This window comes from Vombatus ursinus, unplaced genomic scaffold, assembly GCF_900497805.2.
Source record: "Vombatus ursinus unplaced genomic scaffold, bare-nosed wombat genome assembly UNPS02011369.1, whole genome shotgun sequence".
Lineage (NCBI taxonomy): Eukaryota > Metazoa > Chordata > Mammalia > Diprotodontia > Vombatidae > Vombatus > Vombatus ursinus.
Genome location: NW_020951147.1, coordinates 1205321 through 1277409, shown reverse-complemented (window position 1 = coordinate 1277409; position 72089 = coordinate 1205321). Strand labels below are relative to the sequence as shown.

The following is a 72089-nucleotide window of genomic DNA, read 5'->3' as shown; positions in this document are numbered from 1 at the left end:
ATGATAAATTAGAAATAATCCACAGAAGGAAGGAACTGGAATTAAGAGGTACTGGGAAAGGTTTCTTGTAGAAGGTGGGATTTTATTGAGTTTGTTGAGTAGGGAGTGACATGGTCAGATCACAGAATTGGAGAATTAGAAAGAAGTTTGGAGACCTCTTTGCACAACACCTTAGATAAAGAATCTCCTCTGGGCACCACCTGCTGTACTGGTGGGGATCCAGCCGTTGCTTAAGGAATCTGCAAATCTACACCTGCCGCTTGGACACTTCTCCAATTTTGGGAGTGCTAGCTACAGGAAGGCTTAACGTAGAAGGGAAAGTCTGAGCTTTATTAAGCTTTATTAAGTTTATTATTTATTAAGTAAAGGAAGAGAGGGTCTCTCCTAGGAAGAGGTAAGGAGGGAGTGATATACAATGAGTCTGGAATGATAGGTTGGGTTCAAGTTGAGTGACCCTAAAAGCTAAGCAGAAGCTTCTGTGTTTTTTCCAAACCTCAATGGGGAGCCACTAGGATTGAGTAGGGGAGTCACACGGGGTCAGAATCATCGTTGGGAGCAATATAAAGAAGGACCAGGAGTGGGGAAGGGATTAGGGAGGAGGCTGTTGCCCCCTACCAAGGTGAGAAGTGATGAGGGCTTGAATTAAGGCGCCAGCTGGGTGTCAGAAGAGAAGAGTCAGAGGGAAGAGATGCTGTGTAGGTAAAAATGGAATGGCACTCGGTCAGCTGTGGTCAATGTGTTGGTTGGTTTTGCAAAATTGGCTTTTCTTTTCCTTTCCCATCAAGGAAGACTCCCTAGGGGGTGGGATATGAGGCATATAACCAGAAAAGAGTGTAATGTAAGAAGCATCAGCTGAACTTTAAAAATCAAAAGAAAACCCAGTCCTGGCCAACCCACAGGGCCACACTCTGGAGCTCTTGAGGAGGAAGGATGCGCCATTTCTTTCCTGATGTGACCTTTGGACCAAATGATACATTTTACCCAAAAGCTTGGACTTGGGACAGGATGAGTTACTGGGAGTCAAATGAAGCTCGAGGGAGATTCTTAACCAATGGGGGAGCAAGGTTGGAGGTCAAGATGACAAAGAAAGCTAAAGGCAGGGACTCAAGCTTGACCAGGGGCCCAGGTTTTGCCCCACCGATGAGAGCTCAGAACCATCTGGTTGTTTGAACTTGACAAAAAAGATTTGGCTGCCTGTTGGGGCCAAAGGAAGGAGGCCCCCCGCCCCCACCTCTGTGCATGTGAGGGAGAGGGAAAAGGAGGGAGAGGAGAATGAAAAAAGGCTTCTTCCCTAACCCCTTTTGCTCATTCTTTAAAGTTCACTTCCAATGCCACCTTCTCCAGGAAGCCTTCCTTGATTCTGCCTTCTCCACAACTCCCCCCCAAGCCTACCCCACCCCCACTCCAGCACATAGTCTTTGAGGCTTGCCTGATTGCTTACCTCTTTCTAAGGAGTTTAAGTTATACCATTAATCTCTATTTATGCTTTATATCTCTATTAGACTATAAACTGCTTGAAGGCAGGGACACAAAATGTCTAGCCATGATGTGAATACTGTAGGCACTTAATAAATGTTCATTGCTTTCAGTTCAATGCATGGAATGTGCCTTCATTTTAACAACTGAGTTTTAAATTGTATGTTCCCTGAGGACCAGGACAAGGGCTTTTACTCATCCTTGTCTCTCTACACAGGGACTTGACCAAGAAACATTTGGATGAATGAATGAATGAATGAATGAATGAATGAATGAATGAAATCAGCCTTAAGACATAGAACACAGAAGGTCATTTGGAAGGAACCTTACAGATGATCTAGTCCAGGGCTTCTTAAACTTTTCCCACTCCCAAACCTTCTTAAACTGTGGGTCACGACCTCATATGGGGTCCAGTCTACCTGTCTGGGCCTTGGTTTCCTCCTTTACAAAATGAAGGGATGAGGGGGAGGGTTGTCCTCTCTTCTAGTTCAGGCATCCTATGGATACCTCTAGGCCATTCATTCGCCATTTGGCAATATGGAAAACACACACACACACAGAGACACACACACACACACACACACACACACACACACACACGCACACATTGAGCAGCTATGAGCTCAACTCTGCCTGAAAGAACACAAGGATTCTTATCTAATTAGAACTTTGAACAAGGATTCATCAGCCAGGTTCCAGGAAACAAAAATGTGTAAGAGGCTGAGCAGACTTTTTCCAGACAATCCACAAACATTTATTATGCACTTACTATATATCAGACAATCAACAAACATTTATTACTATACTGTATACTATATACGGGTCCTGAGCTAAGGGCTAGGTATACAAAGACAAAAATTATCTTATCTCTTCCCTCTTTAATTATGGGACACTGACAAACAATGAGTGAATTAGAGGTGGAAGAGAGCATTGACATCTGGGAAGGCTTCCTGGAGCAGGTAGTATAGCACATGAGTTGAGCCTTGAAGGAAAATCAATCCCCTGAAAGGGAAAAGTAAGGGAATGCTTTCCCAGGCATGGAAAAAAGCAGCTGAAAAGATACACTCAGGAGAAGGAATGCCAAATTTGGAAAATAGATATTCATCCCATTGACTGGACACGAAGTCAAGTCGATAAGTTAACAAGCATTTATTAAGCACTTCCTGTGTGCAAGGGACTGTGTAAGGGCCAGGGATGCAAATACAACTCAATAGAAAGTCAGCCCCTGCCCCAAAGAAGCTTCCATTCTATTAGGGAAGCCAACTCAGAAAAGGGAGTTGAAAAACAGAGGGGGCAGAGCATGGTGGAGGAAGAAATCTGAGCTTGGAAGGAAGAGGAGCTCAGAAAGACCTGGGCACCTTTCTTATAACAGAGGCTCTTGAAGGACTGATCCAAAGAGGCTGTAGGGGCAGAACAATCTGCCAGGGTGAGAAGACTGGTGGGGGAGAAACAAGCCCAGAGAAGAAGGAGCAGAGTCCGCACCCTGTGTGGATTAAGTCTGAACAGGTAGGGAGGAGCCAGTCTCTGCAGGGCTGTAAATACCAGGATGAAAAGTTTGCACAAGGGAGACCCTTTTAGAGCAGGAGGCAGATGTGGCAGGCCCATGCCAGGGAAAGATTACTCTGGCAGCTGTGGGGAGGATAGACTGGCATGGGGAGAGCCTGGAGGCAGAGAGACCAATTAGGAAGCTAATGGGAGAGGGGAGGGGAGCCAGAATCAGGATGGTGGTCCCATAGATGGGAAGGAGACCATCGTGAGAAATGTCATGGAGGTAAAATCTTATGACTCAGCACCTGCCTGGACGAGGGAGACAAAGGGAAAAGAATCGAGGTGACTCTAGGTTAGGGTCATGAACCCTTAGCACAAAGGATGAGTCTACAGCCGGACTGGTTAGTTATAGTTCCAGCTTGTGCAGGAAAGTGAGGATGGAGCAGGAATGCTGGCTGACTGAGGAGCAGCGATGAATGCAGAGGTGGAGCTACAGGAGGGGGACAAAGAACAGTTTTAGAAGGAACAAGAGACCAGAGAGATGTGGAAGGACCTGAGACTGATGACCAAGGGCGATGGAAGAGCTCAGAATTATCGAAATGGAACCGACATTGACTTTTGATCCAACACCCTTTATTAAATGTCTACAGATGGGATAGAAAGACAGAAATGCAAACCAGATGATCTCTAAGGTTCCTGCTGTCTCTCACTCCTCTGAATCCAGAGGACAACCCCACCCCCACCGCCCCCATCCCCAGCCTTGAGGAGTCTATGAGTAGCATCGAAGGCCTTCCACCCTAACAGAAACAGAGACTGAATTTCCCCCCAAAGCCCCAGCCAGGACTGTGGGATAGAGGGAGCTGTGAGAGCCTGAACAGTTAACAAAATGATTCCCTGCTCCCCCCTTCCCACCCACCTTCCTCCAGGCCGCTGAGCTGGCCAAGCCCCAAGCGCTAGCCCAGAGTGCCCGAGGTCTCTGCAGAGGAGCAGGGGCCCCGAGCAGGGTCTGGCACTGACCATCATTTCCTCAAGATGCTTTTAGCCTGCCCAGTATAATGTAATTGCCATGTGGCTAGAGGGGGAGCAGAGGAAACCTCCCATGTAGGCAGAAGAGGGGCGGGTGTGCCCCCTCTACGGACTGGGCTCAGCACCACGTGCAGGTGAGCTCAAAATTGGAAACTTCTGACAAAGAGAGTATTTCTGGCATCTGCTGGGCCCTTGCCTGGCCATCCCTGCCATCCCCATGGAGGGCAGAGGCAGCCTGCCCCCTTCTAGGCGGTAGTGGAAATCCCACAGACACTCCCTGGAGTGTCTCCACCACCAGACTGAGCCTTCTGGATTTCCACTTTCTTGTGTTTCTAAGATACAGAAGGGGAAATGTTTTTGCTGTCTTCAAATGCTTCAATGTGAATCAGCATACTTTCAGACTGAGTTAGGTTCTCAACCCATTATTCATCCCTTTAACCCCTTCGGGCTTCTGGGAGCTGGCTTGGAATGGGCAGTCTGCAAGCCCCGGCATCCCTGAGCTGGAAGGGACCTCACAGGCTGCCAGTCTGTCAGGAATCTCCTCTGTAACTCTCCTGATAAGAAAGCTGCGAGACTCTGTCTGAAGACCCCCAGTGAAGGGAAGCTCGCCACCTCTGGGGACTGCCTGTGCCACACTGGGACGGCCCTAATCTTCAGGAAGGCTTTCTTGCCATTTAGCCCCAGGTGGCTACTCTGTCACTCCCCCAGTCCTGGCTCTGCTATCTGGGCCAAGTAGGACCAGGCCAATCCCTCCACAAGCATTAGAGGACAGCATCACGTTTCCCCTCAGCCTTCTCTTCTCCAGAGGAAACATCCCCAGTTCCTTCCAGGCATCCTTCCACCTCCCCCAACCCCCAAACTGGGGTGGGGGGGAGAAAGAAAAGAGAAAAAGAAAACCCTTGTAATAAATATGCATCATCAAGCAAAGTAAATTCCATTATGGACCAAGTTTAGAAGTATGGGAATCATTCTGGAAGGGAGGGAATTCTTTTCAAAAGGGGAAAAAGCCCAACTTTTCACAAAGATTCTGCCCTGAGCCCCTGCTTGAGGTGACTCCCCTGAATAAAAGCTCCCCGAAAGACCAAGCTCAGGGTTTCCTGGGCTCTCAGAGACTCTGGGCCTCTAATGGCCCACCTGGAGGACAGGAAGCTTCTTAATGCTCCTCATTTCCCGGTGGTGCATTTCTTTTTTAGCTTTTTAAGTTATTTTCTATTTAACATTTTGTTTTCCCCTTAATTACATGTAAAAACAATTTTAACATGCTTCTTTTTGAATTTTGAGTTCTCTGCTCCCTCCCCTCCATTGAGAAGGCAAGCAATTTGATATAGGTTAGACATGTGTAGTTTGATGCATTTCTTTCTGAAAACTCAAACCTATCCAACTCTTCCGGGAGGAAAAAAAAAGATTAAAAAGAAAATCCTGTCTAGGTCAGGACTTTCCCTTTAAAGCTTAGAGATCAGAGGCAGAGAGCTGAGAATCTAGCACAGTTTCCTTTTATAATGCCCTTTAGGCATTATACCCATTTGTAGGATTAGGCAAGTGAGGCCCAGACAGGTCATATGCACCACGGTTAGGTAAAGCGGTTTGCGATTGTTTTTTTTTTAAACCAGATCTGTGATTTCTGCTAAGAAAACGTCCCCTCCTGATGCAGGGCAGGACCTTCTCTCATCTGTAAAATGGAGATAACAATAGCACCTAACTCCCAAGGTGGTTGTGAGGATCCAATGTGATAATGTTCATAAAGTGTTTGCCAGTCTGAAGGAACTAGATAAATGCTATCTATTACTATTACATTATTATTATTATGAATAAAATCTACTGCTAGTTGTCTGCCAGTACCCCACTTCCCGCACCCTCCCTTATAACAAAGGAAGGCTGATGAGCAAAGCCAGCTGACACAGCAGCCACCTCCAATGACCTCGCAGTGATCTGAACCCAGAATCTCCACTCCGCATTGGGAGCACCGGGTGGTGTGTCCTCACCTGGTTTCTGGGCACTTTTCAGAAGTCAGTAGGGGAGAAATGGCCTCTTCAGACGATGTGGCAATTTTCCCAGGTACCTTTTGTGGTTTGTTTTAATTCCAAGCATTTATTTCTTTCTCCTTTCTCTCTCTTCCTGTCCTCCATTAAAAATAAATGAAAAGAAAAACAAAACTCTTGTAAGACATATGGAGTCAGGTAAAACAAACCCCCACATTGGCCATGGCCAACACTCTGTCTCCTTGCATCTGGAATCCATCCTGCCTGTCAGGACGTGGAGGGCATGTTTTATCATGAGGTCCCCAGGATCACGGCTGATCATTTCATCAATCAGGGTCCTTAATTAAGCCTTTCTGGATTGTTCATTCTTCCACCTCTGGTGCGATGCAATACTTTCTCCTGGTTCTGCTCCCTTCCTTCTGTGTCAGGTCCATACAAGTCTTCCCAGGCTTCTCTGAAACCACCCCATTCCTCATTTCTTATGGCCCAATTACCCCAGCACATTTACAAACCATGTGTCTTCAGTCGTTCTTCACTAAGTGCCTTGTTTCTTAAACTGCTCAGATAGCAGATGGTCTCAAGAAATCCAGATTAAAACAGCTTGTTCTGGGCTCCAGATGGTTCTTAAGCTGTTACTTACATTTTCCTCCCTATTGATTCCCAGTCCTGCAGAGAAGTAAGCCCTTTCACCATAATGGTCTTGGTATGGGCTGTTTTCTCTCACCCAGCAGACTATAAGTTCCTTGAGGACGGGAATGGTTTCACTTCTGTCTGTATCCCCAGCACCTGGCACGTTGTTGGTTCTGGAAGGCTCTCGCTTAGGGTGACCCAATAAATGAGTACAGGGGAAGGGGAAGTGAGGGGAATAGAGTAAGAATTTATTTAGCACCAACCATGTGCCGGGCGCTGCGCCAAGTAAGCACTTTTCTTTTTTAGCAAATTATTTTTCATTTGACTCCCATAACAATCCTGTGAGGTAGGTACTATTATTATCCCTATTTTACAGAAGAGGAAATGAGGCAAACAAAGGTTAGGCAATTTGCCACACAGTAAGTATCTGAGGCTAGATTTAAATGCAGGTCTTCCTGACTTCCAGGCTCTGCCTGCAGAGCTCTGCACCGGCCTGTCTATTCCTGGAGGTCAGTGTCCTCTCTCCCCAGCCCAGGCCAGATTCCACCCTGGCAAAGGTCAGAGTCGGAGAGATGAATCCCCTTCCTGCAGCTGGGGAGTCTTTGTCAGAGTCAAGCTCCAAATGGCCTCTTTTGCTGTTCCTCATTAGCCAGAGGCCGGATGAGGTCAGAGTCAGAGGTGGCCGGCAGCTGGCTGAGGGGAATCCCTGCCTAGGACAGAACAGAGAATGCCGGAGCCCTGAGGGGCCATTTTCAAAAAAGTGGAAGAGAATACAAGTGAATGGGACTCTGGAAACCATCTAGAATGAATCGTTGAAGCTTCCAGAACAGGCAGCAGAGAACCAACGGGAGAGCTTCACGAACAAGTCACACCGGTCCATCCATCGGTCACTCAGTAAGCTTTCATTTCCTTCTTGGCCAGACTTCCTGAAGTGATAAATCAGAGGAATGCTGCCCATACAGTTCACCCAGATTTTAGCAGTGCTTCACGTCTCTTGTTGTGGTTGTGGAAAATACATCAAGATATGGGAGAGATAATAACGTGGTCAGGGTGCTTAGGAAATGGTCGAATGGTCAAACTCAAGAGTATGGCTCCATTTCAGCTTGGTGGGAGGTCTCCAGTGGACTGCCCCAAGGGTCTGAGCTTGACCTGGCACCACGTACTGTTTTTATCAATGGCTTGGAGAAAGGCCTAAGCAACATCTTTATCTGCTTTGCAAATGACAGAATCCCAAGTAGATTGAAGCTAGAAGGATCGGTCAACCTGGAGTGACAGTGTTGGTTTCCTGGTTCTTCTCCTACCTCTCTGATGGCGTCTTCTCAGTTTCCTTTGCTAGATCTTCCCCCAGGGCACATCCGCTGACTGTGGGTGTCCCCCAAACCTCTGTCCTGGGCCTTCTTCTCTTCTCCCTCTGTACTGTTCCACTTGGGGATCTCATCAACTCCCCAAAATTCAATTTTCATCTTTATGGTGATGATTCTCACATCTGCCTTTCCTGCCCCAATCTCTCTGGTGACCTCCAATCTCCCATCTCTAACTGCCCTTCAGACCGGATGTCCAATAGACATCCTAAACTCAACATGTCCAAAATGGAACTCATCACTTCCCCCTCTTCTTAATTTCTCTATTATTATTATTATTATTAAGGATACCACCATCCTCCCAGCCATCCAGGCTGGCAACCTAGGTCCCATCCTCAACTCCAATCTCTCTCACTGTGCCCTATACCCGATCAGTTGTCAACACTATTGTTTCTACCTTCATAAGACAGTTAATAAAAGCCCCCTTCTCTCCTCTGACACTGCCATCACTTTGGGCCAGGCCCTCATAACCTCAGTCCTGGACTATTGCAATGGCTGCTGGGGAGAGGGGTCTGCCTGCCTCCAGCCTCTCCCCTTCCAGTCCCCCTTCATTCAGCCTCCAAAGTGATTTTTCTAAAGTGTAGCTTGACTGTCACTCATCCTCCTCCCTCTTCTATTCAATAAACATCATTGCCTCCCTATTACCTCTAGGATCAAATATAAAATCCTCTGTTTAGTTTTCAAAGCTCTTCATCCCCTGACCCCCTCCTGCCTTCCTGGTGCCTCCCTTCACGTACTCAGTCTGCAGTCTACTTAGCTGTGCACGGGTCTTTCTGAGCCTCCCACATCTCTGTGCCTCTTCCCTGGCTGTCCCTGATGCCCCTGTGGAAGGTGCTACCTCATCACCCCCATCGCCCTGGCTTCCTTCGAGGCTCACCTCAAACCCTACCTTCTTGTTGCCTTGACTTCTACGAGAACTGAGGACAAACAGAAAGCAGTCAAGGGGAAGAGGGAGCTGACTTGTTGGCCTGGCCTCAGAAGGCAGACCAGGACCCACGGAGGAAGATTAGAGAACTGGGCACGTTTAGCTTAGAGAAAAGGCCATCGTCAGAACAGCTGCTGTCAAGACTTTGAGGGCTCTCTTGTGGAGAAGACATCACCCTTTTCTCTTTTGCCTTGAGCTACAAAGAAGCGGAATGACGGGACATCTGGAGGATCTCCTCCGAATGAATTGAGCTGCCTGCAGGGCAAGAAAGTTCCCCTCCTCGCATGAGGAATCTTCAAATCAGGCTGCGTGACCACTTATCAGGTACACTTTAGTGGGGACCATTTTGGTGTACCCAGTGAACTAGATGGCCGTGCGGTCCCTGGCAACTCTCAAATTCTGTGACATCAAAAAAAAAAAAAAAAACCAGGATATTAATCCAAGGAAGGATAACACAACCTAGAACATGGAAAGTCAGAGCTGGGAAATGAGAATGTTAAAGGTCAGAGCGAGAAGGGACCTTAGAACATGAAACATGGAATGTCAGAGTGGGGAGGGACTTCAGTCTAGAATGGAGACTGTAAGCCCAATGTAAGGACTCTGAGCTAGGAACGAGAGACCTGGGTTCTAAGCCTCTACTGACCCCCGGCTCACTGTGGTGCTTTGAGCAAGTCACTCAATGTCTCATTAAAATAAGGATCAAGAACATGAAAAATCTCCTGGATCATTGATGGGAGGCGGGGGAGTCTTTCTTAGTCAGCTTGACTTTGGCCCACACAGATTTTGGGTGATTACCTGATCCTTCCATCTTCTGGCTCTTAACTCTGGAATCCTCTGGCTCTGAGGGCTTCTCTGGGCCAGGCTGCTCCCCCAAACTCAGCAAGTGGACCTTCAGTCAGTGGAATGGGGCACTTGGAGATAAAGCTGGGTCATACTTCCTTAGAGGGCATCAGGCAATGGGGCTCAATTCAAGCATAAGAGCCCTTAGGGTCTATGATCCTCCCTCCAAGGACACAGATCATTTAAAATATATATATATATACACATATATATAATTTTATTTTGTTAAATATTTCCTAACTACATTTTCAAAAATTCTGAACATCCATTATTTAAAATTTGGAGTTTCTAATTTTCTCCCTGCCCCTCCCCTACCCCTCAAGAAGGCAAGCAATAGGATACTGATAATACACGTGAGTCTTGCAAAACATATTTCCATATTAGCCATGTTACAAAACACATACACACAAAACCAAGAAAAATAAAGGAAGTGGGAAAGAAGTCTGCTTCCACCCGCACTCAGAACGCATCAGTTCTCTCTCTGCAGGTGGAAGCATTCTTCGTCACAAGTCCTTCAGAACTGGCTTAGGTCATTGTATTGATCAGAACGGCCAAGTCTTCCGCAGCTGACCATCTTACAATATTGCTGTTACTGTACCTTCTGAACAAGCCTGGTACTCGGCCCGTCCATCTGTCTCTATGCCCACCATCACTGCCTCATCAGGCAGAGAGTCACCCTATGAACACAGTCCGCCCCACCACCTGCTCCAGAGAGCAGCAGCTAAGTTAGGGGCCTAACAAGACGGCGGGCAGATCCCTGGTGATGCCGTTGAGACCCCTAGTTTCGGGTAGATGTGCACACACTTCCCATGCTCTTGGACTTTCATCTTTGCCCCCCAAGATGCCAGTGAGGGTCTCCAGGGGCCATCACTCCTTTTTCTCCCTCAGGGCTCTCCAGATCCAAACAGATCTTGACAAACTAGGGTTTAGGTACTAATTAGATGAGATTCAATAATACTTAGTGTCACGTCACAGAGTCCTAGACCTCCGGCTGGGAGGCACCTTAGAGGTCACCGAGCCCATAGCCCTCCTTCACAGATAGGAGCTCGAGGCCTGAAGAGTTGAGGTGACGTGCCCAGGGTCACACAGGTGAGGAATGGCGGAGCTGGAATCTGAACTCGGCTCCCGATACTCAAAGTACATCCTTGGCTCTCTGCTTTCCAGTGGCGAAGGGATCAGAACTGTTTACTTGTTCTCAGTGTGTAGAAGTAGGGGCCAGCCTGATGCAAAGGGAAACTTCTAACCACCTATCCCCAAAGTAAGAACAGGCTGCCCAAGAGGTAATGAGCTCCCTGTTCCAGAAGGCCTTCCAGCAGAGGCGGATGACCACTCCTCTAGGACGTCTTAGCAGGGATTCTTGTTCAGGTACCAGTTGACCTAGCTGGTCCTTTCACTTCTGAGACCCTGTGGGTCTATTTACTCTGAACTCCCTCCCACTCTGCAGTGCTGTGAATGCCCACATAACGCCCACCGGTCATCCTGGTCCACATGGCTTCTAACCTAGAAACCTCTGCTGGAAACTGCTCTGGCTCCACAACTAGGCGGGTCCCTCCCAAAGGCCTGGAGCTCCCCCTGGAGGATCTAGGAAAGAAGTCTTCAGGAGTCCAGAAATGGGAATAAAATATGGCACCATTGGAGGAGGGGTGGGGCAGGGCAAGCATCTAAAAGGCCTGGGAGCCTCTGGAGAAAACCAAAGTGGAAGACAGAGGGGATTGGGGGGATTTTGTCTCCCATCAGCTTTATTTAACCCTGAAGAGGTGACAAATGCCAGTCCCTATGGCTTGCCATGTTCCTGGCAAGGCTTTCCCAGGATCCCACGTGTCTTATGGCTTGTAAAAAGGCAGGGATAGGAGAGACAAATGGCCCGTGCCTCTTCTAGGAGGATCATGGCAAAGGGTACTCTTTGTCATTAAGTGACTTTGGGGGCTTCTCCCTGACAGGTCCAGGGCTATCAAAGGCTAGATACACAGACAGCCAACACAAGCTGGTACTGGGCATGCAGAAGGTCCTAGAGAAACGTGAGTCCAGGGGGTGCAGCTAGGTGGCACAGTGGATAAAGCACCGGCCCTGGAGTCAGGAGGACCTGAGTTCAAATCCAGCCTCAGACACTTGACACTTACTAGCTGTGTGATCCTGGGCAAGTCACTTAACCTCACTGCCTAACCCTCCCCCCCCAAAAAAAGAAAGAAAAAGAAAAAGAGAAATGTGAGTCTAGCCCATCTACATGAAATACCCCCTCCAAAAACAAAAGAAAGATTCAAAAAAAGGCAAAAACACAGTCCCTGTCCCACCCTGGAGAAGCTGAGCCTCATGCTCGGAGGGACACCATGCAGACAATTAGGTACAAATGTCTGTCCAGAAGCAAACCAGCCCTGACAAAGTTTTAAAAAGAAGTTGAATGGGTCACTCGGCAGGTGGCTTGTTCTCAACAGACAGAAATGGGATATGCCCAGTGTAGACGGGAGGTGATCTCAAGGGGGAGCCTCTGGGGAGAGCAGAGGGAGAAGAGAGAAGGGCAGATCTGAGCTGAGCCTCGAAGGGGCAGAGGTGGAGAGGAAGAGGCTGGCATTCCAGGCGTGGGAGCCAGCCAGTGATGAGAGCCAGTACTGGGAGATACATAACTGGGAAATAAAATAAAATAAATACAACAGTGACTTGTGGGGTCCCTGCATCTCCTGGTATGGGTCAGGGAGAGAGGTGTAAGACCTGCAGTGGAGGAAGGCTGTGAAGGGCTTTGAATGCCAACCAGAGCACTTTGTATTGGGTCTTAGAGGTTATAGGGGGACAACAGGCCAGACCTGGGCTTTAGAACAATCCCTTTGGTGTCTGAATGGAGGATGGACTGGAGGGGAAGAGACTGGAGCCAGACTGACCCTCCCCCAGTGGCCATTGCCATAGTCCAGGTGTGAGCAGATGGGGGTCGGCACCAGGGTGGGGGCAGCGCCAGAGGAAAGAAGGGGGTGAGTTCAAGAGATGCCGCAAAGACTGGACGACTGGGTGTCTGTGAGGAGTCAGTGGACGGGAGGAGGTGCGGAGGACACCTCCATGGCTTGGGGGCCACAATCCTTTGGGTTTCTGCATACCCAGAGCCAAGCAAAGTGACTCACACAGAAGAGGTGCCCGATAAATGCTTGTTGATTCTTACTATGTTGTATTGTGAAATACCATAATCAGCTGTGAAGGACTTGTCCGTTCTCAGCAATCCAACGATCCGAGACAATCCCGAAGGACTCATTATGAAAAGTGCTACCTACCTCCAGAGAAAGCTCTGATGGAGTCTGAGGGTGGACTGAAGAATGCTGTTTTCAACTTCATGTTTCTTGAGTTATTATTTTTTGGTCTGTATTTTCTGTCACAACTTGACCAATATGGAAATATGTTTTATATAAGTGTGCATTTATAAACTATATCAAATTGCTTGCCTTCTCAAGGAGAGGGAGGGGTGTAAGGGAGGGAGTGATCTTGGAACTCAAAATTAAAAAAGAAAAGAATGGTAAAAAGTGGTTTTGTATGTAATTGGGAAATAAAATAAAATGTAACTTTTTTTAAAATGCTTGTTGAGTGAATGAATATTCTTGTGGCCCTTTTGTACCCAAAATGTGCCAGCAGGGAGACATGAAAGATTCTTGATCCTGATAGTGGGGCAGCCAGGCTTGTGCCCTCAGGACTATTTCAGCGTGTGTGAAGGATGTCATTCCAAAGATGGGGAGGAATAGGGAAAGAAGTGTCCTAGGGTTTTAGGGGGTGTCGAGGAGAGGGTGAGTCAGTAGCATAGCGATATCACAGCAGAAAAAATACTCAAGAGAGCTTGGACTGCATTCAGAGGTCTCTTGGCCTCCAGGACAGTGACAGTCACACTGCACAGTCACACTCAGGTCCTCCTGACTCTAAGGGTATAACTCTACCCAATATAGCATACTGCCTCAGTAAGTATATACACACCCACACATATATACTCATCTCTGGGTATAAGATGGGCACAGGAGCTCTGTTTCCTCATTCCCGGTGCAATCGTAGGCAAGACCTTCTCCCTCTCTGAACCTCAGCTCCCTCTTATGTTAAATGAGGAGATTAAAGTCCGTGACATGTAAGGGACTGTCTAGCCCCTAGGAGCTGACCTGTGGCAGCTGCTGACCCACAACTCTCTGGAGCTGACGCTGAAATGGAAGCCACTCAGTACAATGGAGAGAGCCTGTCACTGGAATCAGGGCACCTGGATTCAAATGCTGCTTCTGGCACTATCCAGGTGGCTTTGGACAAGTCTCTTACATTGTCTAGGCCTCAGTTTCCCCATCTATAAAACCTGGAGGTGAACTGCATGACCTTTGAGGTCCCTTCCCATTCTAGGTGAGTCTATGATACTCAGGCTGCAGGTCTTTCATTCCAGGACTGGGGTCCTCCCCATAGCAGTCTGCCAGTCAGTAAACATTCATTAAGCACCTACTCTGTGGCAGTCCTGCCCTCAAGAAGCTCCCGGTCTAACAAGGGAAACAACTTGCAAGCACGCGTGTCCAAACAAGCTCCCGACAGGAGCTACCGGAGGTGATCAGCAGGGGAAGGCACTCAGATCGAGGAGGGCTGGGAGAGGCTTCTTACAGAGGCTCCAGTGTTAGCTGAGACTGGACAGAAGCCAGGGAAGCCAGGAGGTGGACAGGAGTAAGGTTGGGGGAGAGCCAGCAAAAATGCCTGGAGTCAGGGGCAGCCAGGTAGCGAAGCAGATAGAGCTCTGGCTTTGGAGTCAGGAGGACCTGAGTTCAAATCTGTCCTCAGACACATGATACTTACTAGCTGTGTGACCCTGGGCAAGTCACTTAATCCCGACTGCCTCCCTAAAAAGAAAAAAAAAATACCTAGAGTTCAGAGATGGAGGGTTAGGACAAAACACAGCCCAGCAGTTTATGAGCAAGGGACAAGCAGGGCTTTGGTTTTGAGTTTTTGCCTTTCCTTGCATCTCTGGCATACAGTAAGCACTTAATCAATGCTTGGTGACAGACTGCTGCAGGCAGGACCCAGAGTCCAATGCTGGGAGTCTGGAGATTGCAGTGTGAGGGAAAAGGGAGGTGGCCAATGTGGCCTAATCACAGCACTTGGGAGGTGAGGATGGAGCTGGGCAGGGCTTCAGGTATAAGAAGCAAGCTTGCATCAGCAGTAACAAGGGCTGGCTGGAGGCATGTGCAGGCAGTGCCTGGTCTTGGAGTGCCCTCTGGTGGCGTCCCCCCCGGGCTGTCCTACCCCAGTCTTGGCGCCAAGTGGGAGGGCTCCGCCCCAGAACCAAGCAGGAAGTCCCTGAGTCTGCCCTGGTCCAACCTACCCGCAGGAACCAGGAAGTCAGTGGCCTTCTTTGGAGAAAGGCCTTCTTTTGAACCAGGCCGGGCTCTCCCAATTTTGTCTTATGCTTGACCTCTCCTTCCAAGTGGCCTCTTCAGAGTTGGCACTGAGTTGTCAAGGTGGGTGAGTGGGGTTACCTCTGCTGCGTGGGGTCGGGTGGAGGGCTAGGGTGAAATCCAGACCAGTCTTGAGGGGAGGGGAAAGAGGAGTGATCCTGGGCTCACCCCCCACACATGCCAAGCTGAGGCACCCACAAGGCTCAACTGGATTCCAAAGGGGGAGAGCAGGAGACTCCCAAGAGGAAAAGTTAGGAAAAGTCTGGTCGGGAAAAAGCAATCAGTCAGTCAACTAACATTAATTAATTGTCTACCTTGACCAAGCATAAATCAAACCAACTAAGTTAACTTGGGAAGGAAATCCCATCCAGTGTCAAGTTCTGAAATAAATCAAAGCCACGAGTTGAGGAATAGACTGCTTTTAATTGAGATAACAGAGTGAATCTCTTAAGAGTAGGATTGTAAAGACATTACTGAAATTCTGACATTTCTAAGATCATGGAGTGGCAAGTAACATTTGGTGTTAACAACTTTCTGTCATTCCCCCCTCTGATTCTAAGAAGGGGAGTTCTCTCAATGAATGGGCTCAATGAACTAAGCAGTATGACATTCAATAGCATTCAGGAGGGGAGAGACATTGATTGAGGCATTGACAGGAGCTTGGTGGGAGCAGTTCCCAGCAAGCAAACAGGCATTACCCAGAAGACAGCAGCATTGGGAAGAAGTCCAAAGGGAAGGGTACCCCACTCCCATCTGTGCATTCCATCAATGCATCCTGTCTTAGGGCTTGGCTTCTGACAACATCTCCTAATGCAGTCCTTTGGTCTGGGCGGCATTTCAGAGCAGCTTTTTAGAGGATTTGCTCGTCCAGTTCAGGTCACCTGCAGGTAATTTTTTCTGTTGAAATCGCTTACAAAACAGATCTTAATACAATGCAGGTTTGCTTTGTCAGTAATGAGGTCAAGTAGTGTGAGTTCATTTATACCTTATAGCTCTGATAAGAACATCAAATTAGAAATTTCTACACCAGCGAACATGCATTTTTCCATGCTTTTCTATGCTGCTCCTGTCCTTATCTAAACCAGTTATTTGGATACTGCCAAAAACAGACTGACAGGAGAATCTAAAAAGAATCTGGGAGGATCTGATTTGTAGAATGAGCCCTTTTAGTTATGAATTTGATATCCACTAATATAGTTACAGAGGATGAGTCTAAAAGGTGCCTTTTAAATTGGCACAGATTCTACCATTGTCTAATTTCTGGTTTATCACCCATGTTTGCCTTGTGATGTGGGTTAGCAAATTGTCATGTTGATATATTTAGGAAATTCAAATACATACTGAAAAATGAGAAAATTCTGAACCCAATTCGTGTATGTATGTATATACATATATATTCACATATGACTTTATTATTACTTAATTTTCACCAAAACCAAAATCTAGTTTTTTACTTTTAGCTGCTCATTCCCACCTCAGGAAGAATTCTGCTAAGGAGCTAATAACAGAACATTTTTTAATAAGATAAGCTCTAATATAAAAATGAATTCATGCAGAAGTTGCCAGATTGACTTGAATTGTACCAAAAGGTTCTGGGATGGGATGTGTAAATACATGGAGTAATTCATTTCAAAACCGTGCATATCAAAGAAGTTGTTTACAATAAAACATGTTTGTACTCTAAGACATGCTCAATACCCAATGGTAATTCCAAATTAAATAATAAACCCAAATAAAATTAACTTTTCCCATCTAGGTAACACAAGCTATTCCATAAATTACTCTCCTCTAAGGAAGTTGTTTGCACCAAAATCACTTTCTTCAAAATAAAACTGAAGATGTTTCTGATTTAGTCTTAATAATAGAATACAGCCCAGTCCCATAAACTGTTGCATCAATACCCAATGATTCTTACATTATTTTGAAACATTTAAGGGCCCTGATTTATACATAAATACATATAATTAATAACAGACAGATGACAAGGCCCCATATGTGTCTACTTAGCTGGTCAGAATATAGAAAAGACTAACGTTCTGAGCTAAAAAGCTCCACGATCTCATACCTGCTGCTTGTTGTAATAGCTCAGATGGGCTCCAGTATTAGCCTCTGAGATGAAGGTTGTGTTCATCCTGATCACCAGACATGGTTATGGAAATTTGCCATAAAAGGAGAATGAGGGACATAGGAAATAATGCTTCCCTAACTTCATGTCAGTCCCAGGCAAGAGTCTTACAGATAGGCAATTGCATTGAGCCGTGCTTAAATGGTGGAATATTTCCATTCAAGAAGAAATGTCATACTGGAAAATTGAGCTGGTATCTTAGCTTTTCCCATGAGAACTCCACCTGCAGTTCATAGATGTCAACCTCAGGGTTCTTGGCATCATTGGCCTAATAGTACTTTTTTCTTTCTTTTTTTTTTCTTTCTTCCTTCCTTCCTTCCTTTCTTTTTTTTGTAAATAGTATTTTATTTTTCCAATACTTGTAAAAATTTTTCCAATTACATGTAAAATTTGTTTTTAAAAATTGTTTTCAACATTCGTTTTTTATAAGATTTGAATTTCAAAATTTTTCTTTTCCTCCTTCCCATCTCCCCTCCCCAAGATGGCAAGCAATCTGATACAGGTTATACATGTGTAGTAATGTAAACCTGTTTCCACATTAGTTACATTGTAAAAGAAGAAACAGAACAAACAGACAAAAAAAAAAAAGAATGAAAACATCATGCTTCAATCTGCAAGCAGACTCCATAGTTCTTTCTCTGGACGTGGATAGCATTTTCCACGATGAGATGGAATTGTCTCGAATCATTGTATTGCCGAGAAGACCTAAATCAGTCCTAGTTGGTCATCTCACAACATTGCTGTTACTGTGTACAACGTCCTCCTGGTTCTGCTCACTTCACTCAGCATCAGTCCATACAAGTCTTTCTAGATTTTTCTGAAGTCAGCCTGTTCATCATTTCTTATAGCACAACAGTATTCCATTATATTCATATACCACAATTTGTTCAGTCATTCTGTAATTGATGAGCATCCCCTCCATTTCCAATATTTTACCACCACAAAAAGGGCTGCTATAAATGCTTTTGCACATGTGGGTCCTTTTCTCTTTTTTATGATCTCTTTGGGATCACAGAAGTGGTATTGCTGGATCAAAGGGTACGCACAGTTTTAGAGCCTTTGGAGCATAGTTCAAAATTGCTCTCCAGAATGGTTGGATCAACTCACAACTCCATCAACAATGCATTAGTGTCCCAGTTTTCCCACATCTTCTCCAACATTTATCATTTTCCTTTTCTGTCACATTAGCCACTCTGATAAGTATGATGTGGAACCTCAGGGTTGTTTTGATTTGCATCTCTAAATTATTTTACACAGAAAATTATTTTGAACAAATATAAGTGGAACTTACATAAACTGATCTATAGATTTCCTCATTCTAATTAGATGTGGTAGGTTTTTACTTCTGGAGCTCTTATGTTTAAGCATTATAGAATTCAGGACATGTCACCAGAAGAGTTGAAAAAAACTTCTTATAACCATGGCAAACTTCTTATCTGACAAAAATGGAGAAGAAATTTTTTTCCATCATTATAATCCATATGCAATACTCAACACTGAATTTAAGACCTAACAATATTCAAATTATAAGAGAATCTTTTTCTAACTATGTTGGTGTTACCAAGTTTCACAATATAGACATGTTCTTAATTTTACTTTAACAATACTAGGAAATACGTATAAAGTGTCATCAGTTTGAATTCACCTATGATCATCAGGTTAGCTTAAAGTGTGCTGGGCTAAAATATAAGATTCTAGGAAAACAGCTAGTTTTGGCCCAGGTCAAAAGAAAAAAAAAAAGACCTAAGGTGTTTGATCTAGTGCTGACAGGGCATGTTCCAATTTCCCCAGTCAGAAACTTTCAAGATCTTTCACAGAAGGAGTTCACTAAATAATTCTCAATTTGAACAATACAAGGAACCATTTAAGGTCCTACATAAGTCACAGATCACAACAACCAATATTTTTTTTTATCATATCCAATATTTATACAGTATTAGATTTATAATATGGGCTTCCTACAAAGGTGAGTAGACACAACTAACCAGATACTTTTCTATCCTTACTAGTAGGAAACTAAAGTCAAAGCTGAAAGTCATTTTTAAGATAGTATGGTCCAATGGCTAGAGACTGAACTTTTTTTTTGTAGGAACAAAACTTTTTTTTCGTAATTTCTAGCTCTTAACTAAAATCAGATCACTGTACTTTACTGAGCCTGTGGCTAGATCTTAAAGTCTTAAAATATTGTCACCCTGCTCAGTTGCCAATCTGTCACAAAAGCAAGCACTTGGTGCCACTTTAGACTGGCACCAGGTCTAGGAGGATTTTAGGACTCTGCCTTTCACAGATGGGGACATCTTAAAGGGCTCCTTGCTATGCCAACTTCACAGAAAACCATTATTCCTATCTTTATTTTTAAAAAGGTTGTATTTATAACATATTTACATCAGTCTTTTAACAATTAAATCCATAACCCAAAAGAATTATAGAAGAGTTCACTTTTCTAACAATATTTCTAATTCAGTGAACTATCAAATTAATGTTAGGCATTAACTTTATGCACATTACAAATCATATAACTGGGGTAACATGGCTTGTAACAACACAGTTAATAAGTTTCCTAGTATAGTATAATACTAATAAATTTTCTTTAAAATGAAACTAGAATAAATTCAGTTATGTCTGGATCTATTTTCCAATGGTGTCACATAGAACCTCAATTTATAATTTCAGCTATTTACTGTTCTGTTTTACACAAGGGCTGCTTATCCTTAGCATTTCATATTATGAGATTCACTATTTCCAGCTAGTCCACTGCAAAAGATTTTTAAAAGTGACAATATATAAGAGATTGTTAATTATCACACTTAGGGGCACCTTGCTTATCAGGTTTCTCCTAATCTTCCATAGCTCTGTCTATTGACTTATAAATTAAGCTACAAAATTTTCATTCTCAATCTGCCTACTTACACAAAAGTCACACGTGCCCAAGACCTCTCAACATCCTTAAACCACGTAAAGCTGGCACTTGGGCACCCAGAACAACTGTTCAGGGACAAGAAGGACTTCGAGCTGTTGCCCATCTACTCTGTGCAGGGTATATCCCCCATTTGTCCCCCAAACTGTCTTTTTTTTTTTTTTTTGGTGAGGCAGGCAGGGCTAAGTGACTTGCCCAAGGTCATACAGCTAGTGTCAAATGTCTGAGGCCAGATTTGAACTCAGGTCCTCCTGACTCCAAGGCCAGAACACTATCCACTGCGCCACCTCTCTGCCCCACCCCCAAAACTTTCTTATCTACCTTCCATATTTTCCCTCCAGTCTTTATTTCTCTTTCCAAATCTTCACTTCAATTCGAAACCATCACTCAAACTACCCAACTTTTTCAAACTATAGAGTTCATTTCAACCGAGGTGATTCTTTTCATCAATTTACCTATCAGTACTTTTACTCTCACTCTCCCAAAAGGAAAAAGAAACCTACACTGCCTATTCCTAGTCCCAATATAGAAAGACTTTTGTGAAACAAACACTTTTTTTAAAATCCACTAAGATGTTTTTAGTGTTACAAGACTTTTTAAAGAGGTCTGTTGAAGCCCAAGAGTGGGGTTCTGGCCTCTCCCAACCCTGTTAACAGCTGATCTGTTGTGTTGTCTGCAGAGATCAACTCAAAGCAGTTTTCATAATTAGAAATATGTACTTCTCTTTTCTGCTTACTTATTCTCCACTTTTCAGAATCTGGAGAGAGTTGATATTTAATAATTCGTAAGTCAAGAGAGTTGTATTTCTCTTATAATTTTACCAACATTACTTATACAAACAGCTTTTACAGTGGTAATATCCATTTTAAACATAAATTGCTGAAATTCAAAAGTGATTGCATTTAAGGCCATTATAGAAAAACCTTGATCAAGTCATCTTAAAGAACAAAAATTTATTGCAGAGTTTTACACATTTCCTTGATGTCAGATATATTGGGTAGGCAAAGGCCACCAGTTTCCCAGATTTAAATGTAACATAATCTACAAAGTTAAGTTTTAGAATTCAATTAACCTTCAGTTTGTAAACTTTTAGTTTTCAAGATCATTTTCCAATTAAAGTTTTAGCCTAAGGAGCAGGAAGAGATCTAACTCTCTAGCTGCTTCTGAGTTAAAACAAAATTTCTTTCCACAGTCAGCTTCAGTAGGTCAGCAGTGGTTTAATATCTACTAAGAAAGATAAAGTATTCAACCTTTAAAATTGGTGAAGAGATCACCTGAACAAGGGCTGGAATCTGATCTTTTCTCCCCTTCCTCCCCCTCCTTTCCTTTCTACTCCCTTAAGAGAGGTAACTATGTCCACCACGGGATCCTTTACAGGAATATCCTTTGAAATAATTGAGGAGACTGAAGGGTCTATGGTTGAGCACTTTTGCTTAGCCCATTGTAAAAATGATGGGGATTCTTCCCATCCTCCTATCATGTCTCTTGTTACTTCCTCACTTCTCTAGATGGAGAGATTAGAAGTCAAGAGAGGTTTGTATCCTAAATTACATTAGCCTGATTAGATAAAGGGGGAGAAGTTTTTAGTAAATGTTTCAATTTAACTTAAATTTAGCAGGAATTCCCTCCAGACAGGCTGTGTGACTTAGGATAGGTGGGAGGCTACCAATTCATCTCAATTAAAACTAAAAATTAAAGGTACAGGACACAAGGGTAGAGGGCTACATCTGGAGGTCTTTCTTCTTAGTGATCAAATCATAAATCTGAATCTATTATAAGATTGAGTAGGATTTTCATATAATTTACAATAAATTTTCTAAGTTCAAAATGCACACCAATTCAAAAGTTATTCCTCAATTGACTCCTACTTCTCTTTGATTTGCAAAACTCCTAAGCATACAATTAAATTTCTAACACTTCCTTACAAGCTTCTTTTTCTCTTGTCAGTAAGGTTACCTTTTCCTTTCTCCCTGTAAACCTTGAACCTGTTTTCCTGGGGAGAGCTTGTTCTTATCTCCCTTAATTCTAAAAAGTGTTAATCCAGTCCTTAAAACTTGACCAGTTCAGGCAAGTAAAGGGAAAGGAAAGATCTTTTTGAAAGCTCAGAGCTTGCCAGTGTGGTTAACAAGAGTGCACACAATGACATTGTCAAAGGCTGTGAGAGCAGAGAAACACACCAACAGACCCATTGGTTAACAGACAAACAAACAGGAAACATTCAAATGTGTGTGATAGTGACTTCAGGAAAAGACTAGTTTGATTTTAAACATCGATGTCGGGACAAAAAGAGCAAAGAGTGCTTGAGTTGAAACCTTCAGCTTTCTGCTGAAGCAGGTGTTTGTATATAAATAGAAACACTTCCCACACCACAAAGACTGACTGGCTGCAGCTTTTTAAAAAATTTCATGTAAGCAAGAAAGTCCCTGTCTTAGGTCTAATTTTGGGGCCCATACACGCATTACTCGTGGCCATTTCCCTCAAGTCCTTCACATAGCCTGAGATTGGATTTTGGTTTTCATTTTCTTTCCATTGAGATTCCAATGAGCCTAATCCTTCCTGAAGGAGAAATATTTTAGATCTAGCCCCCTTCTTTTCAGTTTTACCAATGATTGCTGATCTTCCAAAAACTTGCAAGTATCCAAACCCATACTGTGAGGTCACTTGGTTGCAGTGCCTTTTGGGGGCCAGGGAAAGTGCACCCCAAATTGATTGCCATGGGTCTTTGTTGTTGTTTTAACCAGCTCTCAACTGAACAGGCAACTCAATCAAAAGAGACAGGAATCTGGATTCAAGCAGAATTAGGGTCTTACAGGTGCGGTGGAGAGGGGGCTTGGGGACTGGGCACAAAGGGCCCACTCTGGTACCAGGGCTCAAGTAGCTCATTCCTGGAACCAATGCTGCTACCATTTACTGTCAGGTCCTGAATTAAATCAAAGCCATGAGTTGAGGAATTAAGCGTCTTTAATGGAGATGACGGGGTAGCAAACCTGCCACCTTGTGGGATGTCTCATGAGTGCAGAGCACAGCGGATTTCCCAGCTAAGAGACCCATGAAAGGTTCTTTATTCCTTTAGGAGGGGAGGAGTAGAAGGTAATATGAAGTAGCAAGGCTGAGTCATGAGACCCCAGTGGCCCTTGCCAATCTCGGCAAGGATTTCATTCTGGCTGTTTCGTCCTTCATTGCATGAATCCCAACTGAAGGTGGCCAGGACATTGGAAGCTGAGATCCAATGTTACCTAGGTTCCTTTACAAGGTAAAATCTCTAGGCAGGGGGACTTGGAATGTGGCTCAGCTCAACCTAAGCAAAAGTAAATCTCTTAAGAGTAGGAATGTAAAGACATGACCAAACTTCTGACATTACAAGGATCATTAAGGGAATGGCAGGTAACATTTGGTATTAACAATTTTCTGTCATTATACTAAGTCATATTAATAATTGTCTGTTACCAGGCTCAGGGGTGGAGGTGAGGGTGTAGATTGTGTTGTCTGGTATGGCCCTGGGCCCCAGAAGCCTAGATTTACAACCTTGGAAGTTGTCTAGTCCAAACTGAGGCCAGAGAGTTCAGGGATGGGCCCAAGGTCACACAAGTAGTAAACATGAAAAGAGGCATTCAAACACAGCTCCTCCTCTTCCAGAAGCAGTTTTCTTTCATTCCTGTAAAATGTGAATCAGAATGACTATGTTAGCCTCCCTAGTGCCCAGCTTGGAGGCTCAACGGGTGGTAGGTCTGCAAAGTACTTGACCTGTGCTTGGGGTTGTTATTCAGGTCTGTCTGACTCCTCATGACCCCATTTGGGGGTTCCTTGGCAAAGATACTGGATTGGTTTGCCATTTCCTTCTCCAGCTTGTGTTACAGATGAGGAAACTACTGAGGCAAACAGCATTAAGTTATTTGCCCAGGGTCACACAGCTAGGAAGTGTCTGAGGCCAGATTTTAATTCAGGAAAATGAATCTTCCTGACTCCAGTCTTGGCACTCTATCCACTGAGCCACCTAGCTTAGGTACTAGGAGAATGGAAGCTCCCTGAGGGCAGGGATCATTTGGGTAGTTCTTTTTTATTTATTTTTATCTTAGTATACTTTTTAATATATTTCTTTTTTTTAACATTCTTTTTTTATAAAATTTTGAATTCCAAGTTTTTTCCCTTTTTCCCTTCCTTCCTCTCCTCCCCCCCAAAATGGTAAGCAATTTGAAATAGGTTATACATATGCAATCATGTAAAACCTATTTCCATATTAGTCATGTTGTGAAAGAAGAAACAGTTTGCAAAAGGAAAAGCCATGGAAAACAAAAAACAAAAAAAGTGAAAATAGTCTGCTTTGATCTGCATTCAGACTCCATAGTTCTTTCTCTGAATGTGGATAGAATTTTCTGTCATAAGTCTTTTGGAATTGTCTTGGGTCAGGGTATTGCTGAGAAGAGCTAAGTCAATCATAGTTGGTCATTTCACGATGTTGCTGTTACTCTGTACAACGTTCTCCTAGTTCTGCTCACTTCACTCATCATCAGTTCATACAAGTCTTTCGATGTTTTTCTGAAATCCACCTGCTCATCATTTCTTATAGAACAATAGTATTCCATTGCGTTCATATACCACAACTTGTTCAGCCATTCCCCAATTGATGGGCATCCCCTCAATTACCAATTATTTGCCATGACAAAAAGAGCTGCTATTAATATTTTTATAGTGGTATTGCTGGACTAAAGGGTACACACAGTTTGATTGCCCTTTGGACATAGTTCCAAATTGCTCTCCAGAATGGTTGGATCAGTTCACAATTCTACCAACAATGCATTAGTGTCCCGATTTTCCCACATCTTCTCTAATATTTATCATTTCCCTTTGCTGTCATATTAATCAATCTGATAGATGTGAGGTGATACCTCAATGTTGTTTTAATTTGCATTTCTCTAATCAATAGTGATTTAGAGCATTTTGTATATGACTTTAGATAGCTTTGATTTTTTTTCATCTGAAAGCTGCCTGTTCATATCCTTTAACCATTTATTAATTGGGGAATGACTTGTTTTCTTATAAATTTGACTCAGTTCTCTATATATTTGAGAAATGAGGCCTTTATCAGAGACACTGGCTATAAAAATCGTTTCCCATCTTTCTGCTTTCCTGAAAAATCTTGGTTGCATTGGTTTTATTTGTGCAAAAACTTTTAAGTTTTGAGTTCCAAATTCTATTTTTCCCTCCATCCCCTGAGACAGTAAACAAAAAATATATATATATATATTACATATGTGCAATCATGTAAAACATTTCTATATTACGCATTTTGTAGAAGAAGACTCAAATAAAAGAAAAAGAATGAAAGAAAGAAAGTGAAAAATAGCAGCTTCAGCCAGTATTCAGTCAATATCAGTTCTTCCTCTGGAGGCTGACAGTATCTTCATCATTAGATCTTGCCTTGGATCATTGTATTGCTGGGAATACCTGAGTCATTCACAGTTCTTCGTCATACAGTATCGCTGTTACAGTGTACAACATCTTCCTGGTTCTGTTGACTTCACTTTGCATCACTTCAAGCAGGATGATTTCAGAAAAACCTAGAAAGACTTAACATGAACTGATGAAAAAAACTTTTTAACTTAATATAATCAAAACGATCCATTTTACATCTCATAATACACCCTATCTCTTGTTTGGTCATAAATTCATCCCTTATCCCTGGATCTGACAGGTAAACTACTCCTTTCTCTCCTAATTTGCTTATGATATCACCCTTTATGTTTAAATCATGTACCCATTTTGACCTTATCTTGGTATAACAATGTAAGATGTTGGTCTATACCTAGTTTCTGCCATACTGTTTTCCAGTTTTCCCAGAAGTTTTTGTCAAATAGTGAGTTCTTATCCTAGAAGTTAGGGTCTTTGGGTTTATCAAACACTAGATTACTGTGGTCATTTAATACTGTGTCTTATGTACCTAATCTATTCCACTGATCTCTATTTCTTAGCCACTAACAGATAGTTTTGATGATAACTGCTTTGTAATATAGTTTAAGATCTGGTATTGCTAGGCCATCTTCCTTTGTATTTTTTTTCATTAATTCCCTAGATATTTTTGACCTTTTGTTCTTCCAGATGAATTTTGTTGTTCATTTTTCTCGCTCTATCAAATAACTTGATATTTTGATTGGTATGATACTGAATAAGTAAATTTATTTAAGCAGAATCATCATTTTTATTACATTGGCTTGGCCTATCCATGAGCAATTGATATTTTTGAAATTGTTTAAGTCTCACTTTATTTGTGTGAAAAGTGTTTTGTAATTATGTTCATATGGTTCCTGGGTTTGTCTTACCAGGTAGACTCTCAAGTATTTTATATTGCTTACAGTTATTTTAAATGGAATTGCTTTATCTGTTGCTGCTGGGCTTTGTTGGGTCATATAAAGAAATGCTAATGTTTGTGTGGGTTTATCTTCTTTTCTGCAACTTTGCTAAAGTTGTAAATTATTTCAAGTAGTTTTTTAGTTGATTCTTTGGAATTCTGTAAGTATAACATCATATCATCTGCAAAGAGAGATAGTTTTGTTTTTTATTGCCTATTCTAATTGCTTAAATTTCTTTTTGCTAGAGCTAATATTTCTAGTACAATATTGAATAATATTAGTGATAATGGGCACCCTTATTTCACCCCTGATCTTACTGGGAAGGCTTCTAGCTTAATCCCATTACAGATGATGTTTGCTAATGGTTTTAGATAGATACTACTTATTTTAAGAAAATAGGATGGGTCTTATGGAAAGTAGTTGCCTTTTATTAGACAGCCAGAGAAAGAAATCTCATTAGTGCTCTGTAAGAGATAAGGAAGGACAGAAACAAGCATTTATTTAGTGCCTACTATTTGTAAGCCACTGCTTTAAATACTTTACAAAGAATCTATCATTTTATCCTCACAACAACCCTGGGAGGTAGATGCTATTGCTACCCTCATTTTATAATTGTGTAAACTAAGGCAGAGAGTGGTTAAGTGACTTGCCTAGGGTCATGCAAGTCCCTCCCTCATCCTCTCCCCCAATCCTGCTAAATAATAATCTACACACTCTCCTAAAAGTCCCTCCCCAACCCTGTCCTCCAGTTGTCTCACCTCTCTGCAAGTCGAGAAGACTTCTACACCCTTCTGGATGTACACATTGTTTCCGACATTACCAGCTCTCCACCCCCACCTGCTGCCTCTATATCAGTTCTTCCTTTCATGCCCCATTTTTATGAAATAATTGCTCCTTTTTGCCTTTTCCTACCTATTTATTCTTTTAAAGATACCTCATCATACACAACTCAGCCTCAACCTTTCTTTCAAACTACCTTAGTAATGATGACAGTTTTGAGAATGCTGATAACATTTTCATATATAAAAAGTAAACAGTTTGAACTTGATGAGTCCTTTATAATTAGACTCTAATATTTTTCTCATATTTCTTCTGGATCTTTTTATTGAGTTCTGGTCTTTTTGTCACAAATACCTGGAAGTCTTTCAGTTTGTCAAATGTCCTTTTTTCCCCCCATTCAGGATTATACTCAACTTTGCTGGGTGAGTTATTCTTGTCCACAACCCCAGTTCTTTTGCTCTTCAAAATATAAAGTTCAAAAACCTATAGTCTTTAAGTGGAGAAGCTGCTAAGTCTTGTGAAATCCTGACTGTATCTTCATATAATTTTAATTCTTTTTTTTCTTGTCGCTTGCAATATTTTTCCTTAACCTGTAAATTTTGAAACTTGGCTATGACATTCCTGTAAGTTATCCTCTTGGGAGATCTTTCAGGTGGTGAATAGTGGATTTTTTTTTCCATTTCTACTTTGCCTTCTTGGTCTAGAATTTCAGAGCATTTTTCCTTATTAAATTATTGTAATATTGTATCAAGATTATTTTTTAACATAACTTTCAGGTAGTCCAACAATTCTTATGTTGTCTTTCCTTGATCTGTTCTCCAGATCAGTTTTTTTCCTAATGAGATGTTTCATATTCCCTTCTATTTTTTCTAGTTTTGATATTTCTTGGTGTCCTATAACATCATTCAATTCCTCTTGCTGAATTCTAATTTTCAAGAAGTTATTTTCTTCCTTAAGATTTTGGACCTCTTTTTTCAGTTGATTAATTTTCTTTTCACAATTTTCTTGGATTCCTCTTATTTTTTTTTCTAATTTTTCCTTGATCTCTCTTATTTGATTTTTTAATTTCTTTCTAAGTTCTTCCAAGGACTCTTTTTGGGGTGGGGTTTGTGACCCTTTGATGTTACACTTTGGGGTAGGAGTGGGTTTTTTTTTAACCTCACTATCTTCTTTTGAATATGAACCCAGATCTTATTTTACACCATATTAGCTATCTGTGATCATGTTCTTTTTTTCCTTTACTTACTCATTTTTATTGTTTTATTTTATTTTAGCAGCTTATTATTATAATCAGGTTTTAATCCGAAGTTGTGGGGAATGTTGCCCCAAACCTCAGCTCCTTCTTACTGTTATTTTCTGAATCCTGTCCTAAGGCTGTTCCTGTGGCCCTCCCCTAAGTCACAGTGAAGGACCCCAGCCTGTGTCCCGAAAATGTGCTTGCTCTGTGTGGTAGTGCTACCCCACCAACAGGGAGTGTTCCTCCTTGCCCACAGCCACAGCCCAAAATCATGTCTGCTCAGCACTGCTGAGCCTGACATCACAAAACAGCAGGGGTCCTTCAATCCTCCCCCACTCAGCTGCCTGCTATTCATCAGAAGAAACCTCTTGAGGTGTGGGGGCAGCTAGATGGCGTGGTGAACAGAGCACGGGCCCTGAAGTCAGAAGGACCTGAGTTCAAATCCAGCCTCAGACCAAACACTTGACACTTACTAGCTGTGTGACCCTGGGCAAGTCACTTAACCCCAATTGCCAAAAAAAAAAAAAGAAAGAAAAGAAAGAAAAAAAAAGAAAATTCATGAGGTGAAAGTTCCTGAGGCTGTGAGAACTGAATGGAAATAGAAAGGAATAGTCTTTTTCTCATCAGTTCATGGTACCTTTACAAATATTGACCATATATTAGCGCATAAAAATTGTATAGCTAAAAGCAGAAACATTAAAAGTTTCTTTCTGAGATCACAATGCAATAAAGTTATATTTAATAAGGGACCATAGAAACATAGGCTAAAAACTAATTGGAGATTAAACAACCTAATCTTAAAGAATGAGTGGGTTAAAGAACAAGTCACAGAAGTGACCAATAATTTCATTAAGGAGAATAAAAATAGTGAGACGACATATCAAAACCTGTGGGATACAGCAAAAGTAGTGAGCAGAGGAAAAATGTCTCTAAATGCTTACATCAATAAAATAGGGAAAAAATAAACCGATAAATTAGGTATGCAATTAAAAGAACTAGAAAAAGAACAAACTAAAAATCCCCAATTAAGCACGAAATTGGAAATCCCAAAAATTAAAGGTGAGATTAGTAAAATTAAGTGTAAAAAACCCCATTGAAGTTGGTGTTATGAAAAAAATCAATAAAATCATTGTTTAATTTGATTTTTAAAAAGAAAACAAAATTACTAGTATCAAAAATGACGAGTGAATATCCACTAACAAAGATGAAATTAAAGCAATTATGAAGAGTTATTTTGCCAAATTATATGCCAATAAATTTAATAATTTAAGTGAAATGAAAGAACATTTACAAAAACATAAATTGCTTAGATTAGCAGAAGAGGAAATAGAAAATCTAGATAGACTTATTTTAGAAAAGAAATTGAACAGGCTATAAATGAGCTTCCTAAGAAAAAAGCACCAGGACCAGGTAGATTTACAAGTGAATTCTATCAAACATTTAAAGATCAACTAATTCTGATATTAAATAAATTATTTGGAATAATAGGCAAAGACAGGATCCTACCAAATTCCTTTTATGAAACAAATATGATACTGATACCTAAACCAGGAAAAGTAAAAACAGGGAAAGCAAATTATAAACCAATTTCATTAATGAATATGGGTGCAAAAAATCCTAAATAAAATATTAACTAAAAAATTACAATAATATGTTATAAAGATTATACATTATGTACAAGTGAGATTTATACCAGGAATGCAGGGATGGTTTAATATAAGGAAAACTATTAATATAATTAGTTTTATCAATAATAAAAGTTTTAAAAGATCACATGATTATGTCAATGGATGGAGAAAAAGCTTTTGATAAAGTACAACACCCATTTCCATTTAAAAATTTTGAAAGTTCATGACTAATGGGAAAATATGCTTAATATGAATGTATAAGTAGAGCCTGTATCAGATTGCACAACATCTTGGGGGCGGGGAGGAGAGATTCAAAACTCAAAATCTTGTGGAAGTGTATGGTGAAAACTAAAAATTAATTGAAAATTAATTATTGAAAGAAAAAAATAAACATTGTAACCACAAAAAAAAATTTGAAAGTATAGGTGTAAATGGATTTTTCCTTAAATTGATAAAAAAAAAATTTATCTACATTATTTGTAATGAGGATAAGCTAGAAGCCTTCCCAGTAAGATCACGTGCGAAACAAGAATGCCCACCACATCCTGAATATTCAACGTTGTACTGGAGATGCTAACAATAGCAATAAGAGAAGAAAAAGAAAGAGAAAGAACCAGAATAGGGAATGAAGTAATAAAACTGTCTCTTTTTTGCAGACAATATGGGGATGTACTTGGAAAACCCAAAGACTCAACTAAAAAGTTAGCTGAAACAATAATTTCAGCAAAGTAGCAGGATACAAAGTAAATCCATTTAAATCATCAGCATTCCTATATAACATAAAAAAACCCTGCAAAAAAACATAGCAAGAGATACCCCATTAAAATAATTCTAGAGAATACAAAATACCTGAGAGTACACCTGCCAAAACAATCCCAGGAACTATGTAAATAAAATTATTTTTAAAAAAAATTTGTATACCAAAAAAATCAGATTTAAATGATTGGAGAAATATTACTTGTTCATGGGTAGGCAGGGCCAATATAATAAAAATAACAATTTTACCTAAACTAATTTATATATTCAATGCCATCTCAATTACATTACCAAAAATTATTTTGCTGAAGTAGAAAAAATAATAACAAAATTCATTTGAAAGAACAAAAAGTCAAGAATGTCAAAAGAACTAAGGGGAAAAAATGTAAAGGAAAGAGGTTTAGCAGCACCAGATCTTAAACTATATTATAAAGCAGTAATTACCAAAACTATCTGGTACTGACTAAGAAATAGAAAGATAGGTCAATGAAACAGAGCAGACATACAATTTATAGCAGCAAATAAATATAGCAACCCTGTATTTGACAAGTGTAAAGACTTAAGATTTGGGGATAAGAATTCATTATTTGCTTAAAAAATTTGTTGGGGGGGCATCTAGGTGGCGCAGTGGATAGAGCACCGGCCCTGAAGTCACAAGGACCTGAGTTCAAATCTGGCTTCAGACCAAACACTTGATACTTACTAGCTGTGTGACCCTGGGCAAGTCACTTAACCCCAATTGCCTAAAAAAAAAAAAAAAATCGGTTGGGAAAACTGGAAAGCCGTATGGCAGAAAACTGGCCTAGACCAATGTCTTACACCATTTACCAAGGTAAGATCAAAATGGATACCTGACCTTGATATAAAGAGAGATATTACAAGAAAATTTGAAGAACATGAGACATATTATCAGATTTATGGACAGGTGACCAATTTATGAATAAACCAGAGCTAGAGAGCAGAGTAAGGTGTAAAATGGGTAATTTTGATTACATTCAATTAAAAAGGTTTTGTACAAATAAAACAAACGTAGTCAAGATCAAAAGGAAAATTGGGGGGCAGGGAATTTATAGACAGTTTCTCAGATGAATGTCTTATATTTCTTATAATGTCTTATAGTTCTTTACATATGTAAAGAACTCTGAAAAATCTAAAAGAATACGAGTCATTCCCCAATTGATAAATAGTGAAAGGATATGAACAGGCAGTTTTCTGATGAAAAAAATCAAAACAATTTACAGTCATATGAAAAAATGCTCTAAATCATTATTGATTAGAGAAATGCAAATTAAAACAACTTTGAGACAGCATTTTACACCCCTCAGATTAGCTAAAATGACTGAAGTGGAAAGCAACAAATCTTGGAGGGCATATGGGAAAATTGGGACACTAATTGGTGTTCACACTGCTGGTGAAGTTGTGAACTGATTCAACCATTTGGGATAGCAATCAATCTGGAATCGTGCCCAAAAGGTTATTAAACTGCCTATACCCTTTGACCCAGCAATGTCACTGCTAGTTGTTGTCCTTCCTTCTCAAAGAGGACCAAAATGACATCACTATGTCAGAATCAAGTTACAACGCACTAGGTCTATTTCCAAAGACGAATAGTAAAAAAGGAAAAGAACCAATATGTTCTAGAATGTTTATCGCGGCTCTCTTTGTGATAGCAAAGAAATGGAAATTGCAGGGATGCCCACCATTTGGGAATGGCTGAACAAGCTGTGGTATATGATTATGATGGAATATTACTGCACTATAAGAAATGATGAGCTTAGAAAAATTTTAGACTTGTACAAAATAATGAAGAGTGAAATAAGCAGAACCAAGACAATGTTGTATACGGTAACAGCAATATTGTTTTTAAGAACAACTTTGAACCTGGAAAGACTTATATGAACTGATACTGAGTGAAGTGAGCAGAACCAGGAGAACATTGTACTTAGTAACAGCCAAGTTGTATGATGACTGACTTTGATAGACTTGGCTCTTCTCAGCAAGGCAAGGATCTAAGACAACTCCAAAACACTCACAATAGAAAATTCTGTCTACATCCAGAGAAAGAACTCAGGACTCTGAATGCAGACGGAAGCAGACAATTTGCTTTCCTTTTCTTCTGTTGTTTTGTTTTGTTTCTTCTTTCTCATGGTTCTTCTTTACATCATGACTAATGTGAACACATGCTTAATGTGAATTTGTAAGTAGAGCCTATATCAGTCTTGGGGAGGGGAGAGGAGAGGGAGGGGGAGAAAATTAAAAACTCAAAATCTTGTGGAAGTGAATGCTGAAAACTAAAAATAAATAAATAAATAGTTTAATTTTTAAAAAAAGAACAACTTTGAGTGAATTAGTCATTTTGAGTATTATCAATACCCAAATTAACTACAAATGACCTATGAAGGAAGACACTATCTGCATCCAGAGAAAGAACTGATAAATAGAAGTGTGTATACAATAGTTTTACATATAGATACATATCTGTCTTTAATGGTAGCCATGGAGGTGGGGGGAAGGCAAGAAATAAAAAGACATTTACACGATAACTTTATTACATATTTAAAAGGAATAGTAAATTGTACCTAATAGATCTGCAGTTTCAAGTGAAATCTTTTTTTTATTGTTATACTATGTTATGAAAATGCTTGTTTTATTTCATAAATTAAAAATAAAACAAGTAAAATTTTTTAAAAGACAGCCCCTGCATTTAAGGAGCTTATAATCTAAAAGGAGAGTCAACACGCAAATAAATATAGACAAAGTAAGCTGTGGATATGATAGAGGAAATAATTGAAAGAGAAAAGGCACTGGAATGAGGGGGTTTCGGGAAGACTTCTAATAAAGATGGGATTTTAACTGGAAGCCAAGGAGGTCAGTGGTTAGAGCAGAGGAGGGAGAGCATTCCAGGCATGGCACACAGCTAGAGACAATGCCTGGAGCCCGAGGACCTTGTTTCAGGAACAGCCAGGAGGCCGGTGTCACTGGTGAAGACTAAGGTATAAAAAGACTGAAAAGTGGGGGAAGGGGCCATGAATGAAAAGCCCAGCATTTTGTGTTCGCTCCTGGAGGCAATAGGGAGCCACTGGAGTTTACTGAGTAGGAGGTGACATGGTCAGACTTGTGCTTTACAACATCCCTTTGGTGGCCGAATGGAGGATGGACTGGAGTGGGGAGAGACTTGAGGCAGGCAGACCCCTCTAGCAGCTTTTCCAATAGTCCAGGTGTGAGGTGATGGGGGCCTGCACCAGGGTGGGGGCAGTGTCAGAGGACAGAAGGGGGCATATTGGAGAAATGGTCCAGAGGGGAAATCGACAGGTCTTGGCATCCTGTTGGATGTGGGGGGTGAGAAAGTGAGAAATCAAAGATGACTCCAGGCTGGGAGGGTGATATCGCTCTCTACAGTAACTGGAGGGGGAGTGGGGAGCAAGTTTGGGGGAAAGATAATGATTCCATTTTGGACACACTGAGCTTAAGCTGTCTACTGGACATGAGATGTCTGAAAGGTAGTTGGAGATGAGGGACTGGAGGTCAGCTGGTTAGTGCAGGAGAAACATCAGCATAGAGACAGATGGTCATTAAATCCAAGGGAGCTGATGAGATCACCCAGCAAGGCAGTGTAGAGGGACAGGAGCAGAGAGCCCAGGACAGAGCCCTGAAGGACACGTACAGTTAGAGAGCATGATGTGGAGAAAGATCCAGTAAAGGAGACAGAGAATTGGGGGGGGGGGCCGCCCACACACAGGGAGGGTGTCCCAAAAACCTAGAGAGAAGAGAGGATCAAGGAGGAGAGAGTGATAACCGGTGTCAAAGGCTGCAGAGAGGTCTAGGACGAAGGAGATGGAGAAAGGGCCATTGGATTTGGGGACTGAGAGATCATTTGTAACTGCTCTGATAAGGACCAGTCAAAGAGTTGAGAGGGTGTGATTATAATATGGCATTGATTAAGGGGACATGCTTTTGGTCTTCAGTATCTAAAGGGTTGAAAAAAGGATTTGCCTTATTCTCGTGGGCCCCAGAGGACAGAACCAGCAGCTGTGAGGGGCAGTTGCAAAGAGGCCAATTGAGGCTGGAGGGCATCACCAAAGAGCATGGACAGCCTTGGAAGGTGAGGTGATGGGTCCCCCTCTGACTGCAGGGCTTCAAGCAGAGACTGGACAGTCACTGGTTGGCAGGGTTGCTGAGAGGATACGTGTTGAGGTTTGGCTTGGCCTGGAGGCCTCTTCTGGCTCTGAACTACTGGGAATCTTTTTTCCAGCTGTAGGCTCACTCCTTCACTCCAAGGGCCATGGAGAAAGTAGACCCACTCCTAGCTGTGCTACAGCACATCTCCTCCAACCTGTCAAGGAAGGAACTGGAAGACATGAAATTCCTTTGCAAGATGAAAATTGGGAAGAGGAAGCTAAATGAGATTGAATGTGGGATCGACCTCTTCTCATGCCTGATGCAGCTGAATTTACTTTCTATGAGCAACACTGATTTCCTGATCTCAATGCTCCAAAGCCTAAAGAGGGAAGATCTGATGCAAGAGCTGGTCAATTGTGTGAAAAACAAGCCTGGTCCTGGGAGGCAACTGGATCCAAAGGTGGAAGGTAGGGCATCTGTCCCCAGCTTTGGGGTTGGCCTCATGACATTAAAGGGGGAGGGCACATCTAAGAAGGAAACACCAGCCTCTTATAGCATCAGGATACAGACTTCCCAGAGGCAGCATCCTGCGGTGGAAAGACCTCTGGATTTGGAGTCAGAAGCTCCGAGTTTAAATCCTGTGAGTGGGAGCAAGTCCCTTTCTCTCTGGGTCCTCTCATCTGAATGAGGACATTGGGCAGCTGAGTTTAGGGATTTCTACCAGTTCTGACATTCTTTGATTTTATATATCCTAAGGCCTTGTCTGATTCCCAAATCCCCAGGTGTCCAGCTCCCTCCATCCCTACAACATGTGCCGGTCCCTGTGGATGGCTAGGAAGCCCCCATGGCCAGGCCCAAGACTCAGTGACCATCTACCCCACTCTCTCCCACATGCCTAGGAAAGAAAAATCCCTAAAAATGACCTGGATAGATAGTACTGTCTGTGATGTCATACAGGTCAGCAGATAGATATGTGGGCATTATTTGGGGGTCATAGAAATGGTGACTTTGCCTGACAAGCCAAAGACACAAGCCTTGTCCTGCCGAAGAAGGGACAACTGGAAGAAATCTTTGGGTAGAATTAATGAGACCTGGTGACTGACCGTGGGGTGGCAGGGGCCGTGGCAGTGGCTCGGAGAAAGAATGAGTAATCAAGAAAAGTGAGAGTGACCAGATATATGGCAGTGTCAGCAATAGGGATGGAAAGAGGGAAGGAGGGAAAATTGGAGAGAAGGAAAGAACGAGGAAGGAAGAGATGGATGTGAGAGAGGGTAGGAAGCAAGAATGGGAGAGAGGGAAGGAAGGAAGAAAGGGAAGGAGGAAAAGAAAGAGGGAAGGAAGGGAGAGAGTGAAAAGCAGGGGAGGGAGAAAGGAAAGAAGGAAGAGAGGGTGGGAGAGAGAGAGGCAGGAAGGAAGAATGGGAGAGAGGGAAGGAAGAAAGGGAGGAATGGAGAGAGGGAGGGAGGAAAGGAAAGGAAAAAAAGGGAGGGAGGGATTCTAAGGTGTTAGGTGAAGAGGGAATGTATCAAGGTCAGAACCTTGGTGGATGTCCAGCGATGTTTAAAGGCGTGTCGCTGGTACATGCTGGACACTGGGTTTCTAGATTTCTCTTTCCTAAAGCCCTGACCACATGCTCTAGCTCTTTATTTTGCAGCCCAGCTGGAGGTCGCCTTCGATACCCTTTGTGACCAGGTGGGCCGGGACTGGAAAAGGCTGGTTCGGAAGCTTGGCGTTTCCCAGGTGGACATCGATAGGATGGTTTACGCACATCCTCGTGACCTGAGGGAACAATTCTACCAGTCACTATTACTCTGGAAAAAATCAAATGATAAAGACGCCAATGTGTCCACCATCCAGCAGGCACTTCGGGACTGTAACCTGAACCTAACAGCAGACATCTTAGCAGAAAAGCTGGCGGTGATGCTGCTGTGAAAAGGTCTCTCGACCAGAAGCCTGGACAACTACTTCACTGAGATTTATCTGCATAATGAGGGGGCTAGACCCTGACACCTTGGTCTCCTGACCATTGTCCAGACCAAATCCAAGACAGACTAGACTCATACACTGCCCTCCCCATCTTCCCTCACCTCCCTTGCCCCTTTCCACCTGTAGCCCTGGGAACTCTGAACAAATCCACACCATCATTCCCCAAAAGCCCATAATCACTAGCCTTATTTACCACCCCAGATATTCTCCAGATAAGAACATAAACTCCTGGAGGGAAGGCAAGAGTCTCCCTTGCTTTTTAAAATTTTTATTCTTATTTGGGAGGACCTGAGGCAATTTGGTTAATGTCACCCCTAGGTGCGTTTATCTGGGCCCTAGCTGTGGGCCTTTGGGACCAGAAGAGCCAAAGAACTATTTTTCAGGCCTTGACCAAGAGCTCCTGGGTCCCCCCTATGGAGCCCTTTGAACGGACTCAGCCTTGGCTTTTATCTTTTCCCCTCCCTGTCCTCTTTCACCTGAGGGCATGGGAACTATTTTTATTAAAGACATCCTTGGTTGGAACCCTCAAGCGCCCAGAGATGCTCCCAGTACCAAAGTGATTGGACCTCCTGAAGGTGGGGTTAGCCTTCTTCTGCTGAGCCCCAGAAGGCAGAACCCTGAGGCGTGGAATCAGCTCCATTGGGAGGGTGGGTCTCCTTTTGGGGTCTGTCAAGGTAATGAGGGTTTATTAAATGCCTACTATGTGCCTGGCACAGAGCAAAGTGCTGGGCCTGCAAAGAAAAGCATCAGTTACCGCCTGTTCCGAAGGAGCTTCAGACAAACAAGCCATGTATGCGATAGGTTGGGGAGATTGCCGCGGAGAGGAGGAAGGCCCTGCCTCGAGGGGCGCGGCCTGCAGAAGGCAGCCAGAGGACTGAGATGGTGCATTCCAGGACTGGGGGCCAAGCCAGTGAGAAGCCCATGTCCCAGAAGGGATTCCTCCAGACACAGGCTGGTTACTGAGGATCCTTCCAGTTCTCAAATCCTATGTTAATAGAGACAAGAACACGTTTGCCCTCATGTGCACACTAATGAATTGTTGAACCCAAGACCTAGGAGGGACCTCAGAGACCACAGTCATTACATTTTACAGATGAGCAAACTGAGTCCCTTACCTCTGTTATGTGACTCACCCAAAGCCACCGACTAGTGGCAGAACTGGGCCTAAAACAGACTTCTGGCTGGGTGCCCCGTCCGCCAATCCCACCAAGCTGCTCACAACCTTAGAAGTCCCAGACAACGGCTGTGCGAAGGCCAAGTTCTCCAAAGTTCCATGGGCACATCTGATATTTAGAGTTCTAACTGTGCATTTGTCATCACATCAAGAGACTGTTTTCACCAAATGGCCCCCATGTTTACTTGGTTGGGTTGAAAACTACCTGAAGACTTTAAGGTTTTTGAATAAGGAACATAATTGTAATTTTTAAAAGATTTGGTGGTTGGGGCAGCTAGGTGGCTCAATGGATAGTGCACTAGCCCTGGAGTCAGAAGTACCTGAGTTCAAATCTGGCCTCAGACACATCATGATACTAGCTGTGTGACCCTGGGCAAGTCATTTAACCCCAATTGCCTCACCCCCCCCCCAAAAAAAATTGATGGTTTTGGAAGATTACTCTGCAGGGTAGGTGAATGGAAGAAGGGAGATCCTGAGGGAAACCCATTAGGTAACCATTGTTATTACCTGAGTTTGAGGGGATGGGGACTTTCAAAAACAGTTGACCTGCAAGATGTTTCTAAGAAGAATCGGCAACACTAAATGATCCTTGGGTCGAAGGAGGCTTCAAAGCCTGAGTGCCTGGGGCCTAGAGGAAGGGCCTAGAGGGTCTTCTCCCACTGCTGTGTGGGATGGCCTTCCTAGTCTAGTGGGCTTTTTTTTTCAGACCCCAAATAGTAATTTGGGGGGACAGAATTTCCATCAGTGATTAAAAAAGAGTTACAAAAGAATTTTCAGACTGTAAGTCAGAGAGTCGTCTAGGACACACGGGATAAAAAGAATAGAATGAATTGTAGCCTAGAGCACTCCAGGCAGCATTTGTTGCTGATTCTCAGGTAGGTGGAGTGACTGGGAGACACTGGAACAGGACCATGTAGTGTGGTGTGCCCCCATTTAAAAAAGGCGCTGTGCTCTATGAGCGAAAAAAAATTGCAGTAGGTCAAAAGAAACAGGAGATACATAGACTTAAACATCTCCAGCCCAAATATTCATATGGGCTATTTTTTTTTTAGAAATGTATTTTTTTTATTTATTATTATTGTGGGTTTTTTTTTTTGGTGAGGCAATCAGGGTTAAGTGACTTGCCCAAGGTCACACATCTAGAAATTGTCAAGGCTCTGAGGCCAGATTTGAACTCAGGTCCTCCTGACTCCAGAGCGGGTGTTCTATCCACTGTGCCATCTAACTGCCCCCATATGGACTATTTGTGCCCAACCTGTGACAAAGTTTTCCCGGTTCGTTGGTCTGATCAGCCCCGGTTGCACATACTGCCTCAACATGGCGATGTTGTTTTGGTCCTCTTCAGTTATGAGTAACTATTACAAGTTAGAGACCAAGAAAAAAAAATCAGTGACTGCCCTTGTCAGAGAGCGGCTTTTTTTAAAAATTTATTTTATTCTTAATTTATGAAATAAAACAAGCATGTCCAATGACACGGTATGATACAAAAGATGATTACACATAAAAATACAAATTGACTATGCACCACTTGCTATTCCATTTAAATATATAATCAAGTTATCATGTAAATCTCTCTTTTTTCTTTTTTTTCTTCCCTCTCCTCCTACCTTGATAGTTACCATTAGACTCTACAAATAAGTGTATATATATGTAAAATTATTTTATGCAAACTTCTATTTATCAGTTCTTTCTCTGGATACAGATAACATCATTCTTCATATGTCCTTTATAATTAATTTGGGTATTTATAATAGTCTACCAGACTGGCTAAAATGATTGAAGGGGAAAGCGACAAATGTTGGAGGGAATGTGGAAAAATTGGGACACTAATTCATTGTTGGTGGAACTGTGAACTGATCCAACCATTTTGGAGAGCAATCTGGAATTATGCTCACAGAGTTATTAAGCTGCCTACACCCTTTGACCCAGCAATATCACTACTAGGTCTATTTCCAAAGATGATTAGGGAAAAAGCAAAATACCTGTATGTTCTGAAATGTTTATAGCAGAAGAGGCTTTCTTCTTTTTCTCAATTTTCAAACAAGTAGGTCACAATAAAATGGATTTTGCATAAAAACTACAGATTTTTCTTGATGATTCAGGAGATATTTCAGGATCTTATCCGGCTTGTTTTCCTTGCTATGAATATGTTATTGTTCTGTAGCTATATGGACATTGTGAATAATAAATTTTTGTCATTGATAAAAACTAGACTAGCTCTTGTTTCACTAATTCTTTTTCATGGATTTTCCATTTCTGCACTAAAATGTTTTAAACATTAAATTTAGTTGTACCAAATTCTGGACACAATGAAGTGATAACTAATTGTGACTGATTTCCCATTTTGACAAGGCATTTACATATAATAAACCTACACTACTGGATAGAGCAGTCTAAATGCATGAAAAGTCTGAAGAATATGTTTTAAGTGATAGAGCTTTGTTACTTCAAAGTACACAAAGTAATTCAAGCTAGAGAAATAAAATTTTGTCTGAGTAGAGTGTTAGGGAGTCTACTTTAGTGAATAAAATATTTCTAATTAATACACCGATTGTTTATATCTAAATGAATATTTATCAAATACTCAGAGACAGTTTGTACTATAAGGTAGTTTAAACATTCCCCCTAAAATTGTGTTTACAGTATCCGTTTACTTTAAAAATATCTTCCCCCTGGGGCAGCTAGGTGGTGCGGTGGATTGAGCAACTGCCCTGGAGTCAGGAGGACCTGAGTTCAAAGCTGACCTCAGACCAAATACTTGACACTTACTAGCTGTGTGACCCTGGGCAAGTCACTTAACCCCAACTGCCTAAAAATTAAAAAAAAAAAATTCCTTCACCCCCATCAAAGTTATTTTGGTCCAAATCATTTTTAAATAGCAGGATTGAAATTATAATTTTTTAGAGTTAGAATCCAACTTTTTTTTGTTTTTTAAATTTTATTTACTTAGTTTTCAACATTCACTTCTATAAGATTTTGAATTCTAAATTTTCTCCCCCTCCCTCTACTCCTCCCTCCCCAAGACAGCATGCAATCTGATATAGGCTGTACATGTACAATCATATTAGACATATTTCCACATTAATCATGTGGTAAAGAAGAATTAGAACCAAAGGGAAAAAGAAACACAAGAAAGAAGAAACAAACAAACAAAAAAGATAAAATAGTCTGCTTCGATCTGCATTCAGACTCTGTAGTTCTTTCTCTGGATGTGGGTAGCATTTTCTATCACGAGTCTTTTGGAGTTGTCTTAGACAGGATTCAAATTATTGAGAGTTGTAAGTAGAATGGAGTGAATGGGGTTTTGCTCAGGTTGCCCAGATTTAGAGGACATTAATTGCACTCCTTCAACTGAGGTAAAAACTACTAAATTTTGCAAGATAATTGCAAAAATAATTAGTTGAAATAAGATCTTCTTGCTCCTTCCAGCAGCCTCCCCTTCCTCTGTGGACCAGCCTGGCACTGCTCTTTCCTGCTAGGGGCCTCCCAAGCTGTGGTATCACAGTGTCTTGAGGTCAGAAAGAGGTTTTCTAATCACTATACCTTTCTAGGTGCGAGCAAAGAGCTGAAGACCCACGAATGGTAGCAGAGGACCTCTTTGGCAATGAGAGAAAGTAGGGAAGACGGTACAAATATATGACACCTCACACAGCAGCATGACACTTCCTGCCAAATCATATCAACAACTTCCCATCACGTAAAATTCGGGTTACCCCTGGCCATTGATCCAGCGTTCTTAATCTAGGGTCCATGAACTTAAAAAAAAAATTTTTTTTGATAAATGTATTTCAATATAATTGATTTCCTTAGTAATCCTATATATTTTATTTTGTGAATTTAAAAACATTGTTTTGAGAATGGGCCATTCACCAGGCTATCAAAGGGGTTCATGAAATCCCAATAAAGCTTAAGAACCCTTCTCATAGAGGGACATGTAAATTCCCTGGCTCATATACATTTTCTCCATGAAATCTCCCCTATCAGTGGGATGGGAAGCTATGGTGGAGCTCTGTGAACACAAGAGAATCTTTTCTCATCATTTTATTTGTCATGCTTTACATTGAATTTTTTCTTTCTTGGTCTTGAATTAATGTGCCCTCTGACCGACTGGTAAAAGTAAATATACTGGTGGGAGCTCACGAACGCTGGTTTTGAATAGGTGCGATGCATAGAGTACTTAGAAATAGTTTTTAGAAGGAATTTTCTGGGGGCCACATATGAGGATCTCACCCCAAATGCATTCATTTGCAGTTTTCCCTATTTCTTTGAAAAAAATTTAAAATCCGTTTGGAGCCACCCTTCCACGGGACAGTGACGCATCCACAGAAATCCTATAGACCACAACTGCCGGATTCTGGGAACTCCCAGGATCCACCCCGGCTCCAGGGACTCCATTCTCTAGGGTTGCTGACAAGGCAGTTGCCAGACTACACAGGACTGGAATTTGAAGGCTGATGTTACTTTTGAAGGAATGTCCCCTCCAAGCTTCCAGCAAAACACTGATTCCTCAAGCCCCAAACTGTCTCCGGCCTGGCGTGGCACACACACGCTGCTGGCAGTGCCCCAGAACCCCTGGGTCAGTTTCCTAACATACATAGCAGGGGCTAGGTTTCAACCTCAAGATTGCACATGACCTTGAACAAAGCCAGACTTTCTCTCTTCCAAACTTGAACCGCTGGACGTTATCCACCATCTCTTAAACATTCGCCCGAAAGCTCAGAGATTAGGAAACAAGACAACTCTAACCCCATCTAAGGTTCCTGGAAACCGCAGCATTTGCGAGTAAGTAACGCATTCATAGTCACCGAGCGTTTCAATCCAACAAATAGCAAAGTGTCCCAACTGCACTAAGGCTTTTGGGACACCCTGTGTTTATTAGGGACCTGCTAGGTGCAGGACCCTGGGCTAATGGATACAATGACAAAAGCAGAACAAACAGCCCTGCCCTCGAAGAGCCTGTCTGTTATTGGAAAGAAAGCATACACCCGGAAAAGTAAATACAAAGGAATTTCAAGAGGGAGGGCGCACTAAAAAGTGGAACCACCAGGGGACGCCACAGTGCATAGTATTGAACCTAGGGTCTGGCCCCAGATCCTGACCTGCCAGGTGAACCTGGGCAAATAATCCCTTTTCCAAGCCTCAGTTTCCTCACCTGTAAAATGGAGACAATAACGGCAGGGTGGTTGTGAAGACCAAATGAGAATATGTGCAAAGCGCAAACCTGAAATAGTTCTATAAATACTCAATCACTTGGGGGAGGGGGACTAGGGCAAGGTCTCGGGTAGAAAGTGAAAGCCCAGCTGTGCTCTGGAGGGGGCTGGGATCGTGCAGATGCATCACTTAACAATCTTTCCAACACAGAAACCCGCAAAGGTGGAGATGGAAGGGCACGCGCTGGGACCAGTTAGCCCGGCATTTTGACTGAAAGGCTAAGTACAGGAAATGGACGATAGGGAATGAGCCCAGAGGGGTGAGCGGGGGCCAGATTGGGGAGCGGAGGGGGGGAGGGGGGCTAACGTCCTTCTGTAGTCCACGCGTCATCTCTCCGATCTGTCCCTACCTGCCACCGCTATCCTCGAATCACAACTACATCACTCCTCTATCCAGAATCGTCTTCTTCCCTCTTCCCAAACTCTTGCTCACCTTTGGAAATCGCTCCCTCCCTTCAAAGGCCAACTCAGATGGCGACTACCCCGCCCCCACAAGCTTTCCTTGAGCTCCTCAACTCCGGGGCGCCTCTCTCCCGTTCTCCCCCAGGGCTTTGAGACTCTCTTTTCTCCACCCTTTGCTTTGTGTCGTTCCTAGGATAACTGCTGATATGTGCAAAGCACTCAGACACATCCACTCGTTAGAGCTTCGAAATAACCCTCTGAAGCAAAGTACTACAGGTATTACTCTCCCCATTTTACTAATGAGGAAATGGAGACTCAGAGATGTAAGACCTTTGGTCACAGACAACAAATGGGTAAAATTTGAACTCAAGTCTTCCCGATTCCCAATCTAGTACTCTACTGTGTACGGAGAAAACAAAGTTTCTTGCATCTTTGTACTCCCGATGCCAACATGATGCCTGGCATTGGGGAGTCACTTCATATTTCCTGACTAGCTCTGCAATAACCTGTCCCCTCCCTGGCAGCAGCAGTGAAAGAGTCCATCTATATTTAGAGCCAGTATGTCCCTGGGAAGCTGCCCGCTCTAAGAACTGGGAAACAGAGTATGGGGCCAGATAGCACTGTGGGAAAGCCCCCTACGCTTGAATCGCTAGAGAATCGAGTTCCCGTTTCACCTTTGGCGCTTCTAGATGTGACACCAGGGACAAATCACTTCACCTCTCTGACGATCCTCAGCCTGGCCCTCTATGTCTCCCCATTAACATAGAAAGGATAATACCATAGTGCAGGGACTCTCAAATTGAAGTCGAAACTAATCCTTAGAGGTCTGTAATTCAATTTCAAGGGATCTGTGAATATATATGGAAGGAAATGACATGTTTGTTTTCACCAACTTCTACATGAAATTTAGCATTTCCTTCTATTCTCAAAGAATGTACAAATGTAGGTGACGAACCACAGTGGTATTAGCAGTACCGGTGACTTTGTCACCAATAGAAATCACAGATATTTTTGTATCTCGTCATAGTTGTTACAGATCTCAAAATATTGTTTACACTCATCACTGCTTTAAAACAACTGGACTTCTGGTAGACACATAGATTCTTTTTTGTTGTTTGTTTGTTTGTTTGTTTTGAAAGGCAATTGAGGTTAAGTGACTTGCCCAGGGTCACACAACTAGTAAGTGTCAAGTGTCTGGTCTGAGACCTGATTTGAGCTCAGGTCCTCCTGATTCCAAGGCTGGTGCTCTATCCACTGCTCCACTTAGGTGCCCCACATAGATTCTTAAAAGAACAAATCACCTAGACTGCACATCGATAGCAGAGAACATAATTTCCTTAAAAGAGCCAGCATTGGGATATCTCTTTGGAAACTCTGAAGCACCGCACTGGGCCTTTCAAAGCAAGCAAGCCACTACTCCTTGCCCATCAAGCCCCCCAGGGGTGGAAGGTTGTGAGTCTGATCTCTCCCCTCCTGTCTGGACACTCTCAGCAATAGGAGAAAGAAAAAAAGTTCCCTAGAGGGGCATCAATAGCCTGGCTTCACCCAGCTCGGGTTCAAGAGACTATGCCAGTCACTCATAGCACATGCTAGGGAATCAGGTGACCAACTGCCACCTGGGGTGTCATGGATTTGACTCAGGTATTCCACAATCTCTTTGTTTCAAAAGAGGAACAGCTGGGAATCTTAGGCACCCTTCTCCCAGGCTCAATCTGACCTCTGGGTCTCCTGAAGAAAGAAACAAAGAGGACCCTTGATGGCTTCAATTTACAGCTATTCACTGCCTCCTCCTTTCTCCTTTGCCTCTCACCTCAACCTTACCAGTGTACCCTCTGGCATCATGGTATCACTTCTATCCCAAGAAGGACCATCAGGTGCATAGTGCTCAGTCTGGAAAGGGTCCTGCTAAAGTATCCACTGGGGAAATAATCATTTAGGACCTCATCCAAACTGGAATGCCTTCTACAATCAAATGGTATACAAAAGGTTATATAGGTGCACTCCAGATAGAGCTATGAAGTGATCCAGCCATTCAGGAAAGCAAACTGAGAGATATCTCAGTTAGGTCTATACCCCAAAGAGATCAAAGAAAGAGGTAAAGGGTACCTCCATACAAATGTTTAGTGAAGCTTTTTTTGTGGTGGCAAAGAATAGGAAACTAAGGGAATGCCCATCCACTGGGAAATAGTTAAACACATTATGGATGTGAATATAATGGAATGCTATTGTGCTGTAAAAAAAAAAAAATTCAAAAGGAAAAGTTTCCAAGAAACCTTTGAAGACTTGTATGAATGGATATAGAATGAACAGAACCAGGAAAACAATTTTCATCATAAAATCAGTATTTAAAAGAAAAACCACTTCAAAAGACTCAAGGACTCTGATCAATGAAATGACCAATGACCATTCCAGAGGAACGATGCCAAAGCAGATTACCCACATCCTGGTAGAGAGGCGATGGACTCAAGGTACAGAAAGAGACAGACATTTTAAGACGTGGGGAATATGCTTTGCCTGACTAGACACATTTATCACAAGACTTGTATTTCTTTCTCTTCAAGTTGGAAAGGAGAAGGGAGGAAAGGGGGGCGGAGAAAGCAATTGGTTCTCCATTAAAAAAAAAAATAAGGTCATTAAAACATTTTCTTTAATGCACAGAAGAGAACAGAAGGTAGGCTGGAATCAAACCTAACTAGCAGCACAGCTTTGAAAGGTACACATTGAACTTATTCTATACTTGAAAATAGAAATAGAGCATTTAAACATTCAGTAGGTGCCTAGCTTGTGAATGAGTAATGAGAATGAAAATATAAGGAGACAAGTGACTGTCCCTCTCCTCAAGGACAGATAACCTGACTATGAGAGCTGATAATCGGGGGAGGGCAGGGTACCTGCATGGGGCCAAGGCAGAGAGTGAAGAAAGCAACAGTGGGTAAAATGAACATGTCTAGGGCTCCTCTTGAGATGGAGGTCCAAGTGGAGTCACCATACAGGAGAGTGGGCCTTCATGAAGGAAGTTCCTCCGTAGAATTAGCATGCAGCCACTCTCCACCCTGGAACTGTGACCCAGAAGGCAGAGGACAGGAGAGAGAACATCATGAATTTGCAGGCTGATATTGTCTAAGATCAATACATAGATACATAGAGAGATGGATATTGGTAGATATTGAGGGAGGTGGGGAGGAAGAAAGAGAGAAGAAAGTGATGGAGCCACATAATTATCTCTTCAATAAGCTTTGAAAATGGGGAAAGGACGGGGCCTGGAATGGAGCAGAAGGCGGGGAGAGAGACAGCTGAATCCCATTTGGGAAATGGAGACATTTTCTACAAGCTCCCAGACAACTTCCTGTTCCAAAAAGGCATCTTTCAGCACCAGCCTTCTCCCTGTGATGCCACATGACTTCAAAGCCTGGAATACCAAGATGTGTGGACAATCAGAATTCTCTGTGACAGGCTAGGCAATGAAGCCATAGAACGGGAACAAATTGGGAAAGAAAGGGCCTGCCTTGTGGCCAGAGAGATGGAAAGAAGTAGTAAGCACCTACCATGTGCCAGGCATTAGGCTAAGTGCTTTACAATTATCATCTCATTTAATTCTCACAACAACCCTGGAAGGTAGGTGTTGTTACTATTTCCATTTTTTACAGATGAGGAAACTGAGGCAGGCAGCTGTTAAGTGACCTGCCCAGGCTCAGACAGGTAGTAAGCCAGCATTTGAACACAGGTCCTTTGATTCCCAATTCAGCATTCTCAGCCATGTATTCAGATACCAATAGCGAGCCCCTCAAAAGACCGTGAACAGGTATCTGTCTCCCGTTGCTTTCCTTGACCCTTTCTAGCAGAGTCAGGCAACCTGAGTTCCTAAGTGTTCCTGTCCAGGTCACTAATTCTGACTCTCTGGACCTCTATTTCCTCCTTAGGTAAGTGAGGTGGGGGATGGGGGGTAACAGTTGCTAGGGTCCTTCCGGTCCTAAATCTAGGCACTATAACCCTCTGAGTGATTTTTCAGCTCAAGATGCAAGTTTAGACTGAATGAACGTCGCTGGTATGTTTTGTGGGGATCTCCCCGCTCCCTACTTTTTTCAGACTAAATTCCTGGCCTGGCCTGCCCATGACCAGGAGCCAAGACAGTTTGTGATCATTATATTGTACAGCTGGGATTAGTGCACAGTTAAAAGGAAGCCCATTATGCAGAAATTAGCATTTATGGAAATAATAAATTATGTAAATGATCCTTTAGTGTGAGCTGTCAGCCCTAAACAGCCCTGGCTTAAATAATCGCCTCACTCGCCAAAGGGGGGAAGAAGATGATCTGCTGGAGTACCCAGCCAACATTTTTAGCCAATGAGACTCAGGTTTAAAAAAGAGCATGAGATAAAGCTGTTTCGTGCTTGTTTCCAGTGCTAGAGGAGGGCAGATGTTTGTGTCTTGGGTTATGTTCTTGTTCCTTTGGAGGATTGTTCTAGATCACAGGGAAGCCTAACAGCATTGGAAGGAGGAGACCTGGGTTCAAATCTCACCTCATGGGATCCTAAGGCTACAGTTGGCCATCTAGTCCAATCCTTTCATTTCACAGATGAGGAAACTGAGGGCCGGATAAGCTAAGTGATTTGCCCAGGGTTCATGCAATATCTAAGGGGAAAGTGGCTTCACTCTCCTGGGCCTCAGTTTCTTCATCTGTAAAATGGGAATAGTAATACCTACCAACTTCACAAGGATATTTCACGTAAGGCACTTTACTAAGGTTCCAGTGCTTTACAAATGGATATTGTCTTTCCTGCCATCCTATGGTTGTTGAGGTGTGCTGTAATTGTTAGTTGTTATTGTTATCATTATTATTATTCCCAAGCTTCTCCCTAGTACAAGAGCCCATCTTTTTAATATCAACATTTTCTCAATATGGTATATAACCATGAGTCATGGAATACTAGTCTCCAAAGGACTGAAAGTGAGGGTCACCCAAGAGGCAAAGGAGAGGTGCATCATGAGCTTGAACAGACTGCAGTGCGTTACCCATGAGGAACTAATTACCCAGGAAAAGAGGTGTAAAAAGATGTCATCAGAGCTACGTGGGAGCTCAGAAAAGAGGAACTGGTCACTTGGTGACCGCAGAGATCAACAATGAACAGCTGGCGTACCATTGGCATCCGTTCAATGTCAAGAGAATGAGAGGAAAGATGGATGGCCAGACATGGACAAGATTGGGCAGGCATGGTTGGGCTGCCAGCTGTGTCATTAGAGGGGTAAGCACATTGAGGAGATCTCAGATCTGCTTAGGTACTGGACTATTTTTTTGTGTGTGAGGCAATTGAAGTCAAGTGGCTTGCCCAGGGTCACACAGCCAGTAAGTGTCAAGTGTCTGAGGTTGGATTTGAGCTCAAGGTCCTCCTGTCTCCAAGGCCAGAGCTCTTATCTACTGCACCACCTAGCTGCCCCTGGACTATTTCTTTTTAAAAATGTTTTCCATTTAATGATGGCCCTCCCTCAAGTTTGCTTCTTTCTTTTGTGTGATTAGGAGATTAAAGACGTCCTTTGTAGTACCAGAAGTCAATGAGAAAATGGGATTTTATTTACAGAAATTCACCTTAAGGCATAGGCTGTCAAGGTAGAAAAGATCTCAGGGATGCACACCTGTATGTATTTCTGAGAAAAGGCTGGATGACTCATGAGACAGTTATTAAGACACATTAGCTCCCCCCACCCCAACCCCACCCGGCTTACCACGAGTACTAGGAGACAGCAGAGAAACAAGCAAAAAAAAAAAAAGGTGCCACTCCTGTCCCAAAGCCCTGTGGTAAGGGACTCTCTCCTTTTTGATGGAGATGAATGCCCTGGCCTGCATAAGGGGTGGGGTCGGGCTGGTGGGAGAGGAAGATGGGAAGATGGACCAGGCCAATCCCCACTTCAGGTTGCTGGAAGAGAAGGCTCTGGAAAGAAGCCAGCATGAGTGGGGATGTCCTTATCCCCATCTTGTTACACTAGAGTTTCTCTTGGCTGAGCCAAGTTATCTCCCACCCAATGAGAGAGCTCCTTTACTCGGTAGAGTCTGGTCCGTATTCTCCTATTTAGACCTTCTCTGAATGCTGTTTTGCTACTGAGTTGTATAAATGGGTTGTCTTTTCTATTCACTCTGTGTATTCATTGTCGAACTGGTATTTGGTGGGAAAGGAGTCAAGCCTTGGATATAGAGCCTGGGGCCTCCTCCTTCCCCACAAATAATAATGACAGCGATCAGAAGTTACATTGAACCCAATCGCATTGCCCTGATTAATGATATTTAAGGGAGCAGATACAGTTTCATCCCAGTAGCCCCTCTCTCTGAGGAGAGCAGAGTGGTCTCTGGCTCCAACTTCCTGCCTCTCCTGGTGGGAATGAAAGTCTCCCTTGAAGAAGAAGCTAAGGATATTGATTCAACCTCCGTTCTAGCCGTACATTGACAGGTCTCAATATGTGCGCGCCCTTCTCGTTACATGTGGGGCCCTACTGGCTACAGAAGTTTGAAGAACTGATTTCCAGTTTGGGCTTCATGGCTTATAAGCTGGATGTTCTTGGAGAAGTCAAAAGAGGTTCCCTCTACCCTCTGATGGAGGCAGGCTCGAGGGAATAGGGAAGGGATAAGAAGGGATTCTCAAGAACAGAGCTGGTGCTGACTTGACCACGCAGACTCATTGAGGGGCAGCTAGGTGGCGCAGTAGATAGAGCACCAGCCCTGGAGTCAGGAGGACCTGAGTTCAAATCGGACCTCAGACACTTAACACTTACTAACTGCGGGACCCTGGGCAAGTCACTTTATCCCATTGGCTAGCCAAATAAATAAATTAATAAATGAATAGACTCATTGACAACAAACTGGTGATCTCTGTGCCCCAGACTGCGGGCAGCTCACAACACTTTCCAGAAAACCCACATAACACAGGGGAACTAGGTAGCACCCACAAACCACAGACATCCTGCCACGCCACCAAGAGGTCTCCCCAGCTTGCCATCCCTTCTTGCTAAACAAACAGCTTTGCAGGAAGGGTAGAATAGGTCTGCCTAACAAACCTCTGTCCAGAAGGTCTTCCTCTCTCTCCTTTTAGCTGCCACCTACAAGCCAACATAGGATGGGAAAGAGGCAAGTGCCTGGTGCTAATAATGCCTCAGGGCCACTCCCTATTGCCACTGATTGTTGTCCCCACAGTTCAGTCCCCTAATGCCCTAAATCCAAGAGAAAAGAACAGGTGAGAACTTCAGGAGAAAGGAAGAAAAGGAACATTCGTTGTGGGGGTATGCTACAGGACGCTGAGCCCAACGAAGATTGTGGATGCTGCTTTCCTAGTTCAACACTGTGACTTTATCAGTGTGATGTAAGTTATAAACTAATGACAATGTGGTTCTTATCTCTGTCCTCTCATAAATACCAATTCAATTCAATAAACATTCATTTCAGACTCCTAATATATTCACATCTGTGAACAGAAGGGATAAATGAACATGGGAAAATATGAAAAAAAGGTCCCTGCCCTCACCGGTGCTACGTTCTACTCCACAAAAGATCTAACCAATATGCTACAGGCCTTCTTCTAACTCAGGGGTTCTTAACTGGAGTCCATCAACTCCCAAGGGGTATGTGGATCAATGTTAAGGGGTCCATGAAGTTGGATGGGAAAATGCATATTTGTTTTTGCTGATCTCTAACTGAAATTTAGAATTTCCTTCAATTATTTAAAAACATAATTCTGAGAAGGAGTCCATGAGCTTTTCCAGACTCTATGGCCTAAAAGAGGTGAGGAAGCCCCTCTCTGGGTCTTTGAACATTTCATAAATCATGCAGGCTGTTCATCTCTCATCGCTTGCTTTAAATGACTGGCCTGTCACCTTATGTCATGAGCTGTATCTTTGAAGATACCACTTACATGTGCAAGTACTCCTTGCTAGTATACTGCAGTCTGCACATACTCACTACATATCTTTCCATATTTTGATGCTTTGGAAATCATCGTGTCTCATCATTCATTGCCATGTGGAATCACTAGCAGAATATAGGCTCTTAAAAAAAGATGGTTATAAGATTGAGAAGTGTCACAGAAGGTAATAGGCAGTTTCTCAAAAGCAATCCAGTCCCTTTTCTTCTTGATCAATCCTGGCCAGCTCATCTTCTCTCTGCAGCGTCCATTCCAGGCATATCTCTCTAGATAAGTACATGTATATATCTCTATAGTTATACAGCTGATGGTCCAAGTAGCACAAAGTCATCTGTAATCAGGAGCATCTGGAGGACCTGGTCAGCTGTAAGGAATCCCTCTTCTATTTGAACTCACGCTGAGCATCCTTGTGGAAATGGGAGACGTGTGGTGAACAGACATCTCCCATGCAACTAAGTGGTACAACAGATAGAGTGCTGGGCCTGGAGTCAGGAAGACCTGAGTTCAGATCCAGTCACAGACACTTACCAGCTTTGTCACCCTGGTGACAAACTGAGGCTCTGTTTGCCTCAGTTTCCTCATCTGCAAAATGGACATAGTAATAGCACCTACTTCCCGGATAATGTTCGTAAAACACTTAGCACAGTACTTGGTACATAGTAGGTGCTATATAAATACTCATTCCCTTCTTCTTCTCTCCTCACCCCTATGCTTGGTATGAGTCATCAGAAGATCAATGAACAAAATTATCTCTAGCAAATCATGAATATAAGAAATTCAAAAAGAAATGTATGAAGGTTTGATAAGCTAATCAAAGAGATGAAAACATAGTGAAAATCAGTGTAAAAGGAAGATTCTAAAAGGCTTCAGAATTCAGATCAATGTAATGACCAATCTGGATTCCAGAGAACTGGTAACAAAAAATACTTCCCTCCCTCTGGTAGAGGGGTGGAGGACAACAGGTGATGAATGTGGTATACCCTGCCAGTCATATGTTGGCTAACCAGTTTTCTTTGTTGAAAGGGAGAGTTCTCTGTGGGGTAAGGGAGAGGTCATGGGAAGTGACAGTGATTTTTAAAACAACATGGAAAAAGCACCAATAAAACTTTTTTTTTTTTAAGAAAAATTTTCTAGGATCCACCAAATGGAGTCAGCATGCTCTCTGATGCTCGATGACTTCCACGTGGGCAGAGGAAAGATTTATGAAAAATAGGATGGAAAATATAGTGAAGGATTTAGAAACAGAAGAGCCCAATGCCTTGCAGGTTACTTGGATGCCTCCTACCTGGGTAGGACAATCACTGTCTTTAAAAAGAGAACTAGGAAGCTCTGGACACAGCCACGCCCAAAATAGCATCAAAAGAAAACAGAAAAAGAAATTGACCCTATCTTAATAGACAGGAAATGATGGGTTACAGACATGAGAATCATTTCAGAAGCAGCTCCTCTTGTGCAATCAGACCATTAAAGAGCAAGAACAAAGATCCAAATCAACGTGAAATTAAAAGAAAGATTGAAGATGAGAAAACACTGTGTGCAATTATGGCTGCCACACCCCAACTTCTCTAAACAAATTGTTGACTCTGAAAAATACGAAGTGGATAAAAGCAAAGACATTGACTTTATCGCTTAGCTTAGCTGGACCTCAATTTCGTCATCTTTAAGATGAAAGGGTTAAACTACATAATCTCCAAGGTTCCACCCAGCTCTCAATTCTACAATCCTGGTCTCATCATTTCTTAAAGAAATTTAATCAAATGTAAGGTGGTAACCATGATGAAAAGGCCAAAAGAACCCAGAAACCACCTCAGATAGCAAACATTTAATTTCCTTGCTGGGCAGAGAGATGACTCAGTTTAGGGTTCCAGTAGTTTACGCAATAAACTCATTGGCAAAACATCTGGTCCAAGCTCACATTTTACAGAAGATGCAGTTGGGAAGAGTTTCTGGACCAGACCAAATAAATACTTGGAGAAATTGGTACTACAGGTTGAATACCTCTTAAAACACTCAAGAGCCAGTTTTCATGGTATGACAAAGAGATGAAGATTCCAAAAAGACAGAAAATGAAATCCCCAGAATGCCACAATCCAGAAAGGGCAACCGAGAACACATTTGCCACTCTCAATGCCTGTGCTGACTTCTCTTCTGCGAAATCCTTATGAGAAGAGAGTGCACACATGTTGAAGTGTCTGAGAAAAATGGAAAAAGAGGCAGCAGGTTTCAGTGAAGGATTTGCCCGGTTCAGCACATCTTCAGTGGCAGAGGCAGAGAATACAAGATCCCACTGGACTTTTTCATTTATTAGTACTTGTTAAAAAAGCATTTCACTTTGTTGAGCATAACACAGCCTCTGGGCTTTCTCCTCCAACAAGTTGTCTCCCCTGTACCAGTTAAAATAATGCAAGATTCCTTGACAGATGCTACTACGGGAATAACTTTGTTCAGTCTTCCCAGATGACCACAGGAAGCCCAAACTGGGCAGTTGCAATATGCTCATGTTACTGTCCTGGAGGATGTCTAAGATAGAACCCAAGCGCAAGAACAATTCCTCCCAGATGGTGAGAACCTCCCAGAAATGTGTTTGCAGCCAATAGTGTACTACAACTAGATTCTGTTAGTGCAAGTGATAAATTACCCCGACATGGTCCGGTTATTGGAATAGGCATTGCCTCGTTCCATTGGGTTGGAACTAAAGACCATATTTTACATAATTATAACTTCCAAGAGGGGGAATTCAAAGACATCCAACCACTTCAAAGGATTCATTATCACCACTAATCTGGATCTAGCTGTAATTGTACCATGCCTCAGAACTCTGCAGTATCTTGACAGATGCAATGGGCCTGGAGTCAGGAGTTCAGATCCTGCCTGGTACACTTACTCTAACTCTGTGACCCTGGGAAAGTCACTTAACTACTCCAGGTCATGTCTATGAACCTGAATCCCAAGTGAAAAATCCCTGCTTTAAGGGAAATTTCCCGGAACATAGGGCAAGTCACCTGAACCTTACTTTACAAAGTAGCACCATGAGAGCCCAGAATCAGCTCACACAGCCACATGAAACAAAACAGAACAACCAAAAAAATCTGTTGAGTATTTTTAAAAATATATTGTTTTGAAAGCATGAATAAATCTGATTATCTGCTGATTTCCTCATCTGTAAAATAAGACAATTGCAAAGCACTTTCCAAACCTTAAGGTGCTATATAAATGCTCCTGTTTTGTTTTATTTTATTTTGATCCTGGCTTGTGATTTCTCCAAAGTCATACACTTTCTCCACTGGTGCAGATTAGAAACTGATCTATATTTCATAGTTCTGGAGAATCATCTGGGTCACTGAAAATTACTTACTTGACCACACAGCTAGTATGTGCCAAAGGCAGAATTTGAGCTAAAGTCTGATTCCAAAGACAATTCAGCCCTCTAACCACTACACTACACTGCCTCTGGAATTTAGCAATCCTCAGAGGAAGATCTAAGTAGATGAAGAATGAATATTAGTGAGACGATGACAGGAGACTGGCAGGGTGGCCCAGTGAGTAAGCCCTTTGGCATAGCAATTTTGGAACAGATGCAGCAAGTGGACGATGACCTGGGCCCAGAATTGGTAGAGAATAGGTTAAGTTGTACGTGGGAAATTGTTCGGTTCTTTCAAGAACTACAGGCTGCATCGCAGTGCAAAAACCTGCCTTTGTAACACCAGTGTCTTCCAGGGATGCTACCTTGTCTCGAATCATAGAACACCATGCTCTCTGAAGTGGGTGACTAAAGGCTAATGATGAGGGAAATCAGGCTGTAGCACGCTGCCAACAATAACCTGCTTACAACAGGTGGTCTGAACAATACCTTCATGGGCGTGTTGGACCAGCAGAGGAAGTGGGCAATTTGTAGAGCAAGAGGGAAAGATGACAATTTGGGTGACTTAATCGTTGCACCAAAATCAATGTTTAGAGCTTAGAGATGGCCTCCAGAGGGTTGGGCTGACCCTCCCTGGAGGACAGGTAGAAGGTCCTGGACAAAATTAGAGAGGACAGGAGAATGTGAATGGGTTCAGAGCTGCAAGCTTGGGTCATCAATCAGAGCACAGAGCTATGGAAGCATCTGAGCATCAAAGGATGGACAGGCTAGGCCATGCCCAGGCAGAGCAATCAGGGTAGTGAGAAGCCTAGAAACCACACCATACATGTAGTGTTTGAAGGAACTAGGTCCGGTTAGCTTAGAAAAGCAAAAATGGAAGGGGAAAATGATCACCAAGGTCAGATAGTCAAAAAATTATAATGGGGAAAAGGGATTAGAAGGATTCCAATTGGTCCCAAGAGTAGAGAACTATAAGGCTATAAGTAGGTATTAGAGAGAGGAAGGTTTCAGCTGAAAGTAAGAAATCCCTAAAAGTGAGAGCAATTCCACCCTGGAAAGGGCTGCCTCAAAAGATGGTGACTTTCCCATCCCTGGAGGCCAAGTGACCTCACAGGAAGGTCCTTAGGGGAGAGTCTAACATCACTAAGAGCTGGGTGAGGTATCCCCTGAAGTCTGCTCTGACTCCAAGGTGCTCTGATTCTCTGCCATCTGAGGCTTCTATTGCATTGAGTGACCATGTCTCCAGGAAAACTTTTCCTCTAAGATGAGGGCTTTAACCATTATTTTTGTCATGGACTCCTTTGCCAGTTTGGGAAAGCCTTCAGACTCACAATTACGTTTTAAAATATGTGAAGGAAAGGTTAAACTTCAGTTAGAGATGAGTGAAAATAAAGATGTCATTTTCCCCCATCCAAGTCCCAGAATCCTTGAAGCATGTCCGTGGACCTGAGCCCCAGATGAAGAACCCCTGGAATTTCCAGGACCATAGGGCCAAGTCACCTGAATCTCATTATAGGATTTCACAAAATAGCACGTGGAGTCCAGAATCAGCTCGCGCAGCCAAACAAAAGAAAACCAACACAACAACAAGCCTGTTGGGTGTTTTAAAAACCCAACAACATTCTTTGAAAGCACTAATAAAGTAGCTGAAATAGACTCATGTGCTGGCTTTGAGCCAGAGAACTCGGTGGTGGAGAAGAGAGCCAAGTTCTCGATCCCCACACCCATTTCTTTTAAGAGAAACAAACCATCCCAACCCAGAATAGTTTTAGGCGGAGAAGTCAGGCACGTTTCACATGACTGCATTGCTAAAGGACTTTTAATAAAGGACTCTCAGTTGACTAGATCACTCAGACAATTAGACAACCTCACTCAGAATCATGGGACAGAAAAAAATGAGGGGGAAGAGAACAGCCCCAATGGCAGACAGCTAGGGTGTAAATAGCTCCAGGAAGACAGGCCCTAGGACTCCTGTGTCTTTGGATCTAGAGAGAGAGTGGGGGGGGGGCAGAGCAGTGTCTACAGGTGCATGGACTTTAGACTGGAAGGAACGTCAGATATGATGATGATGCTTTAGGATCTGTAAGGCCCTTAACACGCATTATTTCATCTGACCTCCCCTTAACTCTGTGAAGTAAATGCCAAGAATATTAATATCCCCATTTTATAGATGATGATTCAGACTGAGAGAATATTGGAATATTCAGGTGTTGCAGACCCCAGTCCATGGCTCTCTACCCTTCACCTAGCACTTTTACACATTTACAGAGGAAAAAACTGAGTCCCTGAGATGGGGAGAGACTTGCCTAAGCTAGGAAAAATAGTAGCAGGAAGATTTGAACCCAGTGTCTCAGACTCCCAATCCAATGCACCAGCAGCTTTGTGACCCTAGTCCAGTTGCTTAGCCTCTGTCTGCCTCAGTTTCCTCATCTGTAAAACAGATAATAATAGCACCTATTTCCCAGTCTTGTTGTGAGGATTAAACGAGATAACATTTGTAAAGTATTTCTTAAACCTTAAAATGTTACATAAATCTTTACTATGATTATGTACTGGTTTATGCTAGTCTATCCTACAACTAATGGGTTAGAAAAGGAGGCATTGTGATCAACGAAACACCTGGTTCTGACAGGTCACGCAGAAACTTTCAGCGGGGACTGAAGAAAGAACAGTTGTGTAAAGAAACACCATAAAATCATCAAAGCTCAGGGCCACACAGGCAGGTGTGCAGGGAGGAGTATAGGTGTGGCTTCTCCTCCTCTTTCCAAAGATCCAAGCAGGCCCCAATTACAACCTGGGGTTGGGAAGTGGAGAGATTAGAAACACAGGTGTCTATCTTCAAGGTCAGAATTTTCATTTTCTCCTTTTCAACAATGGCTTCTCAGAACAAAGAGGGAAGTGGTAGTTCCACTGAACTGTGGGAGCGTCTTGTTCCCTTGAACACAGTCTTATTTCCTATTCCTTTCCATTTTAGTCAAACAGGACTACTGGCTGTTCCTCTTATGTAACTACGAACGGTTGTAGCTTATAATACTGTCAGCCCTGAGCTCCCGTCTTACGTGCTCTTGTACAGCAATCAAGCATTTGTAATGAGCTTTCACAAGACCTAGGATCGTCAATTTAGAGATAAAATGGATCCTAGAACCCATTGAATCCAATTCTCTCATTTTAGAGATGAGGAAACTGAGGCACAGAGAAGTCAGATGACTTGCCCAGCTCACACAGCTGATAAATGTCTGAGACAGAATTTGCACTGGAGTCTTCCTGACTCTAAGACCAATTCGCTAACCATTCTACCACCCAAAGGCCTTTCCTGAGAGGACGGAGCAAGAACAGTGGGTCCAAAAGCACCCTGGGTGCCAGGGAGCCCTTTTCTCTTGTTTTCACCAGGTCTCTGGGTCTCCAGTCTAAAGTGTTTGGTACCAAACCTTCCCCCTCAGTCTGGGGAGCTCTCTCTCACAACCCCCCTCCCCACCACAATACACAATCTCTCTGGCAGCTTGGAGCACAAAGTTAGGCAACATGGGCTCCGGGGACCCTTGTGACTCCTGGCTCTGGGAATTCCTTTCCCCCTCACAGAGTCCACACCAAATTTGCTTCTCAGTAAGGGACAAGTCACTCCCCCTGCTCAGCAGGGCTGACTCCTCACTGGGGTGTCTTGATTGAAGGGTCAATCTACAGCTAGTCTACATCAAGCATATGGGTGGATGTCGTGCCAGCTCCCTATCAGACTTGGTTGCTTGTCTATTGGTTCTGGTGACCATCTGATGGCTTTGATGGAGCTCCCAATTGTGCTGGTCCACTGGATGCCACCCCCCTCAGGATACTCCTTGGCGTAATATCAGGAAGCAATAAATGGGGGGGAGGGGGAGGCACCATGCTCATGGACACCTGAGGGCTGAGGTGGGGGTAACATAGGTCAGCACTGCTTCTCTCCCCCACCCAGCAGCTCCCACTAGTGGTTACCCACTCTCTAAAGGGAAGGAAGGTACAAGAGAAGCTGAGGGATTCTGAGGCTGGACATGTTCAAACTGTGTTCTGGCTCTCCAGCCAACCAGAAGACTCCTGGGCAGCCACATAGCACCAGCCCACAGTCCCTCACTGCCAGGAGTGGTTTCAACAAGCTTCAGTTCCCTGTATGAGAATGAGGCAAGTATGCCCAGCACAACCTGCCGGGAAGGGCCAATCTGAGCATACTCTAAGGATGAGATTGAACCCTCCTCATACTGGCAGAGATTCTCCTCATTTTAAACTCTGAGCATTCCCGGCTTCTTTGGAATCACAGTTCGAAGGCTGCTGGCTCCTACTCGAAGCCTTTCCTCGTTCCCTCAGTGATTTGCGCTGTTTCCCTCTTGGTATTACTATGTATCTGATTTCGCAAGTATAACTTGTACCAGATTGCTTGCTGTCTTGGGGAGGGGGGAGAAAAGGGAAGGCGAAAAAATTTGGAACTCAAAATCTTACAAAAATAGACGTTGAAAACTACCTTTACATGTCATTGGAAAAATAAGGTACTATTAAGGAAAACAAAATAAAATGAAAAAAAAAAAAGAAATTACTATGTATTGCCTCACATATACTTTGTAACGCCTCCTGTATACTCTGTATTTACTTCCTTATGTACACGTGGCTCCCAGCCCCCAGAGCTCCTGGAGGGCAGGGCCTTTTGAATTTTTGCCTGGGGATCCCCAGTATTGTGCCTGGCACCAGCAAATGTTTAATAAATGCTTGTTGGATTGGATTATATTAGATTCAAGATTGCCCCTTGGAGACTGAGAGCAGGTGCAACCTGATATCTCTTTGTAACTCAGTTTACTTTAAGGAAAACATCTGCTGCAATGCCCAGTATAGAACATTTACCAGGACAACAAGTCTCCACAGATCCATTGATTTGGAGCTCACAGGGACCTGACAGCACATTCAGGCTGATGCTTTTATTTTCCAGGTAAGGAAACTGAGACCTAAAAAGGGCCACACTGATAGAAGAGGCAGGATTCTAACTCAGGTCCTCAGCTACCAGATCTCAGGTTCTTTCCAATGCTTCACACTGCCTCCAGGCAGGATAGAGGCTATCACTGACACAGTCAGCCAGAAGCAGATGTCAGGGACCAAAAGGACCTAAACGATTCCCTTGAAATGAATCACCCTCAAAGTGTTAATGGGCAAATGATTGCCACCAGTCAAGATGAATTCATCCCTTGCCAAGACTGGCTTCTGAGAAAGCCCTCATGTCCACTTCTCTTAGAAGCACAATTCGGGGAGCTCAGTGCCAGGCAGTTGGTTCCTAAGGGTGAAGAAACAGGCCCTGCTGCGGAATGATTGCTGTGAGCAGGCTCTGTGCACTCAGAACAGAAGGAAAGGCAGCCTCAGGCCCTGAGGGGATGCCCAGGGAACATCAGAGGAGGCTGAGCTGCTGTTGCTAAGAATCCAAATGAGGCCTTGGGGGCCAAGCAGTTGTGCCAAGCCAAGACAGAGAAAAAGAAAGAAACCAGAGCCAGTCTGTCACTCCCTGCACAGAAACCACCCAATGCTAGCTTTCTTAACTGTCACTCTTCTCTCCAGATTCCCTTACTGGGAGCATTTATGAAGCTTTTATTCCCAGCAGGCCAAGCCATTCAGAATACTTTTTTTTCCTTTTTAAATATCCCCAGAAAGCATAACAGGGCAGTGGAAAGAGATTTGGAGTTAGAGGAGCTGGGTTTGATGTGTCAGTCACTGTGTGCCCCTGGGCCAGTCCCTTCTACTCTCTGGACCTTGGTTCTTTCTCTGTAAAATAAGGCTGTGGAATGAGATGGTCTCAAAGGTGTCTTCCAGGTCTAAATCTCTGACCCCCTGATCCCCTGATAGTCTCTCCTTCAGTTATATCCCTGTTGAAACAGAAAGTTGGCAAGAGCAGAATTCACTGGGCTCCCTCCCCAAGCCCTTACCTCCTTTCCTTTCTTGGAGCATCTGTGAACAAGCTCAATCATCTGCTGTGTGTTAGGAGGAGCCCCCTGGCACCCCAAGCTTTGCTTCTTTTGAGTAGTCTCATAACTGCACCATTCATGGAAAGTCACATTTAAAATTCTACTTGACACACTCAAAATTCTACTTCACAAAATCAGAATAAAAAAAAAAAATCTGTGAGCCTAGCACTGGAGTCAAAATAGAGAGCCGGCATGGCCCAGAGAGTAAGGCTCTGGAAGATGTGGGTTCAAATCCTGCCTTAGAAGCTTAATGGCTGTTGGACTTTAGGCAAGCCAATTTTCTTGTCTGCATCTGTGAAACACGGGGTCAGCCTCTATGGCCTGTGAGGTCTCTGATCGAAGTTTGAATACCCACAAATCACCAAATCCCTCTCTGTACAATGTAGACAATTGCTCAGGTCCCTACCAATGGTAACTCCATGAGCCCAGGGGTAACAATCAGATGGGGTGCAAGTTAGTGGTCACAAGACCTTCCTCGTCAGCTCCCCTTTGGACGCCCTTCTCTGCAGGGACTCTTTTCTAGCCTTCTCTCCTCCTTGGGATTCTAACAAGAGAGGGGAAGGAAGAGAGGAAGAAGCAGGGGCGGTGGGGGGGACACTTCTTGCCTCGATGTGACTGGGTGCTTGGCACATAGTAGGTGCTTAGTAAATACTTGTTGCCTTGACTTGACTAGGCTGCTCTCTTCTGCTTTGCCCTCTCATTTGAGCATAGGTGAGTGATCCTGAGGAATGGACATTGCCAGCATGTCAGCTCCCTCATAACTGCCTAGGGAGGGGACTTCCTGAGAACCCCACTGTCTGGAGGATGCCGCAGTGGACAAAGCCCCAGCACGGCCGGTGGAGCTGGGCCTTGTGACTTAGGCAGGTGATGCAGGACTGAAGAAGAAATCCAAATACCTACTCAGCTGGCCCCCCCAAAGGGCCTTTGCCTTCCAGGAGGAGCACATTAGATACAACGAGCTGACTGAGGGTTTGGAGTCTTCTGCATTTCCTCATGTGTGCCTCTGAATCTTTTTTTGTCTTAGGTACTTTCTGAGGTGGCAAAAATAAGCAGCTGTTCTCTGCCCAATACCCATATTGTACCTTGAGGATCTTTTTCTAGAAGGGACCTCATTTCCCACATTTTGAGGACAGCCCAGACATGAGCCACACCTAAGCTCTGTTTCCAACACTTCCCCAGAGTTTTACTGCAGGGTGGGGACATATCAAGGCAAAGAGAAATCAAGAGAAGTTTGCTAGCCTCCGACTTCTTTGGCATCAGGTTCCTGCCAAGGAAGTATTCATCTGTGTGAGCCCTGCTTGGAACTTTCTCTGTCACAGGCTCTTTTAAGCCATGACTCACACGGGTAAGAGTGTCACTGGCCTTGGAACAAAGCAGAAGCTGAGAATCTGTATGTTCTAGAGCACAGCACCAGCTCCTCCTTGCACGGTGCAGGAGCCAGGAGGAATCAAAGCCAGAGAGCTGGGTTGGCTTATCTGGGTTTGTGCGGTACAAACCCCCAGACAAGCCTCAGTGGCTTTCAGGGACCCAACAACAGGACGAAATCCTCAACTGTTAGCATTTGGATGCAGCTCATCCCGTGTTCAGCACTTTGGGGGCTTCGGTTAGTTAAAAAGGGGTCTTTGGGCAAAAGCATTCACTAGAAAGGCCTCCACACCACCCTTCATGGAAGATTCATGGAGACCGATTTTGACTCAGAATAAGGACTTTGCTAACAATTGAATCGTAATAAAAGTAGAGTGAGCTGTCTTGGGAGACTGACTGTCCTCTCCAGGAGAGCTGGTGTGCCCACTTGGCAATGATGTACAGAGGAGAGAGGAGCTAGGCAAAGTGACCTCTGAGGCCCCTTGGACATCTGATATTCTGCAATCAAGACTAAACTCTCAAGGAGAGTTTCAGCTAGCTACGGAGATGCCCACGTGCCTAGAGAACGATATCGAGGCCTGCCTTGTATCATTAATGAGGTACTAAAGATGAGGCTCAAACCAGAGGCGGATGGAGAGCTCAGCGTGGCCTGGCCTGGCCAGGGCAGACTTCAAAGAGCAAGAGACAAGCCCGGAGCTAGCCCTGGAAGGATGGCTTGGATTTTCACAGGCAGAAAGGAGAGGAGACAGCTTTCCTGGGAGGGTGAATGCTGAGAACTAGGAGACGCCAACTCTTTCTTAAAATAAGGACCCACTGAATTCATTTCTGAGACTCCCATAGGGAGGAAATACATACTACTAAAAAGGTTTGATGACTTCAGTGGCATCACCTACATTTATATTTTTCAGACTGAGAAGAGCCAGCATTGTTGTACCGCACAAAGTGCTGTATGTATGTTATCACATTTTAACCTCATGACAACCTTGGGACGCAGATGCTGCTATGATCCCCATTTTACAGATGAAGAAACTGAGGCTGAGAGAGATGAAGTGACTTGCCCAGTGTAACCCAGCTTGTAAGCGTCTGAGACTGGATTTGAACTTAGGTCGTCCTGACTCCATTCTACCCACTGTACCACCTAGCTGACCTAGGCACATATGAAACAACAGTCATATAAAACTAGCAACCCAAGCTGTCTGCGGAAAGCTGCACGTTTGGATGAAGCTAAATAAAAGTGCAAGTGACAATACTTTGCCTTTGCAGCTTCAAAGACCCCTTGCCACGATGTTCTACCCTTCCAGGAGTCTGTGACTGACATGTTGGGAGCTGTTGGTAGAAGCAAAGGCACCGAGGTGGGAAAGTCCCATCAATTCTTCCTCCACAACCTCTCTCAGATCTCCCCTCCCTTCACCTACATAGCCACCTTTCTAGTTTAATTAAGCCTTCTCACTATTGCCCTGCTAGAGGCATAGCCTCCTCAGTGGCCTCTTGGCTTCCAGTCTCTCCTTTCCAAACTGTCCTTTGCATAGCTGCCAAAAGAATCTTCTCCAGGCACAACTGTGACCATATCACTCCCCTTCTCAAGAATCTTCACTGGTTTCCTATTGTCTCAAGTTAAAATATACACACACACACACACACACACACACACACACACTATCCTCCATGAGGCATTTAAAACCCTCCATACTTTGATTTCCATCTATACTTTCAGGCTTATGTCACTTTGTCTCCTTTCACGAGTTCTTTATCCAGTCCAGCTGTCCTGCTCATCACTTGTGACGTGCCACCTGCCTAGTCTTTGCCTCTGCACATGCCTCAATGCCCTCCTTGCTCACTTCCACCTCATAGAACCCTTCCAAGCACAGCTTGATGGCCTCCTCTTACAGGCAGGCTTTCTGGATGCCCAGCGCTATCCATGCTATCTTCTTCCTCCTGGAACAATCACGGACTGGTTTCTCTGTTTCCACATTATATGCCTCCCAGTAGGATGAGATAAACAAGAGGACAGCCAAGGTTCAAAGGATCCCCAATCTAGAGCAGGGAAGGACCGTTCTAGGACGGCCAATTAGTGCAACCCTCTAATTTTATCTATGACGAAACAGGCCAAGAAAAGCAAAGTAGCTTCACCAAAGGCAGCTAGGATTAGAACCCAGGTCCCTTCACCCCCAAACCTAATGCTCTTCCCACAGCACAACACTTGCCTCCAAAGGTAAGACCCTAGAAAGATGGGATTGTTTGACTATTGTCTTTGTATTTCAGATACCTAGAACACAGCACCTGGCATAAAGAAGGCAGTTACTAATAAGCTTGGTGGATTGAATTGAAAGTACTTGCTATGTTTAGGACCAAAATACCATCTGAGTGCCCTGGAAAATATGTCTGGAAAGGGAGAGTCAATTCATTAAACCATATTCTCTGAGGCCAAGATCAGGGAATATTGGATTGACCAAAGATGTCTCTGCTCCAAAGCCTCCCTAAAAGCAGACTTGCTTCTCTTGAAATCTGGGCAGTCCTAAAAATCCCAGACATGTGGTTACTGTAATTTTATCCCATAGCCTTTGATTCAGGGGAGACAAGAGAGCTTCATCTGTATTTCCTCTCAAACTCTCAAGAACCAGAAATAGGACTTTTACAATTGTACTCATCCCAAAGGAAGAATTTGGACAATAATAACAATAATAATAATAATTATAATAATATTAATAACAGCTTACATTTACATAGGATGTAAAGGTAGGAAGCAATTCAACCTGTAACAAGGGATGTTATTACCCCAATATGCTTGTAATAGATATGAAACCTGAATATAAAAAAAATCAAAACAGAACAGATCAGGTACTTACCATGACTGTGGTTAGGGGAAGGATTGTAACCAAACAAGGGACATAGAAGATCACATAAGATAAAATAGAGAATTTTGAGTACATGAAGTCGAAAAAGTGTTTACATGATTAAGAGCAATGGAGCCAGAAGAAGATGGCTAACAATTGGGGAAAAAATAAAATATTTGCATCCATTATCTGTGATGTCCAAGAGATACAGAGAACATAAATATATAAGACCAAGAGCCATTCCCCACAGGCAAAGAATACAAACAAATTGTTCTCAAAGAATTTTAAACTCTTATCAACCAGATGAAAGATTTTTCTAAATCATTAATCAAAAGAAAAATGTAAATCAAAACAATTTGGAGGTTTCACTTCCTACCTAGAAAATTGGTAAAAGATGGAAATTGTCAATGTTGAATGGCATTGAATGAAGGAAGCAGACCCAGGAAAACAAATACACACAGCGACTGCGACAATGTAAGTGGAAAGCACAACCTCACACCCCGAAAACCCAAACTGAAAGTTGTGTGAGCTCTGTAGAAGAGTAGAGGCAATGTACGTTCTTGGCAAAGGTGAGAGACTGTGGGTGTGGAGTACTGACAATGCTTCCAACTGGCACTGAAGGACTCTGGAATGACAGGGAGGATGAAGCAATCCCTGATTGGCCACTGGTACCGGGGATCTTTCAAAGGAAGTCACCTGTCTGTGACCTCACCCTTCTTCCTAGCTATGGATTATCAGGACTGTTTGGGTCTATCCCTGAAGAGAAGGCTCTAGTCTTAGCCTTCCACCCATCCTAGGAGCATGGTAACCACTACCACATGACCACTAGAGTAGAGGACCCAGCTAATATGGCCTGATCTGGGCCTATGCTGCCTCTTTTGCTCTGTTTCTTTGCCTTATCATAGGTGACTGAATGGAGATCATAAGATGGACGTGTCTTTTTTAGGTGTCAACTTAGTAAAATTGAGAAGATGGAGATCCTGGGTCCATCATCTGGTGAAGACTAGTTGTGGCAAGGGAAGATGGCCACCAACAAGAGAATGAGCCCAAGGCCTGGCCTGGCTCACTAGAAAATGCAGACTTAGCAAGGAAACAGTGAAACGTCAGGTGTTGATTCAGCAGTGCCGCCAAATGTTTGATGTTTTTATGGTTTTAAGACTGAGCCTCAAAGTAAAATTTAACACTAGTTATAAATTCTAAATTGCTAACTGCTAAAATCTTGTCCATACGGGCTAGTGAGGACCTTTTATACCAAGCATTTCTTTTCTGTACAGGAAAAAAAATATCTGTCCCATAGTTGATTAATGAGTTACATTGAGCCTTCTTTTTGGTGGTCAGGGGCCACCAAGACTGAACCTGACCTCTTCGTGGGGCAGAGCAGAGAGGGAGAGGACACAGTGCCCTAGTCCTTTGGGCCCAGCAGTTAATTGTTAGATTAGATTCAGTATTTTCCATTTCTCATGTTCAGTCTACTTCCAGAGTTAAAACTTATTTATTTAAGTAATTGTTTAAATTAAAAATTACTTAAAGCTTAGATTTGGCTCATGTCTTGCTCATACCGCACTACTTTCAGTCTCACTTAAGAATCTCAATACAGGGTCCATGAGACTCAGCGACGGCCCTTCTGATGGGGTACAGCTAAATTCAAAATGCCAGGATGGGGGGAGGACTTGGTTGCCTGAGTGTGGGGTTCAAAGCTAGCATATGGGATGGGGGGAGAACAGAGGTGTAGGAAAAGAGAAATCAGATGGCTGCCAGTGCTTGGGAGGACGGAAACAACCATACATGCCATACATACTACACATTATCGAACGCTCATTAACTCACTATTGAACATTTCTTTACTAGTTTCAAGCGTGAGAGGGCAGGATTCATTGGAGGAATGTGTAAAATCCCGAGAAGCACGAGGCCAGCTGCCCAGTACAGTGGACAGAGAAGTAGAGAGAGTTCCTGGGTTCCAATCCAAGTGTTGCTTCTCAGTGCCTGGTCATCCTTGGCAAAGTCCTCTCTCTGTTTTGCAGCTTCTTTCTCTGTAATATGAGTGGGCTGGACTAAGTGACCTCAAAGATCTCTTCTAGTCCTAAATCTGGGATCCTAAGATGGGCTTTTGAACTATTTCCTCCCTCAAACTTTTCAGCTCTAGCTTGACCATGTTAGGTAGAATGATGCTACTTCTATAATTTCCAATGTGAATGAGAAGCAACAAGTAGATAGGTAGCTCAGGGGTGGGGGTTCAAGGGGCACTGAGGGGCTGTAGACTGCCTTGCCTGCTTGCCACTCCTTTCCCCTCCCCCTCCAACTTGGACTTCTATTCCTGGTGCACATGATTTTCCCTTGAGTTGAGATTATATGTAGAGACCCTGTACTTCCCCTCCTTCTTTTCTCTATGGTAAAAAGGCTTTGCTAAAATTTGTAGCGACTTTAGGTATGCTTGGGAATGCCATACTCCACATAAATAGCTTTCAGGTGTTCAGGTTCAGTTCAATCCTAAAGTGCAGAACAATTGCCCACTATAAATAGGGCTTTCAAGGGCTTGAGTATGGGGGTGGGGGGGATTTTTAGCAGGGAGCACATACCAGAGCCTACCCCCAACCCAGACTGCATGGCTCCTCTCCTTTCTATGAATGAAGTCAGCTGGTGCAGCTCCCCAGAGCACGGCGCAGATGCCTCTCCTCTTCAGGCTCAGCCACTCTGTGCATTTGGATTTCTGCTCATTTCTTAAATGAGGAAAGTTTCATTACACTCATTGAATTCAATTTCATAAACATTTACTACATTCTTATGTTCTAGACAAAGTACTAGACACTGGGGATGATACAAAGAACAGCCCCTTCCCCCACCCCCCAAACCCAACCAGGCTCTGCCCTCAAACAGCTATCTTAGTGATGGCAACATAGGGCAGTGAAAACGGGGACATGTGTGGCCTTAGAAGGTCTGGGTTCAAGTCAAGACTCACCACTGACTTCTTTCTGCATGACCTTGAGTGGATCACTTCACTCCTAGGGCCTTGGCTTCCTCAGCTATCAAATGAGGCAACGGGATTAGAAGACCTCAAGGATCCTTTCCTTCTCTAGGCTGATGATATTAGGTGGATACACTTCTGGCAAATAGTCAACCCTTCCTCCCCCCCCCCCCCCCCCCCCCCCCCCCCCCCCAATGACATCTCTTCAAATGTGTCAAAGAGGGAGCTGGATTTGGAGCCAGGAACTCAACGAGTTCGCATCCTACCTCAGACATTTCCTAGCAATGGTACCCTGGCCAAGTTACCTACTCTCTCTCAGACTCAGTTTCATTTTTTTCTATAAATAGTGATGACAGCCCCTCCCTGACAGCTTTATCGTACCTTATTGTACTGTGCATGGAGTGTTCAGAGTAGATGAACCCCTCTTGTGTGAGGGCTGCTCATCGACCTTTGGTGTCCACCTTCACCCAACTCTCCCCTGTAACTCTTACCTATGGCTCCAAGAAGCCATGGCATGTGCAGTGGCTACACCCTGTCCAGGCAGATGGGCTAAACCAGGTTGAGGGTAACCAACAGGCCTCCAGCCCAACAGTGAGTTAGGGGGGGTGTCTACCCCAAGCATGTGAAGACGTCCCCTAGCCGAATGGTGGAACAATGTGAAGGCAGCTGAAGCAGGCACTGTGGGGTGCTGAGAGAGAGGGAGAGGGAGAGAGAGAGAAAGCCTTTTTAAGGAATCTGTTTTGATTTTGTCTCCCTCAGGGCAGGGACTATTTCTTTCTTGTCTTTTATCCCTAGCTCTTAGCCAGGCCAGGACATAATAGGCTTAATAAATGTTTGTTGAGGAGGATCTCAGAGCAGCTTCTCCCCTCAGCTCTATTTAAGCCTTCTGAGGAGGAAAGTCTTTGGATTATAGTGTGGCTAAGAGTGTCCACTCAAAAAAAAAAAAAAGTCTGCTTCACCCCACAACAAGATTAAAAGCTAACTAACGTCTTAAAAGATAACAGTTCCTTCTGAGGGACACATTGAAAATGTCCAGGAGCTCAGTCACAAATTTATGTTAAAAAACCCCAACCGCTTGCTGGCTGTTAAACATTTACCAGTGCACTGCTGGTTTCATGTGCGTACATAGGACATGCTGGACGCTTGTTCACTATCAGAAAGCTGAGAACAACTCCCCAGGCACCTACTCACTGGGCAGTGGCAGCATGGGGGGAAGTGGGAGAAAGCTGGCCGGGGCTCTTAGTTCCCCACACATCCTCTCTACAGTGGCCATCCTCTCAATGTGGGTGTCAGCTATCTGAGGACCAGCTTGGCTAAGCTTGGAGAGGTTCATTACCAGGTTGGTTACTGGGCAATGAATTTGGGAGCTAACTTCTAGGACTTTAGGAGTCTAGATTTAGAACTAGAGGAACCTTAGACATGGGTGGAAGGTGTACATGTACCAAGGAGGTTATACATCCACACTGTCTCATGAAAGGCACTGAAATATAGAATCTGATGTCTGGACCACCCTTGAGGAGAGGAGGAGAGCCAGTATGAGAGCTGAAGGAAGTGTGTGTGTGTGTGTGTGTGTGTGTGTGTGTGTGTGCGTGCGCGCGCGCAGGGAAAGGGCATACAACTTTCCCCCTCCCCCCAATACTGCCAGGTTGGACACACATTAAGTATTTCTGGTCTAGGGAAATAAGACTTTCAGAATAAAAGCAACTTCCTTGGTCCCTCCTAATGGAGAGGGGTAAACCTTAGCTAGGGGTGGCTAGGTGGTGTTGTGGGTAGAGTGCTGATCCTGACTACAGGAAGACTCATCTTTTTGAGTTCAAATCCATCTTCAGACACTTACTAGCTCTGGGACCCTAGACAAGTCACTTCACCCTGTTTGCCTCAGTTTCCTCAGCTGTAAAATGAACTGGAGAAGGAAATGGCAAACCACTCCAGTATCGCTGTCAAGAAAATTCCAAATGGGATCACAAAGAGTTGGATATGACTGAAACAAGGAATGTAAGTGTTACTTCATGTTGTTTGTCCTTAATTTTTGAAGAGAACCAATGATATTATGGGATGATATCTTGATTCATGCATGAATCGGGTTTAAGTGAGGCAGAGTTGCATGAAGTCATCAGTCTCACTTTCTTTTCCAGTCAGCAAAGTCCAGCGGCAAGACAAAAATCAAGATGACAAGTGATGGCCCAGGATGCATTGGCATCTCTGATGTCTGACCAAGCTCAAAATACTCCACAGTGCCTGCTTCAGCCACCTTCCTGGCCATTGGAACAAATTGTTCTTATCTGCTCACTGGGGAAGTCTTCATATATTTGGGGTAGACACCCCCTTAACTCACCAATGGGCTGGAGGCCTATTGGTTACCCTCAACCCAGTTTAGCCTTTCTGCCAAGATGGTTTCTACCAGGGTGTGGCCACTGGACTTGGAAGTGCTTCTGGGAGCCACAGATGAGAATTGGTGAAGGTGGACACCAAAGGTGCATGAACAGCCCGGAGGAGGGCTCGGCAGCCCTCCCACAGAGGGGCTAAGCACTAAGGATACAAGTATAGAAAAAGGAAAGACAGACTGTGCCAAAGAGGAGCTTGGGGGCACAGGAGATTTACTGGGTCACACACCCAGGCGAGAAAAGAGATGTCCAAGCCAAGCTCCCTGTCTAAACTCTCAGCCTTGGAGTTCATGGCTTCTGATCAGAGGGACGGAGGGGGATGATGGCATGGAGCCCCAAGGCACATGGGATCTGGCAGGATAGAATATGCACGCATATATGCTCAGGTATTAGTGGATGATCCAACCCAGGCCTCAAGGCTCGCTGACGTTGCCATTTGTACATGTTTCCTAGCTCTCCATTAGACTGTGAGTTCCATGAGGGAAGGCAACTGGATCAGAGCTAAACTTTCCCTCTTATCTGGTGACTAGCACAGCTTGCTAATAGGAGGTATTTATCAATGTTTGTGGAAGGAATGAATGATGGCTTATTTCACATCCTTAACAGAAGTATCAAAACAAAAATGTTTCTAACTGTTCATCTGTCTGTATATCTGTGCATTCATTAATCTTGCTGTCTAGGGCAGTTTTGGTGATTTTTTTTCTGTTTATTAAAAAGTTAATAGTAAACATTTATTCATAATGTGCTAAGTGCTGAAATATAAAAAGAGACAAAGGACCGTTCCTGCCCTCTGGGAGCTCCCAATCTAATGGGGAGACGAAGTAAATAAATATATACAAGCACACTATACACAGGATAAACAGTAAATAATCAACCCAGGGAAGACTGTGGAGTCCAGAGCAGTTGGGAGGCGCTTCCTGTAGAAGATAGGATTTTAAGAAATCCAGGGAAGGCCCAGGTGGAGCTTAGCAGGGCGAGCCTTCCAGGCATGGGAGGTAGTCAGAGGAAATGCCTAGATCCAAGAGGTGAAATGTCCTGTTCTGAGAACAGCCAGGAGGCCAGTGTCACTGGATCAGAGTGAACACATTGGGCAACGAAGTATAAGGAGACTGGGAAGGTAGGACGGGGAACAGGTTAGGAAGGGCTTCGAATGCTAAACAGAGCATTTTGTATTTGATCCTGGAGGTGAAAGGGAACCACTAGAGTTTATTGAGTGGGGGTGGGGGACAGGGTTAAACTTGCATTTTAGGAAAATCCCATTTAATGGACTGGAGTGGGGAGAGGCAGGTAGATTCCCCCAGCAGCTGTTGCCATAGTCCAGGTGTGAGGTGGTGGCAGTGTCAGAGGGGAGAAAGGGATACATTTGAGATCTGTTGCAAAGGTGAAATTCACAGGCTTTGGTACCATATTGGAGCTGGGAGGTGAGTAAAGAGTCCAGAATAACTCCTAGGTTGGGAGCTTGGGGGACTGGGAGGATGAGAAGGTAGGAGGGGGAAGGATCTAGGAGAAAAGACACTGAATTT

At 43.4% G+C, this 72089-nt stretch overlaps 1 protein-coding gene across 2 annotated transcripts; it reads left to right on the top strand.

Annotated features, from left to right (window-relative positions):
• The first annotated feature begins 15023 nt into the window (after window positions 1–15023).
• Window positions 15024–38492, top strand: FADD (Fas associated via death domain). 2 transcript variants are annotated; one of them, XM_027855973.1, is made up of 4 exons: window positions 15024–15172; window positions 34865–35001; window positions 35152–35485; window positions 36673–38492. In XM_027855973.1, the coding sequence occupies exons 3-4, from the start codon at window positions 35182–35184 to the stop codon at window positions 36948–36950; spliced, it is 582 nt and encodes a 193-aa protein (XP_027711774.1). In that variant the 5' UTR covers window positions 15024–15172; window positions 34865–35001; window positions 35152–35181; the 3' UTR covers window positions 36951–38492. The 2 variants fall into 2 exon arrangements, with proteins under 2 accessions (XP_027711774.1, XP_027711773.1); XM_027855972.1 differs by lacking the exon at window positions 34865–35001.
• Window positions 38493–72089: the final 33597 nt, after the last annotated feature.

What these genes read in the sequence shown, in the direction of transcription:
- FADD (XM_027855972.1), top strand. Translation starts at nt 35,182, where the DNA reads ATGGAGAAAGTAGACCCACTCCTAGCTGTGCTACAGCACATCTCCTCC. An exon ending in ACTGGATCCAAAGGTGGAAG is followed by an intron (nt 35,486 to 36,672) that starts GTAGGGCATCTG and finishes TTTATTTTGCAG; the next exon opens with CCCAGCTGGAGGTCGCCTTC.